Genomic DNA, 72089 nt, shown 5'->3' on the forward strand with positions numbered 1-72089 from the left:
TTAAATTCTGTAAAAGTGGATTTTTCCTTACACACAGAAGTTCTACGAAATGAGATATAATGGTGAGATGGAAGTTATGTTATGTTATCCTGTGCTATGAAATGTAATAAAAAGCATTGAATAGTAGAGGTCCAAAACCTTTAAGCAATCAAGAATTTCAGAATATGTTGTTTCCGCATCTCGGGCTAAATTGTTCTGGGTATTAATCATTCAGGCTAATAGTCAACATCTCCTTTTCTTTTTAATGTCTTAATAAAAGCTGTCAAAGTGTTTACAAGTGAAGTCTTTCCCTTCCCCCCCAAAAAAAAGGACTAAAACAGGATAAGGAAATGCACAATAATATCACTCAGTAAACTGCATGAATAAGATTCAGAAAAGATAAGGTATTTTCATTTAAAGTCTTGTCTTGATTTGGGAGAATACACATGGTGCTGTGTGGGTGCTGACACCACCACCATGGGTAGGATTGCGTGCTCTTTAGCTACAGAGGGCTGTGTAGTGTATTCCTACTGTACTCGTTTTATCTCACGATGCAAGTACATTAATAAAGCATAGAGAGGATAGATGGAATATGAAATAAATACGCAAACAAAAATCAGAAATGGAAAAAGTAGACCAGGATAGATACAGTATATTTTTCCTTAGAATGTTAGTATCTGTCTTTAATAAACATTGATTAATAACATATAATTGATACCATACCTGGAAAAATAATAAAACAGAGGCTGATCAATGCAATTGTGCACATTTAAAGATTCCAACATGTGCAGGTTCAGAAATTTACCTTGGAAAAGCAAAGCACAGCAATGAATACTCATTTTTTCAAAACATATCAACATGTCTAAGTAATTCTGACAGATTTAGGGTATTTCCCTTCTCATCACCCCTCAACCACCTTCTAGACTCAATAGACAAATGAGGCGAGGTGGAAGCCAATGACATAACGGAACATAGATAGCATGCATAATATATTGCATTAGTGTCCTCTGCATGACATTAGAAAGCTGTAGACGTCTATTGGACAGAGAAATAAACATGTTTTTTCCCCACAGTGAAAGAAACAGCATAATAAAAATACAAACTCTTTGCACAAACACTATCACTGCAGCCACTTCTTGCCATCCAGCTAGATAGCTGCAAATATTTTGGTCTCTACGACTTCTGTGGCCTTGATCCACAGCCTGTTGAAGCCAAATAAGAATCTCCATCACCTTTAGTGAAACTGGACCTAGCCCATTATGAGATTTTGCCCTAGAGGAGTAAATGGAGGATTTTTAAGGGCCACCCTCACATGTCACTTCAATTTATCACAAAGGAAAAACACTTCTCTTCAATAACACTGTCTAAGTTAACTTCCCTTTCCAGTAACTCTGCTCTGTGTGTCAAACCCTTTCCCTTAGCGCTCCATTGATCCCTTACACCAAAGATGACTGCAGATATAATGTAATATTACTTCTCATAACAGTCCTTAGGAAGTTGGTGTTTCCAGAAGTCATTCGTGTAATTTTTCCCTGCCGCAATACTCATGTGGGTAGTTTATGAATGACGACAGCTAAATTAAAAGCTATCCTATTTGAATGGGCTAAAAGACTGGCAAAACTCGGGAAACTATAAGCTAAACAGAAGTGACAGTTATAGTCCCCTTTCACATAAAAAAATTGTAAACTATTTCCTGTTGTGTCCCATTTCTCAGCTGGAATGTACTGCAAGGAGCAGGAGTGGATTAGGGAGCTAAAATGCTTCTTCATTTTCAAGGATGTAGAAACGTAATGTTGAGCATGGAATTTCACCAATGATTAATTTAGCTTAATATCCCCTGACTTCTTAATCGAGTGTGGTTACCTAAGCAGTGAAACTCAACATAAATATGCTTTACAAAGACAATGTTTTCAAGCATGATTTTAAGAAACACCGCCTATATGCAGCTCTGCAAATATACCCCTGTGAATGTATTTATTTCCCATGTTTTATCTGAGTGCATGCAAAAGAGCTGTTCTAGATAAGCTCGCTGTTGGCGTGAGTTAGGAACGAAAGCAGGCGTTGCCCTTCCACCCACGGCAAGCCAGTCTTTGGCTCTTGCGATGGTCTGTATTGCTGCTACATCTGACAACGTCTGTTCTTACCTGGGGAGCAACGCCCAGGAGCCCACAGGACTCTCTGATCTATATAACCCACCATCCGCAGGCTTCGGAGTGTGCAGGTAAGTCCCCGGGAGGATTTACAGACTCATCTCAATGCACCTATGCCCCTCCAAAAAGACACACTTTCAAAAACAAATTTTCAAGAAATTTCACTCATTTTAAATCCTGGTAGGAACCTTTCTTAAAACACAGCCTTGAATTTTTTTCCTTGGTTGGTGGAATAGGAAGCAGAATATTAATCCGAAGAGTTGCGTGAGGACATCCCTGCCTCACCCTGCAGCTTGCGGGTGGCACAGTGGACATCGCCTCTCTGCACAGCACATGGCCGTACGTTTCGCTGAAACCACGTAGGAAGAGCAACACCCCTTTTTCAACAAAGTGTAAAACTTTTCCCAATTATCGTCTCCGAGGTAGCACATTTTTGAAGCTTTGGTTTGTTTGAACCAGGTCTCATCGCTGTGTTTTTATGATATTTCAGGGAAACATATTTTAGTCACATCTCTTGCTCTTGGGAAGTTACTGCAGTCAGTGGAATGCGGCAGTTAAATAAATTTAGAAAACAATTAAATACAATTATCACTCCCTTTTAAAGAATAAACATGTCAAGTGTCAAAAAACATTCTAGGTCTACTGTGCTTCAGTTAGAGTCAAAATACCATTTGTTCCTCTTCGATGAGTATTTGAGGAAATAAAACGACACACCTGTTAAATTAACACGCTTAATGTGCACCAAAGCTGTCCATTTGTACAGTAAATAAGTTAAAAACTTGATTCTCATATAATCCGCTATTCAACCTGACTGACTGTTGAACCTCCCTAATCAAATACATCTACATGATATTGTAAGCTACATTACAGTACATTATTAGCTTGTAAAATGAAATTGCTGCAAAGTTATGTACTGTATATTTGAAGCAGTAACAAATTTACCAGTGATAGATGTGCTAATGGGTACGTTGTATTGCAATAAATATAAATTCGGAATAGCAATTGGAAAACATTAACATTTTTATATATGAGTTTAGGCATTTATGAGGCTGATCCAGCTTGCAGTAAAAACTGAAGAGGTGTTCTTGCTAGCTGCCATTTCTTTTTTGGACTGTCGTGAGTAAAAGATAAGTGGTCTTTCTCTGCAGCCAGGCTTTTATACCCAACATAAGAGACTTACGACTGACAGAGTTTTGGTAAGTAGCTATCATTCCTTTCTTTAAGCTAAAGTGCTCGATATACCTGATCTGCAGGTCAAACTCAGACACCACTTACCAGTAATTTTCTCTGGCCTTGCTATCTGTGTTTCTTCTGCCTGACACTGTCCCCTCAGCCATTATTTTTTTCCTTTTTTCTATTTTCCCCTTAAGCTATTAATGCCACCATTAACTATCCAACAATTGCTGTTTTTTAAAAGCCGTTGCAGGAGAAGAGTCAAAAACAAAGTGAAAAAGCAGAAGACAGCTGGGAGGAAGGCTGGGGATGCTGTGCCTCTCTCCCAGTGTCCGGGCATCCTCTGTAGACCTTCCTGAGCGGACCAGTGCCCTGCGCCCCCGGACCTGGCACACCTGCGCAGGGGCTGGGGGGGCTGCAGGTGGTCCCCCGGCCCCGACAAGCCACCGGGATGACTGTGTCCCCGCTGAGATGCAGGATATGGCAGCATCGGCAGCCGGATTTTGGGTATCGTCCGTGGCAGCAGCCAGAGGAAAGGTGGGGGTGAGGGTGCGTGGTGCGGGAGCAAAAGAAGGGGCAAGGCAGAAGGCAAGGGAGTTGAGTTTGGGCAAAGGGCTGTAGGGTGGGGAGGAGCTGGCACATCGTGATATGGAGGTGAGGAGTTGTTTAAGAACCATCAACACCTTTGTATGTTCAGGCCTCTTCTTTCAGGCTGGTTGTTTGAGTGGCATTTTGCAGATGCATGTGTTTTCCCGCGCAGTGATGCTTTACCCGGTGATATTTACTTGGCCAATATTTTCTCCATGTGCTATCCTTTTGTTGCCAGCTTAGCAAAATGAGGGGTGTGTTTCAGACTCAGATGCCACAATGCATTTGTGATGTCAGCAGAAACGTGTCAGAATGCGGATGCAATTATAGATTTACTGGAACTGGCAGAAATACAATAAAGTGTTTGGGTATGATAATTCAGCTTAATGTGAAGTGCTGTTAGTTCGCTTGTCACTGAATATCCTTTTAATTAAGGTGTCTTGATACCAAAACATGCTGCATTTGGGTAGACACCAAAGATATATGCCACCATTATTCTAACCTTGTAATGATGATTATAGTAGACAGTCACCTACCTTGTTAGAAAAAGCAGAGCTCAGAGGCTGGTGAATTAATCAAAATCTGTAATCTCACTCACTAAAAGAGTTGTAATGCGCTGTTTCCAAGCAAATAGACAGATGTTCCTTCCAACGTGGGAGTGGAAGGAGCATAGAGGGTTCTGTGAGGAAAGTTCTACCTTGAATTTGTCCTGATCTACATATCTCATCATGCGAATTACTTCACTTCAGTGGACTGGGTGTGAAGTGGACATCCAATTATTCGTACATAATATAGCCTATTCCACAGCCAAACAAATCAGTAAGAATCACGACCGGCTAAGACTTTTCCAATCTGTGCTGCTAAAAATCATTCTTGTACAGGAACAGTAGAACAACTTAGAGAAGTCAAAAAATATTTGACACTTTCTTTGATGAGCAGTTTATAAATCCGCCTTTTGTCTATTTTTAAGACCTATTACTGTAGCATATGTGAGCCTTACAACTGCTTGTGAATGTACCCTAGCACACTGGCAAAGAGGAAAATATCATGACTCTGAGACCTGAGACACGTGAAATAAGTCCACACGAGGGGAACCACAAGTGCCTTCCAGGTCTGGTAGCACACGGCCACGTGTCAACTCACACAGTGACAGGATTCAGGAGTGCACCCTCCCCTGCCCAGCCCCCATGCACACGCACCTCCAGGTTTCTCTAGAAAACTTCATGCACAGAGCAGAAGGGAGCTGTGGTGTGCCGATTTGGGCTGGAAAACCAGACCAAGGTGCAGAAGGTAACCACCTGGCAACATAGCCACAGCCAGGGCTTTTGAGCCATAGACCTGAAGTCACCCTCTACGTTGCAAACTTGGGAGTTCATTAGTATAATCACAGGCACAAAAAAAAAGCTGGATGATATTTCATTGCATTTGGAAGCTAAGCTAAATAAGCTTAGGCTTTAAAAGTATTTTTTTTTTTTAGCATCCCAATGACAAACCTTCCAAAGTCAGTGGTTCAGGGCTTAATGTTGCTCTGATCTGGTTTCACATCGATTAAAATATATGTGCTGTACCCTTCTGTTCTTCCTGTATCCTTCTGCCAAGGGAAAGGAGGATAACTCCCTCTCTTAGGAGCAGAGCCTTGCTCCTCAGCTTCCAGTGATGAAAACTATTGAAGTGTCTGAGCTTTTATCTTTCGTCCTAATGTTAAGACACCTGTTTTGGCATATCATCAGGTCCCATTGGCAAACTCCCAAAAATGATACCTCTTTAGTAGTCTCCTGATAGATGGTTTCCTGGCAAGAACTGTAAGCTCTATGGTGCCTTTTATTTTTCAACACTTTCTTGTTACGGTAATTTTTATTCTTCTACAATTGTCTGTTTCTTTATTCTTAGGTGCGGTGATTGGAGCCTCTTGTAGCGTCCTGTGCTTCATTTTCTTCCTGTACTTGTACAGAATATTTGCTTAAAACAAAAAAAAAAGAAAACCCTTCTCTTAATAATGCAGATCTTCATAGACACTGGAAACAGCAAGTTTTTTTCAGACCTGTCACCAGGTCCAATTATGGGAGAAATAAATATTCAGCTGATTTTTTAATTAGTTTCTCTCCTAACGTATTTTGAAAAGAGTTATTGGAAGACTAGAGCTTAAATTTGTCTTGAAACGTTGCATTGCCCAGCCAAATATACTTTATTTGTAGCAAGTGTCCTCACAATACTCTGCCAAAATTTGCTTTGAAAAGCAAATTTCCAAAGATCATCTGACTTTTTTTTTGTCTTGATATCTACCATCAAATTTCAGAAGAGCAGAGTGTAATGTCTTTTCTCTTTGAAAAATCGCAGCTCTGACCACATTGGAAATAAGAGATGTTGTTTGGCTTTTTTAAACCTAATTTTCTGCTGACTTCTCCTGTCCACCTAAGCAATGAGGTACAGAAGCACACATAAATATACAGATAAAATGCCTCACATTATTTGGTTCAATTTTAATTCATTTTGCATGGGATTTTAGGCAAAGGTTCAAGTTAGTTCATTTTTTTAAACTGATTTTCTTCTCATAATTAGTACATTTCACAGACTTGACTTTGGAATACATTATTTTTTCAAGACATCTCTTTGCTGGCTGTGAAAAATTAATTCTTCAAACTATTTAGTAGACAAATAGTCTGTGGCATAGACCAGCCAATTCATTTTCACTTGTGGATTTGAACTTGCAGGCCAGATTCACTAATGCGATAATGAGACATTTTCTGTATTTCAATTTTTAACAATTTTCATATCCATATTCATTAAACTTTAAAAGATGATAAATAATGGATGGTTCTAGTGATGTCTGCTAAATAAATTCCATAGGAAGAGAAAACAAGGACTTCATAAATGTTGAATTGCACTATTGTTTACATTTATAATGGGTTTCCTTAAATGGGTGAATTAGATCGTTATTACAAAAACTATTCATTTTTTATTAGTATTTGCATCTTAAAGAATATAACCATGTTTTCTTGAGAAATTGAAAGATTTGTAGCACTTATTGCTTGTGGTCAGCCCAGTTCTGGCTCTCTACAGGTAAAATGCAAATGCAATAAATTTCTTCTTCTGTTCTTGAAAATACACTACATATTTTTATGTGACCAGAAAATTCAGTGACATGTTTTATTTATTGTGTCACGATATTCACATGACTCTTCATCTTCGTGTTAGGGAGAACTACGTAGTCCTACCTCTTCCTACCTCTTGGATTTTACACATAAATTACTTAACTTTCAAGTTCTTTAGATAGTTTCTTTCTCTATACTCTGTATTTGCATGCTGTCTACAGTATCTATAACAATGGAATGCTACTGCGTACAGGAAATTAAAGACTCAGTAGAATTTACACAAGTAATTAGTCAAGGAGAGCACTGCTCAGCAGTCATACGTTTCAGTTTGCGTGTCAGAAACTGATACTCAACTTTTTTCCCCCTTGTAGGTTTATGTGGTTTGTCCAGTCTTAACCAGCTACGGCCTCTGCAGCACGTTACCCTCAGTAGGAGCTATGTGCCTAATAAATAAGTGACACCAATGAGCACTGGAGTATCAGTTGCAACAACTTTGGATGGTGGAAAGGTTTTTTCCTGCTGCTTCACTTCTGTCTGCATTGCCAAGAGCATACGCACACGCAATGCAGCACGTTACCCATGTAGTGTAAACGTAACGCACGCCAGCAGCTGTGGCGTCAGAAAGGAAGCCCTGAAAGCCAAAACAGTGAGAGATCTACAAGATCACTGAAGAAACCTGTGTGGTCTGAGGCTCAAGTGTCTCTGTCTGTCCCTAGGCACCTATGTGACGAACATGCTGTTAATAGTGCCATATATCACAGCTGTCACAAGGAGGTCAGCACCTGCATGTGTGCTGCTCAAGGCTCCTGCAGGTGAACTACTTGTTAATACAAACTTGGAGCCAAAGCATGTGGATTGTAAATGTTGTGTTCTGAGAAACCTCTGCCACCTTGGATTTGACACAGGGACCAACGCCACATCTGCCACTAGGCACAGTCACCTGAAGGTTTCCTCCTTTCCCTTGCTTCATTGGAAAACTCCTTGCAGACCATGAAAATGCAGAAAGAGCTGGATCCTGTGCAAGCACAAAGACACTTGAGTAGGAAATTACTTTGAAGTCTGATGTTAAACTGTAAGGCAAGTGAAGAAATAAATGTTTCAAATCTTGGATGAGATCAAATTAACGTAGTTCAGGTATTCCCAAGAGTGCTCAACAGACTAAGAAACAGAAGGAATCACATTTAATTAGGCTGAAGAAAGGTGCTCAGACCTCTCTATTCACTTTGCCTCAAATAACTTCCTCTAATGAAAGATGCCAAAACAAGTTTCACAGAGGAGTTACTGATTCAGGTGATAAGCCTGTTACTGGAGAATCCCCAGCTAGTGAGATAAAGCCTCCTGGACGCATTTCCATTTGTATCAAACTGCTGGAGCTCCATGAGTCTGTGAAATGAGCATTTCTCCATGCCAAGGGTCAAGCAGACAGAGACCAAGATGATGAAGTAATGCCTAGTTGTGTTTCAGGAGGCATCACATCTTCAGGTAGCACATACTCAGACATGTTCATTACTCCATTTGAGATACATATTCAAAAGCTTCCTCTTTGAGATATATTAACTATTTCAGAGAAGATCACCCAGATTTTGGTGGGCCTGGGACAGTTAGTCCATCACAAAATGGTGGTGAAATGGTCCATGACTTAACAGTGTACAGTCAAGACCCATGACAATAGTGTGTTCAAAGTTTTTGAAGAAGTAAGATCCAGTTTGAATGTGAGAAAACATGCATTAGAAAAGATGACATTGTTTTCCAACTCAGTTGCTTTGACTTGTCGTCCATCTTAAAGTAAGGAGATCGCTCTGTGCTTGACATCAGACAGAAAAAGCAGCATGTGGCATGGATGTTGATCACAGTCCAGCACAGAGTTACTCGCAAATACAAAATCCTGCTCTGACTGGAGCAGTTGGATATTTTCACTATTTCATCAGAGGACTCACTGTATCTTTTGAAACTAATCATAAACCTATTTCCCCACTGAAACATATCAAATCCTCTAAGCACGTGTGCAATAAATGGCTTATGTCTTGAGGCACTTCTTCACCGTCTTCCATATCCTGCAGAGATCTTCCTTGAAACAAGTGCTCTGTCAAGACATCCCATTTAAAGAAGACTGATGACACATGTGAGATATTATTGGCATACAGCACTACAGTGCCTGCAAAGAATTTCAGTCTAGTTCAGCTACTCAAGAGCAGGCATCCCTGCTCCAGTGTCTGAGTCTGTTGTGTCATAAGTCACACACTTCTGCCCTCATCAGCAAATATAAACTAAAAACACGGAAAAAGAAAAAAAAAATTGTCAGTGACCCCAAGTTGTATCCTGGCCAGAGGGAGGTCAGTCAGTCTGGATACCCAGGCCCAGGTTAGACCAAGGCAGTGTATACCTCTCCAAGATTACACACTGTTAATTCACCACACAGGCTGCTCCAGAGAAGCCATATGTTCTCATGCTCTCCCACAAGCAGCGAGAAGACAGTACAGAACATCGCACACGATTGCAGTGGTAAGCTGACATCAACTGCCTATCACACTCTTGACCTAGCTGCTCCCCAGCATTTGCAACACCGATACCAGCTTCTGCATATTTTACTGTGAGCTGAACCATGAGCAATCACTTTGGTACGAGCTCACCCGAGCCTGGATCCTAACACCACATTTCGTTTTCTTTGCAAGTGATTTAATTTGGCGTTTCAGAAAGATGAGCTGAGCATTGAGTGTGTGCTTGCTCCCTGCAGAAAGCAGCAAAGCGTCGCTTTTGCATCACTCGCCACTGAGAGAGCCTTAGGATCATGCGTTTCATTTTGCTGGTCTGGCTCACTAACAGCAAAGTAAACACGGGCGCTACAGAACACAAAATAATGCAGGAAATTACCATCTAAATAAATCATTAAAATAAACCATTAAAAATGGATGCTCTGAGTCAGGTATATTATGTAGTGTACTCCTGTTTATTTACAAAACATGTCCAGATGTCTTCTTTCCACACTTGTAATAAACATCAAAGGGCATTTTCTCAGACCAGAGCTCCCACATATGACACTGCAGTCAACTCTGTGCCCAACGAGATGCATCTTTTAGCTTTCTCTCAGGATCCTGCTCTTAAGTAACTTTCCAGACTGCCTGACAGCCTCTTTGCCGCAGCAGCTTTTAGGGTTGCAAAAGCAGTGTCCTACGCTCTGATTTTCAGTCACTTTCCTTACCTCTCTCCTACTCAGCACCTTCACTTACTATTTGCTCTTGGTTTTGGCATATGCAGGAGCCTAATTTCTCCAGAGACTGAGAAAGTTTTAGGGGGCATCCACTGACTTAAGAAAAAAAAATATTACTTGGGGATTCAAAACTCACTTGAGGACAGCCATTTACACCATCACTAAAATAATGCTGTTACACATCATGGCTTTCAGCAGTTTTCTGGCCCATCATGGAATAGAACATTTTTATGAAATTTGCTGCTAGTGAAGAACTGTTTTTAAGTTCTATGCTAGGATTTCAGTCTAAGATAGAGGTCTGTAAAGTTTGTCTTCCTAGATAACCAAAGAGCATGCACATTTGCACTTTATATGTCCTTTCATAACAAAGTGCAGGTGGTGAGTAAGCTCACCACACCTGTTGGAGACTCTACAATACCCATTTAGAAATAGAACTGCTTTCATCGCAAGGTTCATGCGTTGCTTTGCCACCCTTTTCATTCATAAAGCCAGTTGCACCATAAATAGTCTTCACTTTTGCAAGTGACTGTGCCTGGAAAACAAAGGGCTGATGCTGTTCTGCTACCGAAGGACTTCCATTGCCAACACCTTTAGTGCAGGAGCGGGCATTTGGCAAAGCCTCCTCCTGGTCTTTCAAACCACATTTCAGTTCAGTTCCTTTCATGCTGGCCCAGAAGCTCATTGCACTGGGCTGGGTTATTGCCATTGATTCCTCTGGGCTCTGGATCATGCTCTTGGTGAATGGAGCCAGAGACACTGGGCAAATGGACTGTGGGATGATAACCGTAGAGACGAGCACTGATATCACTTCTGCATAATTAACTCCTCTGTGTACTGCTCCCTTTTGTCTGAGAAAGCTAGCCAATATGTGAGCATCGATTATGGAGTCAGAATGAATCAATGGAATTTTCCATAATATTCAAGTATATTAAAAATGCATCAACAAATCCTGGATTCTTTAACCAGATTTATGCAACTCATTTTAGGCTGAACTCTTACTGAACTCTCTCCCAGTTTTGCAGGAGTAGGAATGGAACAAGAATGTGAGAACATCTCTAGGTACACATTTATGAGTTTTAAATGTCAACTATTTTGACCCTAGAATTTAATGTAAAAATGAGACAGACTGATCTATTTTCTATTAGTAAAATCTACAAGACGCGGAATGTTTGATCTGATTATTTTGGTTTTATGTCAGGAACTAAATAAATAAATGGGGAATATAGGTAAAACAGAGATTTACATATGCAGTTCCCATTACTGCTAGCGGGAATTGCAATCCCAAAAACTCTTCATGCATTCATAGGAAAGCAAAATCTCTGCCTTGTTTTGCTAGCAAATGTAGCATATACTGTCAGTATTTAACACAGAGATATATGGCTTTTCATAAGTTAAAGAGGAGTTAAAACAATATGTGAACCTTGAGATTAAAAAAAAGTGAAAAAGCAACAGAAAAAAAGGAATCTGACAGTTGAACTGAGTCAACTGCGTAGATTAGATAGGGAAAGGAAATTAGAACTAGCACAAAATGCTAACAAGCACAGAACAAATAAATGGATAACAGGAAGGGAACTGAACCAATATAAACAGCTGCAAAGGGTATTGTTGGCAGGATTTCAGGCCTAACAGTTTGAAGAGGACAGAAACATTTCATTGTTGAACAGTATCTTTTAAAAGATGTTTTACCTCAACATAATTATATTTGAAAAATATTTTCAAAATCGCAAGCTTCCTGTAACCGTGGGGCTGCTGAGTTAGCCTGTGCTTCATTTAGGTCTTCCATCTCTTTTCTCGCCACTGGGGAAGGAAGAAGGAACTGTATTTGTCTTGTCCTCAAACAAGAGGAGACCCTGACGGTACCTACGTCAGATGCCGTACTTTCCCCTGGCTCTTGGACACCTCCCTCCCCAGTTCGTGGTGTCTCCATGCTTTGTGGCTTTCTCACTCTGTCCACTCCTGAAGACCTTTGAGTCTATCATAGAGGATAGGTCCATCAATTAGATAGCACAGTTGGAAGATTTACTAGCTGTTTTTAAGAAGTCTTCTCTGTTCTGGGTGAGAATGATTTGTTTCCCAGTCACTCCAATGTTGGATGAGACACTCTTGGTTCCATCTGCGCATCTCCAGCTATTGATGGCTTTTCACAACAAGGACCTGCAGAGCATCAACCTGTATGGAGAGGGCAGACAACACAAATGGCAGTTTCCAAAAAAGAGAAACAGAAATCCTGATGAGCTGCCTCCTCTGCTCTCAGACTGAGGTGAAGCCACAATCCTCCAGCCAAGCAAATGATGCTGACTCCTCTTGGGCAAAGAATAAGGGACTGTTGAAGTAGTCCAGTACGACTGACTCTAATTAATGACTGTCACCAGCAAGTCAATTTTGGTGTCTATTCTGCCATACCAGAATATTTTGAGAATATTGTGATAATGTGTTGTACAAGATTTCTTCTGAATCAGGGAAAGCGTGTTTAAAGCTCATACTCTCTACCACAGACTTTTTGGTAGACGTGATGCATGCTTGCAACACCTTAGTAGAGCAGCAGACCTCTAGAAATTAAATTCACTAATTACTTTTTTTAAGATATCTAATTAGTAGCTAGACATGTAAACAAGCCATATGCTTAACATGTTTGTTCAAAGATTTTTTTATTTGTTCCTTTTTCAATTTTTTTTCCCCCATCTCTTTTTCACAAGGTGAGTGACTTCTGGGAAGACAGCCCTTTCCAGATACTTCAGGCTGGTTATTCAAACTAGTAATCATTTCTGAATTATAATCTTACTTTAATATATATTAATTTTATTAATCAATAATCTTATTTAAATGCTTTTGAATCTCTCTCTTCACTATGCATCCTCCTGGTAACACCACCCACTCAAATAAATTTTAGAAGTGAACTTCTCCCGTGTTTGATTTTAGAGGTTTGATCTTCTCCCAGGAGAGATTGTGTTACAACTCCTTACTGAATGTATTCAGATTCTGTGTCATATATTTCTTTTCTGTATTTTGGTTGTTTTCAATCCAGGTAAGACTGTATATGATACCTTTAAAGGTCCTAACAGTATAGAAGCACTTTGTGGGCTATTTAAAAAAAAAAATCAGGCAACTACTTGCCCCTTCTTCAGGTGGCTAATATAGTTTTAAAAATCTGGACACAGTCCCTTCTCTGCAAAGCCTATCAACAGTTAAATGAAAGGAGAATCGTAAGCATGCAGTGTTAGAACAGCTTCATAAAGAAAACATGTATGATACTCAAAATTTTAAAATTATTCTGCTTTGATTTGTCTTGTATGTCAGAGGACACATAGAGAAATTTTCTCGATAACTCTTAAATGATTATCTTAATTTTTTTTTCATATTCACCAGGGAATTCTCCTTCAGATTTTCTTTCCTTAAGTAAATATGCTGGAAATCTCGATGATTTAAGGCAGGACTCTTGTGTTCTACCACAAAAAAAAAAAACAAATAAAAGTTTAGAATTTGTGGAAACATAGTAGAACTGACTTTCTTTTTTCTGTTGACTTTATAGGAATGATTACTGATGATGTTGTAAAGCACTAAGCAGTCACCCCGACTTACAAGAATAATAAAAATCAAGCCACCTGACATGCATATTAGGAAGTCTGAGACACTTTGAAACCTGAAGATGACGAGACTCCCTCTGCAATTCCATATTGTAATGAAATGAGCAGAGGAACAAGAATCCAGAATAACTGAATTCTAGTTCAATTGCTATTCCCCATATGTTTGAAATGTACCTCATGCTTATGCAGCACAACATTTACATACTTAATTTTTAAAAACCACAGCATTCTAGCAAAGCTTTATTCCTGCATGTTGCTCATATGTGTATGTAAAACTTGCTTCTCCTTTAACGGAGATTGTTGGAATCACAGTGCTTGACACGACAGTGAAAGATATTCTGTGTACACAGACCCACGCAGTGCTGTTGGAAAATAAACAGGGCGATGCTGGTTTTATATTTCCATCCGATTGTTATGCTACAAGGGTGATACTGGAAAAACAACTGAAAAAATGATTGTGGAGAAGAAGGCTGTTTACTCCTGCGGGCTTGTGTGTTTACTGGTATATTTTTAGTCATATTTCGTCTTCATTGTAGCCAAAACTAGTTCGTGACAGTTCAACCACTTCTTTAGTGGATATGATCACTTTACGTTTAACAGAGTGTTGTCTTTCTCTGCTCATCCACAGCACAAAATGAACATTACCACAGTGTTTGAAAACTCCTGTTAAAAGAAATAACTGAGCCCTACCTAAATAGTTAAAACTAACTACACAGGCCAAAGCTTGGGATTGTAAATTCATTGTTTTTTACGAAGGGTGATGAAGGTCTAGTGGTAAGGCATTGACTCATTGACCCAGACACCTTCTGCGCAGCTATTTAATGCATTTAGCTTGGGCTGTTTCTAGCTGAAAAGGGAACCCAAACGGCGTTATAGGGTCTGAAAAATTGCAACCAGTTCAGAGTTACCATGACGGTACAAGACCAACCACCGCAAAAGCAGTCAGAAAGAGTTCAAACTGTGGCAGCATTTTCACAGAGACACTGTCCTCCAGCTGGTTCATTTGACGCACTTAGTAACAGAATCTGGTACAAAAGGAATATTTAGGGGGGAAAAAAAAAAAAAACCTCTTTGGTAACTCTGGGCTTTGTTTCAGCCTGTAACTAACTCCAGTTACAGGAAGTATACAGTGAAAGATCAAAGTAAGAGACACTAAGTGAGCCTGTTGAAATGAAGTGTTACAGGCATATGTTCCTCATCTCACAGCTCCGTCGGCTGGGTGCTGTAACAGCTGGGATATAAGAAAAACGTTTCAGGCAGCTTCAGCAGAAGAGCCTGTACTTCATTTGGCCGGCTCGGAGCTTGCATCTCACCGACGGACTGTAGCAGCTCCATGGAGGGATGTTTTTTCGCAGCACACGGGCTACAAGGAGTTTATCCCTGCTAATTGCTTCTACATAAACCAGCATGAACCTCACTGGGCGGCGAGCCGCCCGCGCGACAGAGAAGTCACTGGCCTCAGGATGCACATCCTGCTCCCTGCTCCTGGCACCCAAAGCAGCATGACCGGGGGGCCGCGCGATACGGGTCCTGCGTGGCCCTCCGGTCCCCTAAAGTGGGAACGAGGTCCGTCCTTGGTCCCGCACCGAGAGCCCCTCGTCTTCACGGCACTACCCCCTGCTCCTCCGCTGTCGCTCAAGAGCCGGTGACGGTCTGAGCATACGATAAGGCGCGTGATGCGCCTCAGAGCGCGCGGTCAGCACCGCTGCTGGTGAAGTCACAGCAAATTAGGGTGATCTGTGCACCGGCTGAAGTGGCCAATTAATTCCTTTCGCCATCAAAAGCGGCGCAGTCAAGCGGATAAACCTGGGAGCCGGGAGAAGGGGGTCTCCCGCTAATTCCGCCGCTGATCTGCCGCGTGCCCTAAGGCGAAGGGAGCTTCCCCCTCTGCCCTCCCAAGCCTGGGTCTGCCCCGTGTGCAGCGGGCGAGCATCTTGCATGGGGACCGTGGCCAGCCAAGGCTTGCCTACACGCAGGGTTTATGCTGTTTTCGCAAGCTTATAAGATTTGAGTTGAATTATTGCATCTTTCTCTGGAGGGAACTTTGTAGCTGCATAAACACCTCTTTTGTAAGGATACTCTCTACCGGGTAGTAAAGATGTTCATACCACACCTGGTGTAAATATGCCTGAAAAGCCATCAGTCATGACACTACTCCAATATAGCTAATTGTTATTATCGTTGCTGTTGCTGTTATTCCTCCTATTAATAGCCTCTGGTACGTTGCAATATTTGGATTGAAAAAATCAGGTACACAAATGTATACGTCTATATCTCCATGCTCTAACATCTACATGTTTGCATTGGTAGTTCTGTCTCGACTTCCCTGTCTTGGAAGCGCACTGCAGTGGCAGGAAGGATTTTACAGTGCAAACGCGTGTACTTGAGGTGGTTAATTTCTGTACAGTATGAAATCCTCAGTGTTAGAAGCCATACTACTGATTGGGGCTTTAATATCAACTTACAGGTGAACATAAAGAAGGTTAGATAAGACACAAATTGTAGAAGCAAATACAGTCCAGGTATTTAGAAGATCAGAGAGTAGCTCATGCTGTGTTATAATATCTTTCTGACTTTTTGCAGATCCTCCAGACTATTATATGACAGCTTAGTTTCTCACCAAGTAATATTAATCACTTCTTAATCAAGGTATATTCGTCTGCAGCTTAAGACTGAAGAGAACTATTTAACAATATAGCTTTTTAAAATATGGTTGAATAATTCTCTGGCAGGGGTGGGAAGGGTGAATCTTTATTTATCTACAGATTTAATATGTTTTCTACAAGCAAGGGATATTTTTTACCCCCAAATCCAACCCTGCCTGGCTGCCTGAAATTAAAATCTAATCACAGAGGCTCAGCACACTAAGTACTTTCATTCCAGACAGAGTGCTTTGTAACATGTAAATTTGAGGCGAGTTTTATTTAAATGAAGTCCAAATCCCAGTTTAAAAACAATTCTGTTACCATAGCTAATTGCTGCATGTGACTAGCACTGTTAGTTCTTCTTTATGCCTCTTGCTTCAGCCTCACGCTGTACAGTAAGTGATTTGGCAGTACTGCACCCCCAGCGCTGCCAAGAAATCAGCAACATTTACTTCTTGATTTCTGAAGTGAATCTGTATTTAGTGGATTTTTTGGAAGAAATCTGATCATTTTTCATGTGCCTAAAAGCGATATTGGCAACAGGGGTTGTATGAAAAGCTTTTGTACCTACAAAACTACATAACTCAGTAACTCCCAAATTAGAGAAGGGCTGATGGCTTCCTCTGAACATGGTTACGAAGTAGGTTTTATCTGTTTGCGGACAGACGTTTGCGACGTTAACGTACAAGGTGTTAGCCTTGGCCCTCAACTAATGTAGCCACCACACAAAATAGTGGGTTTTTTGCCTTGCATGCAGATGCAAAAAGGGAAGTTGCAGTCACTGGGCTATCAAGACGGTAAGTTTCCCAATATAAACATACCAATTATTTTAACCTTTGAGGGAGCTCTGCTTCTTAAAATCAATGGTATTTTCCATTCATCGTTGTGACTTATTTTTTAATCTCTTAAGCAGAGGCTGACAGCTTTTGCCAAAGTCTAATGAATTGCTTACCAGTGATTTCCTGTTTTCTCAACTGATACAAAAAACACAGGGCAAGATTAATATGATGCAAAAACAGTATTTTTGCAGCCTCCTTTTTAAAAGCCAACTTACAAAGAATATATTTTCTGTGTAAATACTATTTTAAATTTTCTAGGTTTCATTCACTGTAAATTCTATTATTATTATTGTTATTATTGTTATTGTTGTTGTTGTTGTTGTTGTTGTTGTTGGGGTTTTTTTGTTTTGTTTTTTTTTTTTATTTATCCTAAGAAGTGTCAAGTGGTTTCCAAAGCATAATAGCCACAAATGAACTTAGTTTTATACCAATACAGCATGTTGATTTTGTGTCAAAAGAAAAGTGTTAATCAAAGCAACTTGTATCAAAAATACAGACATACGAAAGAGTGAGTTTTCCCTCGTGGTAAGGACAAGGTGTATTTCAAGTCACCTATGTCCTGTGAGGATGTTTATAGGTGTAGACAACACACACTGTTAACTTAATCTCTGTTTACAAACTGCTAGGTGAAAGGGCAGAGTCTGTTTATTCTGTTTCGTGTCTCATGTCAACTTGAAGTTTTCTGTTAATGGTATCTATCAGTGATGAGGGCAGGAGGGAAAGTCATGAAAAGGCCTTGGCAGACTAGAGCAAAACACTCTAGCTGAGACCCTGAAAAGTTATCATCCAGGTGCATGACTTTTAGACTTTGGAGCAGCTGAGAAGATTGCCCTTGAAAAAAAAAAAACAGTTGTAAATTTTGAAACGAGCCCAAAGCATGCTGGCACAGCAGTTTGGGAGCTTATTCGAGACCACACAGATACATATGCCACGGAGACGTTCAATAAAGCTATTAGCTATGTACCTTGATATCAATTCTCAACACTTTGATTCAAGGAGAAGCTGGTAATGGGGGACAGAGAACAACTTTCCAAGTTGATTAGTTTGGTTTCTTTGACTTTATGGGAAAGACCTATTGAGTTTTCTGTTCCAGGACATTGCTTCTTGACAAAAGTAACAGTAAAACATCAGTAAACATCCTAAATGATAATGGCAGGCATAATCACAAAGGCAATTTGTAGACAAATGTACTGAAGTAAGGTACCAACAACCCCAGAACAAATGCCTTGCCCCCATTCTTGTAGATACTGACCTTTATTTTTCATGTAACCTCTAGAACTGGCATCTCCTTTCATTCAGTCAGCTCTGGAGATTTTAAGACCATACTTAAAAGCTTAAACTGTGGTAAATGAAGGGTTTGGTAGAGCACTTTCAGAGAATGGGCTACTTTAAATGCACATAGATATTCTGATTAGTTTACCATCCCTCCCTTTCCTCAAAATGTCACTAATGAATCAGGATACTATTTCTCAAGGTGCATAATTTGTGACCATATTACAGCTGAAACAACACTGTTTTTAGGACTCCTTGAGCCTGGCTTCAGGAAGCAGTTAATTAGATATTTTAAGCTTAAAAAAAAAAAAAACTGAATTCATGAAATTTTTTAAATTGCTGTTTTCCATTAAAAAGCAATCCCACCCACAACCCTATGGGCATTGGCAGTCCTGGATGCAGCCAACCCATGCAGAAGAGAAAGCAGCTGCTGGGAAGCTGTTATGGAAAGCCCATCTCCAGTGTGGAGGCACAACCCAGGGCGGGTTTGGGCATGAGCCATGGGAAGCCAGAGACCAGTGGAGAGGTCCAGGGCTATTGAGGGATGCCAGCTGACTGCCACGTGGAAATTCTTCTGTTTAGCCCGAGCTGACATGCACTCTGAATACTAATGATAGTCATTTAAGTAGAAACAACATTACCTGTTCACTGGGATCATTTTAGCAGAAATTCAGGTTACAAAGGAAAGTGGGGAGCTAGCTGCTGTCTCAGTTTGCTGGAGCGGAGACAGATAGTCAATCTTCCCCCATTAACTACATTCAAAGTTACCCTCGGTTCTTGCCTGTGGGTGGGAAAAGGCATGTACAGCTCTTTCCCACCAACTCCCTGTGCTTTGTGGACATGAAAAACAGAACAGGTTCAGCATGCTTTCCTTGGTCATAAAACCAGCAAGTCCACTTTGCCCAATAAATTACATCAACGTATAGGTACAGCCCTGACATTGTGTTTAATTCTAGGATTTAAAAACAAAGAATAAACCAGACATTTTTCATTATTACTATTATTGTTGTTGTTGTTAACGTTATTATTAGTATTATTATTACTATTTACTTATTATTATAAGAATAATTTCATAATAAAATTACCTTTTATAGATTGCAGCTAGTAAACAGAATAAAAGGGAAAACAGACTTGTGGGAACATTTCTGTGGCATAAATTAAATTTTGCATACCACATAGGATGTGAGATATTAGCTATATCTGAAGATATTATAGGTTGAAGGCTATATGACACACAGTTGATATGTCAGCTAACTCATCTGAGATCAGCGGTCTCCTTTGATGCAAGCTTAGAAGTGTATCTCCTCATACATTTCTAAACTGTAAAAAGTATAAAAGTAATTTTAAAAGAAACCCACCTTGTGAGTAACCATTAGATTTCTCTCTCTAGTGTGTGAGGCCCTGGTGCCCTTGTATGTTTTAAAATTATTACTGACTGTTGCAGATGAACATTTCTAGATCTATATGCTAGCTAGGGAATTAGAGATCCCTGTCATGGGATTATTTAAATCAGGTTAATTCCAAACTTTAAAACAACTCTTTACTGGATTGATATTCATTAACATTACACTTGGTTCATTGATCTTGGTGGTCTTCAGTGGCTAAGGACAAGGCAGCCGGTCACAGAAACTCTTCGATGGAGGAAGCCACAACAAAAGCAGGATGCTTTCTTTCTTCCTCATCCTTCCGCACTCATTGACGTGTTGGGGGGTGAAGGGGAGGTGTTCATCTTCCTCCTGTTCCCCAAAAAGAAAAGTGGGTTCATCTCATTTGGCTTTGACACCTTATTTTCAGAATGAGGACTTTTTCCAGCTTCATTTATTCTGCTGGACTGTCCTGCAGAATTACCATTCCCGCCTGTTTTGCAGGATTATTTTGGTTTTACCAGACATCTTAGCTGCCTGCTCGTTCCTCTCTTGCAGATTTTCCTTTTTGCACATGTTTGTCTATTCTCCATTTGGGCAACTATACCACAAGTCTCAGTTTGCCCCCTTTGCAGTTGTGTTCTATATATATACAGTATATATTGCTTATATACGTAAGGTAAGACGTGTTACGTGATGTTGTCAGCGGTGTTAACAATGCTACAAAATGCCTAGATAGTCACTGGTTACATTATTTTATTGTGCTTATTTCTGCTTTACAAGGCAAGAAAACAGTAATTTTGGTAGTCTACTTCTACTTTTTGGGTGCAACACGGTTCCGCTTGGTCTGTAGTGATAGACACAGCCCTGATCGAAACAAGGTAAGGAGGAGGAAGTATCGCCCCACGTGCAATGGAACTACCAGTGCTAACGGAGTCAGTTATGCCCTTTCAGATGCCATTTCATACCCATTGTATATCAACTCCTAGCTGCATCCTTGCTTTTGTTAGCTCATGGTGCCATTCATCTATTTGAACCAAGACCAGAACCCTGTTCTGCTGAGTCCCGATAGGCACATAAGAAACGGCCTCTGTCTCAAGAAATAGATGACATGATCTCAGAGCTCAGCAACCTCACAAAGATGCCATTTAGTTTTCCGAGCATCCACCAAGAAGGTTCCTGTAGAGCTGGAAATGAACTTAGTCCTTCCAGGTCTAGTGAACTGTAAATTTCTCTATACGGATATATACATATATAAATACATCTATGCACACATGTATTCTGCCTCTTGAGAGCAAATCTGAGCATATATTTGGATTTTAAAAAGGCATCTTGCATCCACATTGAACCAGAAAACCTTACCTTCAGGTTTTGTTAGGGAAAACGCGGATAAAACTCTGATTTTCTCCACTTAGCATGGGCCTCTCCATAGCTACCTGCTCTGTGAGTGGACAGATACCCTGTGTAGCTGCTCCCACACATCCCGTCTGCACATAGAATGATGGTACCCAACTCTGGGGGGTTAGAAGCAGATGCGAGCTATCGGCAGACAGAGGTTGCGCCTGACGGCAAAGCAAGCCGAGCTCCTCAGTTCAGCTACAGGCACCTCTGCAGGGACCACAAATGCCCGAACCTGCCCTCTACAGCCAGACCTTCAGGACAGAGTAACAGTGGACCAGAGGACCAACTTACTCTGGAACGTGAATGAGTTTTAGTTTAATTGTTATCTATATATTTGCATCTCATCCTTAGAGATATATCAACTATAAACTACAACTCATATCCTTTTCTGTTGGGATAGCATAATTACATTATGCAATGTTAGGTGGAATAAATTCACACTGCCAAGTGCTATAATTAAGACTGTGTTGGCCAGCCCATTTTTGAATCTCTCTCTTCAGTCATGAGTTTCTGAAAAATTTATCTTGTCTAACAAACTGTATGACATATATCCATGTCAGCGGATGGGAATAATTACTCCGAGTATAATTAATGCAATCTGAAGGGCTTCAATAGTCATGGAGTTACTATGTAACTGCACAATAATTAAATGATCAAGTAACTACTCAGTAATTTCATGGTGATTTGTGCTATATACGATATTTGCCTTGCACAAACAAACAATGCTGTCATACAATTCAGAACGGATGTGAATATCTGCATGTTGATACTGAAATACATGCCAAATTTTTGTGATGGCTTGCTCCTGAAACAGTCGCTGCTTCTGAGCATATTTTCTGCAAGCATGAAGATCAAGAGGCATGTCTATTTTTAATGAAAGTGTATATCTGTATAAACATAAACACTTCTATGGGCAAAGATGGAATTATGTCATATTTAAAACTTGGAGTATTTGAAAGACAAAACACAATGATGCACATCTGCGCCCTAAAATCAGGATCCTGGCCCTGGAGAAGGTTCTTCACAAACCTGATCTGTATGTCGGGTGGAGTACACGGGCTGACTTCTATTTTAGTGTTCATGGTTGCAAATCCTATACTGAGAGTCCTCATAGAACCACGAGGTGTGCAAATGTTTGGGAGCAAATCCTGGAAGTTCAGTCATGCACACTGTGGAAAGCCAGACAGTGTTATTAAAAGATATAACAGCCTTTGAAAAATGGGGGTTTAAAAGTGCCATAACTGGATTTCACCTTTGGAAGACCAGATTGGGGCACTCTATTCTGAACTGGGGGGAGATCAGTGTCTTTTTTGGTATGGGGAAGCATTTTTTTCTTTTGCATGCATGTTAGTTCATATTATCAAGGGAAACAACTATATAGTACTAACAGATACAGTTCATCATTGAAAAACTTATCTTTTTTCTTTCAATAAAATCAATACTCTAGTGACACAGATATTATCACCTCACTTTTGGTATTATCTTAATAAAGTGTCTGCCTCTCACTATATATGAGTAAACAGAAAATGTCCTGGGCCATACCCAAAATACCCATACAAATCCAAACCAGAATATATTGATTCTAGTTAAATAATTGCAAACATTTTTAGTATCTGTCTTTGCTTGTGTAGAATAATATCTATGAGAAGCTTTCTGGCTTCCTCTACATCTGATACTGGGCATATATCCATGCTCCCAAAGTCTCTTTATGTTTGCAAGCAATCACCCAACACCCTCAGGAGATCAACTTTAACTTTTCTGGGTCTGGTGTTACCTTGTCCAAAGGGTCCAGAAAGGACCTGAACCAACCATTTCCAGGACCCTGACAGACCATTTTCTGGGGTTTTTTGCTCATGACTGCCTGTCGGAGAAGTACCACAGGTGGGCACGTCATGGGGATGAGGATGGCATATTTGCTGTTGGATCAGGTGAGAGAAGTGCATGTTGCCCAAAACTGTAATAGGCAACAAAGCCATGCCCAGCAGACCATGAATAATTCACATACCACATAAGCTGAGACAAAAATGTGTGAAAGGTATCTGAGGAAGGAGGTCCTGTCCATTCAAGTAGCCTGTAGATAAGAAATATTTTCGGAAGCTAATCTTGGCAATGCTTTATGTCATCTCCACTCTTACTTTCACAACTATTTTTATAAGGTTGTACTTAGTCCATGCTGGCAGCAGGGATCAGCACAGAACTTGGTGATCTGAAATTACTGGCAAACATCATTTTTAGGCTTTGTGCCATGGGCTGTTTGGAGGGAAGAGGAAAAGGGAAAGGGAAAAAGGAAAAGGGAAAGGGAAAAAGGGAAAGGAAAAGGGAAAAGGGAAAAGGGAAAAGGAAAGAGGAAGGGGAAGGGGAAGGGGAAGGGGAAGGGGAAGGGGAAGGGGAAGGGAGAAAGAAAGATCATAAAAGAGAGAGGAGACAAAATCAGAGGACAAAGATATTGACCCAAAGCAGGTTAAAGAACCAGAAGCACACCAACTACTGCTTCTTTATAACTTGTCTCTGAGAAAGGAATGATGAAAGAAAGAAGGTAAAATACAGCAAAGAGAAGAAATAGGAGTATTGAAAGGGGGAAGGGAAGAAACACTGCGGTGTGAAAGTTGCATCAAGCTAATATTTCATCAAACTTTCTCAATAGTGATTATTTACCGTTTCTAAATGAAGGCAGTGTATGTAGTATCTATGTTTTCATTCAATGTAGGGACAAAGGTCAACATCTGTTATTTACCTGTTCCTTTTTTACACTGGTGGGGGTTTATTTTCATTTTTATATTAGATTCTTAAATATATTTCACAAATTTCTTTATATACAGAACACACTTCAAAAAATCTTTTAAAAATATGAATAATCTTCAGTTATTTTTCAGGGAATAAAACTGTAGGTAGGTTGTTTGGGGGTTTGTTGGTGAATTCAGTTTATACCAATGTAAGAAATCGTACTGCATTGGAGATATGTTCCTCTGTTTATGGACTCATGGACTGGAGTATTTTTAATGACATCATTAGTAACATTTATCAGATGGGTGTTTTGTCATAAGAAATATTCACAAATTGAATTTCTTCCATATCAACATAAACTATTCACAATGAAATGCAGTGCCATTTCAAAGAGGTATTTCTATCTTGCTAAATGTCGTATTCCTAATTACTTTTTAGCTTCCACATTTCATTCCCCCTGACTTGCAAACATCTAACCTTTGCTCAAAGTGGTGATGCAGATGATAAACCTGACTAATTCTGAAGATGTCAGTGAAAGCTCCCCCATGGTAATATACACTGAAAATCTCCCAGTAACCCCAGCTGCCTGGTGGGATCTCTCGTGGTGTTCCCAGGCCTGAATCCATGACTAAACCCTAACACCCACTCTTTCTGAGCAAGCAAACTAAACTTAAGGGACACACTCACTACAATTAACAATGGCAAAGGGTATTGCATAGCTAAACAGACCAAAGTCACTTGGACTAAACCATGTCTACATACAGCATTAATCTTTGCATCCTCATCTCAACTGCACAAGAGAACTGTAGCTGGCGTACTCTAAGTGGCATGAAGGAGAAGACAGAGTGTGGGGACTATGCTGTGCTGGTCTCAGCAAGGTCATGGCAGGCAATTATTTCCTGGAGGTTTTTAATTTAGGGGGCAAGATTTTAACCTGGGAGAGAAACCACCACTCTGAGCCAATTCCTTCTCTTGATTTTTAGAAGAAAGTTTTCCAGAGACTACTCCTACAAATGGCAGGAAAGGGGGAATTAATATCTCCATGCCTATTTCCAGCCACAACCAGAAGCATGTGTTTGCAGTGTTCCCAAAACTGCTCGCCAGCGGCAACCCTGACTACTGAAACTGGCAGCTCTTACCAAAGAGGAATGTACATTCAGTCCTGAATGTCTCTAAAAAAAGCTACAGACTTGAGGTTAATGCCATGCAGAGGTCCTGGGGGGTGTGATGGCAATGAGAATGTCACCTGTATTACTTCATGAGCCAAAACCTCTGAACTACTGTGTCCTCCGCTTGTAGGAGGAGATAGCTTTTCACTACCGTCATCTACCCAATGCCAGGAGTGGCATGGCCGCAGTGGGAAAATGCAGAGCAACACTTGGCTGTTTGTGTTACACTAGTGAGGAACAAGTTTCAATGGTAGCATCTGCTCTGTCTTTAATTTTTTTGCTTTTTCCTGTAAATTAAAATACATGGGGAGAGTGATCAGAGAGAAAAAGGAAAAAAAAATAGAAAAATAAAAGGGGAAGAAAGCTACTTTCCATGGAAGCCACAAATGGAGGCTGACTGTATGGAAACATCATCAGGAGCAATAAACTACTAGGTGAGAATGCATCAGATTTCAGTTCAGGAGAACAAATATCGTATCTAGTTTAGGACAGAGATCCTGTTTTGGAGGAAGGTTTCTGATGAAGCCAAATCTACTGTCTGTCCAGGTGAAGAAATCAGCACATGTAAATAATTCTTTACATCCTGCAGAAGTAATGCCATACTTTATCCCTGCTCTGAATCTGATCCTTTGCTTCTTTCTTTGATCTTGCACCCCTGTACTCTATTCCTAGCCTCTGACGGTACAACATCACGCATTTATCCCAACGTACACAACTAGATTAATGATGCAGAGCCTCAAAATTTCCTTTCTGGGGGGCAAATACTGAATTATCCATACCCTGTGAAGGCAACGTACCCCCTTTGTTGGCTCTGCTTTTACTGATCTATCTCCCTCTTGAAGCGCTTAAGTCTGACTGTTCTTTTAAACAGGTACAAATTCCCTGTATGCAAAGTAAGGCAGAGGTAAAAAAAAATCTCCTTGAATGTCTTAACATTGCATCAGCTTGGGATTGTTCATTTATCTGTAAATTATTCCTGATGAAGACAGAAACAGATGTCTATGTATCTTAACTGTGATGAAAAAATGCTGTATCAGTGCTTCACCAGTTTTTACAAGTATTAGGAAAGTATTTTTGCAAGCTCTTGTATTGGGAGCACATGAGGCAGCTGATTCACTATGCATACCTGGATTCCAAGTTAAATCACTATTTTGTTAAGTCCTTAAACTCTTAAAATTCTTAAAGCTTCAACATACATCCTGTTGATGTAGATAGTGACACAGGGTAGGAATCTTTCTGCAAGTGAGGTTTATGGTAGTTGCTGCTGCAGCAGGTAGACAAGACTGAAAATGTACTGTGTTATTTTCCCTTTTCTCTTTGATTCTGCAGGAGAAGAGAATTAAACAATAAAGGACATAAGGTAAAAGGACACAGGAATGAAGGAGTGTGACCAACAAGGTGAAATCCTAGCCTGAGACTATCAACATGTGGCATGTGTACAATCCACTTGGAAGTGGTATGTGATCTACCAAAGAGCCAGGTGTTTCCTTTTGCTTGGTGGCAAAGTATATGTGGGTTTCTGAACTAAATTAGTAGAAATGAGATGAAATTTAATAGTACAAAGTGCAAGCCCAGGCACATAAACAGCAGGACTTTGTGGATATACAGAGGAGACTGAGTGTAGGAAGCAGCCAAGGAAGAAGATCTCGCTGACATAGATCTGAAAAATGCAAGTGTGCCGTAAGATCTGCTAGGAAAAGAGAAGTATTAATATTTCCATCCAGGACATTGGGAAAAGTATCTAGAGCACTACGTAACATATGTTATGTATCTCTGAAAAAGAGCAAAACAAACTGCAAGAAAGGCAGATGAAGTTAGTCATCTTATTTAGATAGGATGGGAAGGGGGACTGAGGAGCAGGTGAGTGTAGTGGCTTGCACGCCTTTGGGCACCAAGCAGGGCTAGAGATGCTCCTTGTAAATAACTGCATGTGTAGAGAGCAGGGGGAGAGAAAAACTGCTTAAGCCAAAATGCCAAAAGAGAAACATATTTATTTCCATTGTGCCTGAGCACTTTTACAGCAGAAAGTAGAAGTTTCTGTCAAAGCAGCAAGCTTCCAGAACAGAAACACAAGTTGAGGGAAACGAAATAGTGTGGCCAGCAGGAGTAGGGAAGTGATACCCTTATATAAGGATTTATTGCAATTGTCAGTGCCAGCTCCCATTTCTCATTAACCACCATTTAGCCGGCTGAACATGAGCCAGCCCAGGTGGCCAAGAAGGCCACCAGCGTCCTGGCCTGTACCAGCACTAGTGTGGCCAGCAGGAGCAGGGCAGGGATCGTGCCCCTGGACTTGGCACTGGTGAGGCTGCACCTCGAATCCTGTGTTCAGTGTTGGGCCCCTCACTCCAAGAAGGACGTTGAGGTGCTGGAGCGTGTCCAGAGAAGGGCAACGGAGCTGGGGAGGGGTCTGGAGCACAAGTCTGATGAGGAGCGGCTGAGGGAACTGGGGGTGTTCAGTCTGGAGAAGAGGAGGCTGAGGGGAGCCCTCATCGCTCTCTGCAACTGCCTGAAAGGGGGTTGTGGTGAGGTGGGGGTTGGTCTCTTCTCCCAAGTAACCAGCGATAAGACGAAAGGAAATGGCCTCAAGTTGCACCAGGGGAGGTTTAGATTAGATATCAGGAAAAATGTCTTCACTGAGAGAGTGGTCAAGCACTGGAACAGGCTGCCCAGGGAGGTGGTAGAGTCGCCATCTCTGGAGGTGTTCAAAAAATGTGTAGATGTGGCACTTTGGGACAAGATTTAGTGCGCACAGAGGTCTTGGGTTGATGGTTGCACTTGATGATCTCAAAACTCTTTTCCAACCTTAATGATTCTGTGATTCTGTGAAACAGTGAAATTATTTTAAGCAGGACTTACTTACTTTTACGAAGGCATTGCAAAGGTACAAGTGGTGGCAATATTTGGAAACTGGACTCACAAGTCTTTGGGTCAGAAATCCTTACATCACACACTGTTCTCATTTTGAAGGTTGTCGGTTTAGGGTATTTTTTTCCCCAGGATGCCTTTCAGGTTCCTGCCCTTTGAGCTACCATTTTTTTTCGCCTGCACTTTGCTCTCATCCCCCTGCCATGAGTCTCCGTTGCGCCTGTATTCTCTTTTCTTGTGAAAGTTTTAGGTCATGGAGGTACACGTTCATCTCAGCATATCTAAATAAGTCAGGTGCCAACCCTTACACCCTTTTCTTCTGCAAAATGTGTTCAAATTTTCATGCATGACACAGGTATCAGACTGCGGTTTCAACAATCATGTTATTAAAACATGCTGCAGTGAAATTAATTGGTACAATACTGTGAAAATACTTTCTGAAGGAAAAACAGGCATCTCTGTGAACTGCATTATGGCTTATATAAGTTGTAAATATGTCTTGGGTTTATTCCGGACACACATTTTAGAGCTGAACAGGACAATGTCTCAATACACTATACCCTGCAGATTAGGGACAGGAACATTTACCATACGTGTATTTAGATTTATACATTAAGCATTGCCTATCTTTGAGTGCATGCTGAGGGACAGAGAGAACAGTAGCAAAATGAAACCTTACTAATTTGCAGGGCATTTCTTTTCTTCAAGTGTCTTCTGTTCAAAGAAACCGAGTAACTGCAACATGATGTTCTCTCTTACTGAGCTAGTGATGCGGATTTAGGAAAAACTATGTTGTGCCAGCAAGCAAAATTCAGAAATACTTTATTTGATAGCAATATTAATCGTACGCTCTGGAGAACGCATCAGCGCTTTGTGACTTGAGTGTAATTAACAGTCTTTTGTTGTACACACATAGTATTTATGGAATTTAGATCCAAACACCATACTTTATCTTAAACTGAACCAGAGAGCTGTTTACACAGGAGCTTTAGCTTCAGAGCAGCACAGGAAAGCTAATACTTTGCAGAAAGGTGTCTGGAGACCAAAAGAAATTTTTCAAGTGTCCGGCAAAACACACCCTCCGGACTGCTAGGGAGGCGATGATCGGATTCGCACTACAAGCAGCTAAGTCTTTAAAGTCCAGCAGATAAAAGCAGTGGTCAAGCCTCAGAGACTAGATATTCCCGCATGAAACATAATACGGCATGAAATGGAGAGAAAGGAGATCCTGTGCTTTTAACCAACAGCTCTTTGACAATGAGGCTGAGTGTAAGCAGATGTTGTTGCTGCATAAACAACCAAGTCCTTTGTCCATATAGACCTTAAGAGCTCAGCTTCTAATGGAGGGGTGGATGGCCTTGATTTACACAGTTCAGCAATAAGGCTGGAAATGCCTTTTTATAGACCTAAAGATAACTATCTTCTTAACGCCAGGCATTTTGTGACCACTATATAACCCTTAAAGAAGGCAAATTTACTGCGCAACAAAGCAAATGTTTAAGGGATTTTGCTAACGAGGTTTTCCACCCTTGTCAGAGGCCAGGTCTTGAGAGCCAACTTTGGAGTTTAAAGTGAAAGCTCCAGACCTCGAAGCAATTTGTTTGAAGCACTGTGAACTTAAGAGGCCAGTAGGTGAAATTTGGAGAAGTACTTCAGAGTCTCTTTTTTTTTCTTTTTTTAACTGTTCTTCCTCTCTTTGCACCTCAATTCTGATTTTTCTAACATGGTACAGAGGTTGGCCACATCATGGTCTACCATGGCTTCTATGCATTTGTTAACATAGGTCTTGAGGTCCATGCTTGTCCAGGAAAAGCTTCTGAGGTCCACATTCTGGGTGAAAGCCATACTGGAGCAAGGCACAAGGGCAGGATCCGTCCTGCGGTTGTTCGTCAAAGGCACCTATTCACCTTCAGCTTGGCTTCCTGATCCATCTCTGCGCAGGAATGCAGAGGTGCATCATCCTGCACCACAAAATACCTCCTTTACCCTCAAAGCTGATGTAAATTCATACCATGTGCATGGCAGTGCTGGGTTCTGGCTGAACAGCCCTCTGCAAGGGCATTTTACATCTTGTGTATTTTAAGCACCGAGCAGAGCAGGGCAGGCGAGGCAGTTGCACTTTCTCCTGTTGCTCCAGAGCACACGTTAGCTGTTATTTGTTTGTCACGGTATTGCATGTTTAGACTCCAAAACCATAAGTTTGAATAAGAGAGCTGCTTCCTTTTCCCAACAAATGCAGCTTGTTTATAAAAACAAACCACCGAGGCAATAGAAACAGAACGGAGGGAAGTTTTCCGAGCAAAACAGCAATATTGTCATGATTAATCTTCCTGGATGTTGTGACTGATTCCAAGACTTTTTCCTCCTGTCTGTGTGATTTGCTGATGATAAATGCACATTTCTGACCCAAACACAGAGTGCAAACCATTGTGAAAAAGCACTGATAAAATATTATGCAAATAGCAGGTAACTGGTAACTGCAGGTAAAATCAGTTTCTGTGATATTTGTTACTGCAGATATTAAAAATATACTTTATCGGTTCCAGTGTTGTACATTTTCTTTTTTGTGCATGACAGAAATGCACATTTCTGATCAGAACACAGAGTGCAAATTATTGTGAAAAAACATTGATGCAATATTATGCAAATAATGAATACCTGGTAACTACAGGCAAAATCAGTACCTGTGATATTTATTACTGCATGTATTAGAAATATACTTTATCCTTTTAAATGTTGTGTGTTTTCTTTTTCTTACCTGACAGGATGACAAAATATTTACCTGGTAATAATACTGAAATGGAATTTTTTTAAAGGGAAGAAATTTCAATAAGTTGCTTAATATGTAGGTTCTTGCGTGTGTCATTACCACTTTAATATGAGATAACAAGGTTTAAATAAAAGACGTTCTGGTGTTACTATAAGTAAAATGGGCTTTAAATGATGCTTCAATTTGGATTTCAGTTTTCTTTTCCCACCCTTTATCTTATATTGCTTTTTTAATTATAGAAACTTTTCAGTACTGGATTAAATAATGCCCTTAATACATTTGTCAATTTAAAGAAGTCATGCACAAATCAGGCAATGAGGATGTAAATTCTGAGTCATCTGAGTCATATTTCACTGCCATTTTTCATAAAGAAATGCATTTGTTGTTTATTTTAAATCCTTTTACAAAGTTTTCAGACAAAACAAGGTCAAATCACGTATAACACCAGATCAACGAATAGGAAAGGTCAGAGGTTTGTAATGCTGGTTTTTAAAGGTGGTAGGTCAATGTGCAAAGCCATAGGATTTTTGAAAATAAAGAATCACATCTTGTGCTGAGGATACCGCAAAAGAGAGGTCTTGTTTTAAAGCATTTATTTTAAAAGACAAATACCTCCCTAACAACAAGCCCTTGATGTCTCTGACACAAGAGACATGCAAAAGTCATTAAGGCTGTCCCAGCAGAGCTCCTACAGTTGCTTCACTTTAGGATGGGTGTGAGTATGCTTAAAATTAAATTACTTTAAAATAAAGTTAGAGCGCTAAGCAATATCCTGCTTTTGACTCAGCAGGGTTTCCCGTGAGAAAAGAAAGTGGGCAAAGAGAGCTTAGAAAGACAGACAAACATATTTACCCCTAGGTGGAAGGTACAAATTAAATTAGCTTGCCACAAAAGGGAGATGTTTTCTCCTTCTGTTCAGATGTCATGGTAGTGAGGAAACATCGTCTGGGGCCAAGAAAAATGGCACAAATGCATTCATCTAAGCTACCATTCATCCTGTTCCAAGGTCTAAACAGAGCACATAAAAGAACAGCACTGCTGAAGCACTTCCTCTCCTTAGTTACCAAATGGGGACTTGCAGAGGAACATGGGAGTGGAGGGTGGGGATATCTCCAGCATGGATTTCGCTATTGTGGTGGGAACGATGGAGGATGTCATAGACCTGATGAGGCTGGATGTGAAATGCTCTTGCCACAATCCGATTCCCTCGTTGCCCTGGGGGAAGCTTCGCGTTGCGCTTGGTGCGGTGCATTGAAAGGTGCACTGCAAACTTTTCCTCTCCCTCTCTGAAGCTGGAAAAAAATAGAGGCACTTCCTGAGAGTCAAGTATATCTTTTATTGTGCCTCATTAATATGCATGTTTTTGGCATTCACTAGGGTTCAGCTGGTACTCTTTCCAGTATCTCATTCTTTATTTATATGAGACTGGGAGGTGTGACCTATGGAGCCAGTTGGCTGTCATGAATTGGAATATTCATTAAGCCTTTTGAATTATGCATTGGACTGCTTATAACACCAAGATCCACAGTTGATCCAGCCAGGACTCTTAACTGCTTCCCATTAGGTGGAATGATCCACAGATTGGTAAAAACATACATGTGTGCTGTACGCTGCAGAAATCGCTGTGCCAGTAATCCAGGGAAGTGCTTGGGGATTTTGTGACTCATACTCGGCAAAGTCAGTCTAATCTTTGTTTTCGTATTTATTTGAAGAGTTTTAGAGTTGAATTTCTGCTCTTGCAAGTCACAGTCACACTGTGTTCCTCTAGATTTTGAGCTTTCTTTCCAATCATTCATCAGGCTGTACAACAAATTGTTTTCTTGTCAGGCTTAGAGGTCTGCATCTAGCAAGAAACCCTCTTATATAGATATCAAGTGCTACTTCATGTGGGGAATTCAGTGTTAAGAAAGAACTCTCGAGAATACAGATATTCACAAAAGGAAAACTCTTGCTTGCCTGCAAGGTCATTCCTTATTTTATTTGATTAGGTGAAACATCACATAGAGACTAGATTTGATTTTCAACTATTGCTTCTGAGTTTTGTATGTGTCTTAAGGTTATATTTGTCTTAGTGCTTATGAACTGAAGTTGCATACAAAGATTTCATCCTCTAAAACCTGTGGTCAACGTCTTATTTGTATTTTGAAAAGCACCAATTAGATATTCTTCTTAAACTCTATTGTTTACCTGGAGAAGACATAAAATGGAGGCAATGGTTAAAATACATTTAAAAAAAATTTGGGGAAACTTGACACGTCAAGATTAATGGAGGATTTTATTGGTCACTTTAATAGTATCAACAGGTCTCAGTGCAGAAAAGTTGTCTTGTCACCTTATGACCTTTTAGCTTGAGATTTGTAGATGCAGTATGACCCATGCAAGACAAAACTGTAAAAAAACACCTAACCCCCCCAAAAAATTCCATTGAAAAGTCTCCACATGGATTTTCCATTTGCCATGAGGGTTATGCACTAGATTTAAGTGATAACCTCTCTGCTGAAGCATACCTGCCAAAGCGAGTAGCAACTCTACGTGAAGCAGTTGGGAGAAGTAAAGCTCTTCTCGTGCAATCTGAATTTGTCGCATTGTTTGTGATAAGTTCTGTGACCTGGCCTGAAAGTGGATAGCCTGATCTATGAAAAGGTCACGGGTGAGCCCTGTGTAAAATGGCATTGTTTACAGTTTTTTTAGTGGAGAGATTAGCTGTCATTTATTTCCACATACCTTAACTGAAGAGCTTTAAAGGTTCCCAGCAAGAGCATGTTCTTTTCTCTTTCTCAGCCTGTCACATACTTGTCAGATTCAATAAAATTCCTTACCTGAATTATGCAGATGAGGTTTTGTTGTGTCCAGCACCCATCATTGTTCATCTCCACTACAGCTGAAACTTCTAGCAGCCCTCTTGCTTATACTGCCTGATTCCAGCACTCCTTAGGTCAAGACCTTTCAACCTCAGGGCTTGACTTATGCCACAACCATTTGACAAATAGCCCAGGCCTTCACAAAGGATGGTTGAGCTCCAAAGCGACTGCTCTCTATACACCACTGTTTCACTGTTTTGACATTTCCTTCTCACTTTTCCCCTCGGTAATTAGACAAAGGAAGAAAAAGACATTTGTGTCCAAGGAATGCTTTCATTTAGGGATGTGATAAATGGCTATCCTTTCCAAGAAGCTATGGTCCCACTGTAGGAGAAAGTTTCTTCACAAGGAAGCTGAGCAAGGACAGATACCCATTTTCTGCCTTGCGGGGCAAGAGGGTGTGTGGGACAGACAACATGTTCCACTGTAAAATCTGTATAGCACATCTATTGATCTTATATTGTTCTTTCACCCAGGCAATGTAATGGAGTTGAACAAGATGTCCACATGCTATGTTCATTCATTGTTCATAAGCTGGCATAGGACAATGTAGCATGTTTACCATAAAGGATGGAATAGCAGACCAAGCTGGACTAAAACGTAAATGATGGAATTTCGTGTCATGCATTTTCTTAAGAATTTTGGGTTTTATAGGATGGACAGAATAGACAGGAACTGTTTATCCCAACTCTGACACTGATTCTTTTTGTTTCTTTCATTGATTTGCTTCTCAGTTTCAGTTTCTCCATACGTGACATGCAAAATATGAGTATGATATTTGCAGCCTTTGTAAAGTGTTTAGGAATCTCCAAGTGAAGAGCTCTGTGTGAAGCACAAGGCATTATTAGAAGCAGCAGCATTTGTAGCACCATTCTTCTACTGAGTGTCTTCAATTTAAAGCACTGCTTACTTCAGAAGAACTCATTCTCATCAGAGCACATTAACCCCTGCTGCCCATAATTTTTCATGAATTTCTCCTGAAATAACACTAATTTATTGGACTATCAATGATTTGACATATTAGTGGAGCATGACAAATTTGAAAGTATTTTAAAGGCATTCAGATCAAGATCTTTCAACTGTAGAAGTTTGTATGGTTAAAACAAAACTGGCATTGTAACATAGAATATTTCTTAATAGAGAGAACTTATGTCAACCATGTTTTTATAAGCTTCTTTCAGATTATTGTGTTAATGCTTATTGTTCCATTGGGAAGAATGGCTGCCAAACATGTAAAATAATTGAAACTGCATGTGACTCAGTTGTTAGAGCTGCAGTGAGGAATTAGTGTGTTACAATTCATGGTATGGTTAATCTGTCTCTTCTGTTCATGGCAACGCATTAATCAGAACATTACCAAATCACATTACCAAATCACTCAAATTATTTTTATGATCTGATACTACATTAGGATTAATAAACCAACAAAACTGCCTTTGGAGTTCTGTGCATGATATACGGCCCTTTTTTCCAAGGCTTGTAATTAAGAGGATGACAAACACCAGAATCTTCTAAGTACTTAATTTGGTGTGGCACAAGATTAACATACTTTTTTCTGTTTGTAGTATTGCCATCTCGTGACACCACCTCCTCCTCAAGAATCAAATAGGGTGGGTTAGACACATTTGCAACGTAATTTCTGTAAAACATGAACATAATGGGGGAAAAGAGTTACATGTAGAAATGTTGGCTTTTAGGAAACTGAAGTCTTGCATGCTGTCCTTTTTCACTTCCTGCATGCATCATGCAAACAAATCCATAATGTAATTATTTTGGAAGCAATTCTACTATTAAGTCAAAAAAAAGCATGAATTTGGCTTGATTTTTTGGCTCTGAAAAAGGAAAGGCTCTCTAGAAGTTTCCCGTGTTAATGTGCAAGACCGGATAGCCTTATATACCTGAAATAACACAGCCCCAGGGCTGGTAGCAGGACACGTTCCAGCTCAAATTTCCTTCCCAGTGCATGTGAATGCATTCAATAAGGGGGGGGCATGGGGTGGGAAACCATGGGAACCTGGTTGGGAAACACTTAACTAGTATCCTATTATTGAAACAGCTAACTGGGCTGAACCAACCGTAGCAAATCTAATGATGCTGGAAAGCAGAACGGCCACATCTGCACTCCTTTCTCAGGCAAAGTGCCGTGCTGTCATTAGAACATTGACTTGCCTTCACTTACTGAGCTCAGTCAGATGCAGACTGATACTTTCTTAGCATTCTCTGTGTACTCTATGAACTTCCACAGTTCAGACTTTCCGGGGATGGTCATTGTGTTGTCTTCTTCCAGCTTTCTTGAATCTGCATTCCATTATGTGGGACTTAGTGACAGTCAACTTTAACTTTTTGTTAGTTTCCTACTCATACTTTGAATGTGTTCATCACCAGTTTTAAACTCTTAAACGTCCATTTACAAAAATATTCTGTGGTTTCCTTTAAGAACAAAACATGCGGTGGTCCTAAGGAAGTGCAATAAACAATAAAATAAAATACCCATCAGAGGCTGTCCTGCTGAAAAAAGTTTGAGGATTTTGACACTGTTAGAGAATTTACATTGGTAACTCTTGTCAACTCTTTTGTAATAAGCATTGCATCTATTAGCTCTTTGCACAGACGTAAAAGAATAAATTGCTGATAATTTCCCCTGAACCTCTTTCAAGTCTCATTCAAAAATGCAAAGAAAGCTAATATCTTAAATTTGGATACATCAGCAACTCAGTATAAGTAAGAATACAAGAGTAACTATTGTGAAACATACCCTCAAAAATGCTCTTGGAGACTAAAGCATTAACCTTCTTAAAGGTAAATGTTGCTCAATTTTTGTTCAGTGATCTTAGCTGGAAATAAACAAATTTCATTCTATGCATTATTAGATGAAAGCAAGAGCTCTAGAGTGGCTTAAGTGTTGGCATCATCCTGTTAGAGATTTCTATGACCTCAAGCGAGGAACAGTAACTTGCTCCATGTGTGTGCATCTGCTCATCTACTCTTTTTCAGAGCAAAATTAACTAGAAGATCAAAAAAGAAACATGGATTTTGAAGAATTCCTTAGTTCATCAGCCTGTTCATCATGATTATCTCTTCCTATCTTTTCCTATGATTAAATGAACCACCTGGTATCTAGACCTATGGTAACTAAACCCAGTTTATACCCAGCTAATGTACCTGGTTTCAGCTGGGCAGATGTAATCAGGTCTCATTTATCTGGGTAGTTTCCAGGTAGACTACAATCAGTGACCAGCGTAAACCTGGCAAAAACTACTATGGCAAATACATACAGCTGAAGAGGCAAGAGAAATGAGCTGGCCGTGCAATGAAAAGTGGTCATTTATGTGTATGCCTCTGAAGTTTGGAACCCAGGAGTCTTTTTTTTTTTCTTCTTTTTTTTTTTGAACTCTTCTGTTGCTGGGATGGGGCCATGGATTTTTTAGCGAGTTTTTTATGGATTCACTATTTTATTAACATTGGGACGCTTTGATAAATGATAGGGCATAGATATGTAAGTAGGACTAAATTTTTTACAGAACTTTGTAAAAACAAATCCATGAGTCCATGCAGTAGTGAGCCTCAGACACTTAGGAGAGGCATTGCAGGGGTCAAACAACTTTTTTGTCTCAGTCACAGATGCATTTTCAGCTTGACTTGCATTTGTTGAAACAGTTGTGCACAAGAGAGGTAGACAGATGGATGGGATGTGTAAGGTTACGTAGTCTTCGAGCAGTTTTTGCCTTAGACCTCATGGCTAAAAAGTAGAGAGACCTGTTGAAAAAAGAACTGTGTAGACTTTGTAAGCAAGAAAAGTGTGCAAGGAGGTTGGAGACCCTCTTCAAGAGAGTCTCTGGTTGTTGGCATTTGTTGGCATTCAATTTGAGAATGAAAACTTCTGATTGTTTTTTGTTTTGGCTCTGCAGTACTCTTTGTTCTGTATGTAAGTTGCTACACAAGACATTAAATTCTCCTGTCTCTTGGCAGAGGAGCAATGTTAAGCCAAAAGAAAGGAACTGATGTCTTTCCTGTTTCAAGACTTTAGATATCAGGGCTATATATGTTTATTTTTACATAGTGCATGTTCAAAACATTAGGAACGAGCTGATCAGAATTTGTGGCTTGCAATTGCTGCTAGAGTTTCATAAAGTTTTGAAATGTTAATGGAGCCCTACTCACTACTGTAGTAAGACCCATGAATGATTTTCTTACTGGTTTGGTAGAAAGATGTTTGTTTACATTCTTGAATTTCCTTTTAACTGGATCAGTCAGTGAAGATTATCTTGTCTCCTTTGCTCTTTTCCATATTTATAAAAGTATTTCTCCTTCCAGAATACCAAAATTTCCACAGAGATCAGTTCTTTTTCAGTTTTTCTCTTAAAACCTCCCAACACAATTCAACAAAACAATTTGAAATAATAAACCAACATGATTTTTGAAAAAGCAACAAAATCCATTAAAGACAACGTAGCTCTATCCATTAACAGTTATTTAAAAATATTTTAACACAGTACATACCCTAGAATCATGGAGTCATAGATCCTTTGTGTTAGAAGGGATCTTCTAAGGCCATCAGTCCAATTCCCCAGCAGTGAGCAGGGACATCTTTAACTAGAGCAGATTGCTCAGAGCCCCATCCAACCTGACCTCAAATGTTTCCAGGGATGGGGCATCTTATATAAATAAGCATGTACAACATGGCTTTACTATTGGAGGACTAGAGAAAACAGTACTGAAAAAATAATCTGTAAGCATATTTTCTTTGGAAATTCCTTGTATATGCATTTTTAATTTTTGTTTTTCAGAGACAGGAGACTGAATATAACTGCCACAGCTTCTTTTTGCATTCAGATTTTAGTAAATCATGGAAAAGATGTTTATAGTCCCAAAGTGGGGTTGACAAAGGTTGCCATGATTCTGAAAACCTCTGCACAGCTGAACACAAAACTCAGCTCTAGAAGTACCTGTTCCTACCCATGCGTCAGTTACCAACAGCAATAGTTCCTTGGTACCAAAAACCTGTCCCTGTTTTAGCCATGCACGGAAATGTTCCATCCTTGAAAACCTGGGCACATTATGCACTTTGCCTTTCCTTGTTCTTTCAGGATAAGTTTTCTGAACCTTAAGAAGATATTTTTCTGCTGCTCATGCTGAAAGGTCTTGACCTGGGCCTGTTCTGGCAACAGGTCCAATGATCAGGGCTCAGTACGAAACATGGTGAGATCTGTTTTCCTCTGTGCTGATGAGAAAGGAAGTGTTACTATTGCTGGTATGCTAACTATTGAGAGGTTAATACTCAAAATGTACTATATATATGGATAAAAGCAGAAGGAGAAGCATCAGTGTACATCTGGCCACCTAATATAGGGCCTTGTGTCCATCTCTGGATCTTTGTGTCAACATCCCATAGGTGAAGTAACTGTTCCCATGTTGTCTCTGATCCTGCTTGCTGAGGCGCCCAGACAGAACTTGCATTTAGGTGAGTTCTGGAGGCATTTTGCAGAGACCTGTTTAAGAGATTAGGAGATTAATTTCTAAGCAGCATACCACAAGAAATCACGCATGACCAAATCTTGTTCAAGATCCAGCTGCAAGTGAAGAAAGTGGATGTGAAAGAGAAGAGATGTTTTCAGTCAGAATTCTTCCAAATCACAGGTGAAAATCCCAGTTCTGCAGCTGTTATTTGCACTGATCCATTGGAACTGTTCTGTTGAAGGATGTGCGTCAATATCCTTGCCATTGTTTGGAATTGCAGATTGCAATATTGGATCAAACTAATCAGTCAAAGCTTGACATTGTCAACTTTGTAACATAGAAAGATCTTGATTTTTTTAGTTGAAGCTTCAACTGTATATATTAGTTCAGAATAAACCACTTCTTCCTGCAGGACACGTATAGAAATTTTGATGTTGTTAAGAGCCACAAAACCTGCATCTCCTGTATGAAATGGCCTCTGGCGAGGGGAACGTGCAAGGGTGCTCGCAATGGTGAGGTGCATCCCAAGGACACCACAGCTCCACCACAGGACAGGACCAGTGTCTGTCTGTTCCCAGTCAAACACCAAGCTGCTGCCGAATGTGCAGTGCAGTGGCGGCGTGGATTGCCCGTATTCTGGCTCAACACCGCGTACGGATCAGCTCCACACGGCCGGCTCCAGTTCTTCCCCACTGACCTTGCAATACTTGCAGATTCAGTTTCTCTTACCCTCCTGTATTTCTGTGAGCGGCACGTAGGACATGTCAAAGGGCTAATGTTTGTAAGCCGTGCTGGTCTAACAGAGAAAAACAGTTGAATATAGATGGGACAATATTTCAGGGCTTAATTTCACCATGTTAATTTTCTATTACATTCTCTGAACATAGAGAATGCTACTTGACACGAGCAATTAATTTTTTTTTTTCTCAGTTTCAAACCTTATTTTTGCACTAATGGAATGCCTTCAGAACTGATCCTTCTTTACAGGACCAAATTGAGTCCTACATGGAGATAAATGCAGAGGAACTAGCACTATCTTCAGTGTAGTTATTCTTACCTTACTTCACTGTTCTCAGAAACATTGTTTTTTAACTCAGCTATGCTTTATACTGACATTCTTTATCTTGAAAGATTTGATGCATCTAAAGGAGTTACTATTCCTTGTAATCATACATGTGTCCTAATCCTCAGCTGGTGTAAATCAGAGTAACTACACTGACAGCTTAAGATATGGCCCATGGTGAATGTTGTTCATAACAGCCTCTAACAAGATTGCTGTCATATGAGTTATTCTTCTGTAATACACACACTACAGATAACAGGTTTGCTGTAGTTCCCTTTCTAAACGTAGCCCATTAAGAAACTGGAAAAATGCCATGTCCTGAACATAGTAAAAGAAATACTTAAAGTGACCAGCACAATCTACAGATAATAAACTTCAATGGATGGTTGGTCACAATAATTTAATTTCCAAACACTAAATACTAGTCAATTAAAAGCTTATAAAATGTGATTATTGAATACAATTAAGGTATGTTAGAATAATATTTCCACACAGACATAGTGTTATGCATCTCATACATTTATAAACTATGCTTTTAATGCATACTGAAGTATGAACATGCACAGTATTGCAGTTCTACTGACAGCAGCAACATATGGGTGATCGCATCCTTTAAAACAAACTGTGTGGAATAGTACTAATTCTCTAATCAGTAAATGTCATTCTCACTTCCGCCTTTTAGTGACAGCAAGTGAAATGAGATTATATTTGTTGGGAGGGTGAGGAGGGAGAATACAAATTTATGTAACGTGTCTCAAGCCATATTTTACAATAAACATGTTTTAAGCTTTCACTTCATACTAAAGAAGAAAAAAAAGCCCACAAGAGATGTTTCATTGGACAAGTTTATATGAGAAAATGCAATTTTTCCTGTACTGCCTGCTATGTATACTTAAGTTTTCCAACCTCTTGTTCACCTAGTAAAAACTAGAGATCACCAACTATTAAAACGCTGTTAGTAACTGTGGCTAATGAAAAAACATTTTTACTTAGTTACACTTGGCTGCCATCAAATCTCTAATTTGTGTTGCTGGGTTTTCCCTTTTGATCTTTTGCTGAAGTTCTAGCATGGAAAATGTAATGAAAAAGCAAAGAAAATAAAAAAGGAAGAGAGGGCAATAGAGGAGAGATAGGGAAGGTACAGAAGAGCAAAGTGGAAAGGTGTCTTTGGACTAATGTAGGGCTAGCACGAAATATTGGGAAATGTATAGAAATGGGGGGAAAAAGCAGTTGTGTTGGGGCAAAGAAAAAGAAACAATAGAAAGAGAGAAGAAGCAGATGAGAAAGGAAGGACACAAAAAGAAGCAACAGGGAACAGAGAAAGGAAAGGGAGCTATTGTAATAAAAAAAAAAGATGAATCTGAGAAGTTTGTAGAAAACTGGGACATTTGCTTCTGACTTGCACATTCTTCTGCTCTTTGTCTCTCTTCATGAAGCCCCAATTTTCAGTCGAACTATACAAGGTAGAAGTGTTAAAATGACTGTTCCTGATCAACACGGAGATTTGCAGACCTTCTGTGGGAAAGCAAACTTCAGTGTGATATTTTACAACAAATTCTGAAATTAAACAAGCCCTAGGGAGCTGACAGCCTTCTCCTCATTTTGAGGCTCTGCCGGGGCCTGAGTCACCATTTTAGAGCGTCCTACACCAGGATGATGAACACTTCACGTCCATGATTCATCTGCCTCCTTACTGCCTTCTCACCACAAATTCATGCATGAGCAGACTTCCTTTCCAGCTTCCACAATATTCTGTACTCTCTTTAAATGGTTCCCTTTCTTCACTCTTTCTGGATGTAACCATCCTTCACATCTGTCCAAGAGATTCTCCCCTCCAAACTTCATGTTATGGCTAATTCCACACACTGTGTGAGAAAATGAACATCAGCAGAGATGAGATGTCTTCATGCTTTTCCAAATATTTTATGAACCTTTGCCATATTCCTGTCCCGTTCTTACATTTTTTGGGATATGAGTCAAAGATCTACAGAGCCTTTCCAGGAAAGCCATGTGCAGAGCTGTGGAGAAACTCTCATTCCTCAAAGACCTTCGGAAAATTGACTCAGACATACCTCAGACTTCAATAGTGTCACATGGGCAGAGGTCCCTGCAGCCACCCACGTGTTTTCTGTACTCGGAAAAGCCATCAAAGTTTCCATTTCAAGCCTCTTGGTTGTTAACTTTATATCAAAATTTTCTTCCTTGTATTTCTCTTTCTTACTCTCTATCAGCTGTTCAGATTTCACCATTTTTTACCTCCCTCCAATACCATGTTTGACTTGGTGCTGTCAGTATATCACCTCTTTCCTCTCACATCATGTACCTCATAGAAAGACAATTTCTTCTCCTTAACCTGCCTGAGAAATTTTAATGGAATATGAAACTGCTGAAATGGTTTAAGAGTTTTAAGGTAACATTTAATTTAATGAAGGCATCTTACTCTAAATTTAATTTTTCTTGACAATTCTGGATAGTTTGAATGCTCTCTTTCTCAGTTTTTTTCTCAATGAAGCATAGATCTATTCTTGTATCTGATTTTATAGAATCGGGTTTTACAGGACCTCATATCTATACAGCTGCTCTTTTGGCCTACAATGCAATTTCCAATATTACTAAGCTTATTTTGCTCTGTCCCACCTGATGACTTCTTCCTCTTCCTCTTCCTTTTCCTCTTTCTCCTTTTTCTTTCCCCTCCCCATCCCTTCATATCAAGTTTGTTTTGAAACGAAGGGGATCACTAGGGGAAAAAAATATTTTTAAATCTCCAGTGCTTTCTGTTTGTCTTCTTGGGTCATGATTTCAGGTTATATTTAAGCCTGTCATGATTATGATTTATTTTTCAGCAGAGGACGTGTGCTCTAATTTTATGCTGGCACATAGGATTTCAAGAAAGGCATCAAGTATGATAAAGTTTCTTAGAACTGCTTCCTCCCAGACAAGCCTCCAAAATGACAAGAAGTGAGATAAAACCCTCCTTTTCTTCACAAGACAAGAACTTTACTCACCTGACTCCTGCCCCAGCTTCATGCTTTTTGTTTTTCTCCCATCACTGGCAGTAGGTTTTAACCAATTTTGAAACTTTGCTGTAATTGGAGCATAAGAAAACACTTACCTTTGTGTTATTAGGAGGTATAAGAGAGGTCAGCTTTACTTTCTGATGTAGGAAACCCTTAGGGCTTTGTCTTCACTGAGTAAAAGGTGGGAGTGGAAGGAGGACTCAGTAATCACAACTTTTAAACCACAGCAGATGAAATCTGTCCTCTCCCACACACAATTCCTACTTCAGGTAAAATGAGAGTGCCTCTGTTGTTATTACACACAGTGATAGAGAGCGTCTGTTATCCCAAAGGGTAAAAAAAAGTCCCATACCCTTGCAGCAGTGAAGATAAAGCTTTCAAGTACCAATTCCTGGTGAAGCTTGTCTGCAAATGGCAAGCTCATGATAATAAACTCCTGTTCTGGATTCACCTCCTTCGTCAAAGACTGACTGTTTCCCTGATAGTTTTCTGGCCCAGGAGTCAGGGGCTTCTGTGCTGTGAAATGCTCATTGCTCAGGACACCCAGGACAGTCTGACTGTCCCATAAAATTTTCTTTGTATTGCACAGTGATTAGAGAAGCACCTCTACTCAAACACCTTTAAGTCATAAAAAGCCAACAAAAAGAACCCAACAAGTTCTTGCTGAATAAATCTCTCTGCTGGTAAACAGTAGACACAGTAAACTTTTCTTCAAATTTTTCATCCAGCTTACATATATGTATGTTTGGAAATATATGTATTTTCCTTACTCTATTTCAGACTCTTTTTACATTGAATTGCTATATTCCTTCATTGAACATACCAGTTGCCTCCGCATCTAATACATTTTTTATAAAGCCGTACTGCCATCAGTTTTCGTGTAGCTTCAAAAGAAGTTGGCACTGAGAGCACTGATCCTGGTCGTATAAGGGCAATGGGAAAGTGCCCTGTAGGCTTCTGTGCAGCAGGATCAGGCTTTAAACAGTTATTTGACCAAAACTGTAGATTTAAAAGGTTTCATCAGTTTATGGAAGAATTCTCTGAGCAAATCCTCATCATTTTGTGGCCCTGTCACAGTACAGACCTGGAGCTAGGAAAATTAAGAGTACCAACAGAGTCTGTGAAAATGTTAGGCGTGGCTTTTTCATATTATTTCTTTTATGTAGCTTAATACTTATCTATTGATCTGAGCTCAAGGAGGCTTCATCCTGAAGTTGAGCAAGCTGGCTTATGATACAAAATGGGCAAATGTAGAGGTGGCATTTGAGTTTCTAGGCTCCCTAGTCTTTGTACCTAAAAACTTTGTACCTTGGGGCAGATTTAGAAGTGCAAAGATGTTTTTATAGAGTGAATATGTTGTTCTTGTAACATTTGTGGAAAATCTTTGCAGAATTAACCACTTTTACCTTTGGAAAACAGATTTGTTTCCTCTGCCTTTCTGACAGCCTCCCTTTAATTTCTTCCTCTTGCCTCCCAATTTGTGCTTTTTTCAAAATTTTTTTTCATTTATTTTCTCTCTTAATGGAGACATTTCTTTATCCCCACATCTGCTGTCTAGCCAGGGCATGATACCTTTTTTTACCCTCTGCACATGCAGTCCTGTAAAAATGTGGCAGATTGCAGAGTTCAAGTGCTCCGAAATGTGAAGCGAAACAGCTGCGCCTAATCACTTGCACAAGGAAGGTTTTTGGAGCTTCAGTTTCAGCTCTCATCTGCCTGGAATCCCATATTTCCTGTGTCCAGATCGAGTGTCAGGCAATGTCAGAGGTCTTTGATATATGGGCATCATATTCAGAGCCAGTGCAGGAGGCCCTTCGTTAACAGCCGCAGCACGTTTTTTAATTTGATATAACTTCCAGACACTTTGTTCATGTTCAAGGAAGTGTAGTTCCCATAGAGAGAAGCACACAATTTTTAGCAGTCATTTATCAAGCCAGAGGTAATTCACATTATTGAATTGAATGTTTTTTCATGCATCACTCACCTATACAACTCATGGAGACTGTCAGGCTCACAGCCACTTGTGGGGAACGGGTCCATTCCCTTCATTTCTTTAATGCACCTTGAACATCACCCCATGAGGACAGCCTTCCCTCAAGATACGCTGTACTATTCTCTTAAATGGTCTTCTGGAGCTGAACTGTCAGTCGTTTCACCTTGATGCCTCTTGGCTGCATCACTTTTGCAAAGAGCTAATATTGACTTTATTTAGAGTATTTATGCAGGGCACTACATGATCATAGGATAAGGTCCTCCTTATCTGATCGACTAGTTGTGTGATAAATTGTATTACCTAGTGAAGTAGAAAACTGGGTGTGAGTAAACTATTTTCTCCTGGGCGATGTATATCACACAGAGTAATCCACAAAATTTCTGATTCAGGAACAAAGGTTAAAAAGTAAAATTAATGGAAAACATACTAGAAATTAAAAGCCAGCTCTCCTTCAGTGTATAGCTGGCTTTGAAAATCTTCCTGTTCAAACTAAACACAATTTTGAAAGTATGTGCAGAAAAAAGGTGACACTTAAATTTGGAATCCTGAAAAATTGTGACTGATGAGCCTTCAAAACAGAAAATATAATTACCAAAGCACAATTAGGTGTATTTTATTATGTATTGCCATTGCATTTGATTTATTTAGATGTGACAAATTACTGCTGAAATGGTTTGATTTAACCTTTGCTACAACATTTTATCAATGTTTTGTGATCAGTGATGCTTTGGAATGTGAACTGTGCAGAAGGCAATACCGAGTGTTCAGCGCCTTCAAACCCAGCTCTGTTTAACAAGCATAAATGCAAATGCCGGTTAAACTACTTTCACTTCTATCTTTCTGCTGTTCAAGTGCAGGAACAATTATCTCCATCAATATTTAATGGCCTAATCCTAAACAGACAGTTCCACAAGTACAGGCAATAGTCCTGTTAACGTGCTGTTAATTTTCAAGCATAGAGACTGAAATGGACTATAGAGTTACTGAAAATGAGTAGAAGTACATTTCCCTAAGGTAAAATACACTCAGCAGCCTCTGAATAAAGGAATTAGATTTTTTCCACGGTACTGTTTAGTGGATTAAATTTGTGCAGTCCTCTCCATTCATCTCTGGAATGTGCCTTTTCCAACTTTTTTCCTGGTGTTCATTGCACAAAAAACTTGACTGCCTTGTTCTCTGGTTGGTCACTGTGGAGCTGGAGAGGGATATAGCACTGAGGAGGGATTACGTATTTGATTTTTTCCTGACTTAGCTCCTTACAAGCCATGTTTGTTTCCTTAGATTTTCTGTCCTAATGTAAGTAAGTCAGAACTTGGTCTGTTGTTGATTCCTCCTCTATAGCATTATTTAATGCCATCCCACTACATGACGGGAGTAATGGATTTATGCCACCAAAAAAATGGTTTTGCCACTGTAAGAACATATGGCTTCATAAACTTTTTTTCAAGAGAGATTCAGCCTATTAAACTTGTATCACGACTGCTTTATTTCTGAAGTCAGACGTTTTAAAGTAAATAGCTGTCTGCCACATATATACATGTTAAAGTTAACTGTTAGCAGAGGGAAGAAATTACTCGGAAAGGTGCAGGGAGTAACAGTAGGGGAAACAAAAGCTCCCTTTTTATTCACAGGCTAAATACAGCATATAGCAGCTGCACTTCATGCTAAACCCATATTATCCTCTTCATGACCTCAGTTTTGACCTTAGACGGGGTTTCATGCTCTGCTTAAAAGCAGATAGTATTTTTGTTTCTAACCTGACGGCTCATGAAGCTCTTTTGAACACAAGTTGCAAGCAGCCTCATGAAAATAAGCTAAATACCTGAGTTTGAGGTTATGGATTTCTTTATTTATGGGAGGGTAAAGAAGCCCTGTATGAGGTCTGTGAGATGACTTTCTTTGCAAGCCACAGAGACAAAAGTCAATGTTTGTCTGTTCCACAGTGTATTCCCAGAAGATAAAACTAAGAAGCCACCTGCTTTCAAATTAAAATGTAAAGCCTAGCTACAAATCTAGTTATTTCGAGCATCCTCCTATAGAAGCCACTCAAGAACATGTTTCACATTGCCAGGGCTTAGGATTCCTCTGTGCTCTTCAGTCTGAGTAACCCTCTAATCCTGGCATGGTAATGAAGCATTTAAGATATTAATATAGGGAATCAAATATAATAAATAGTCTTCATTGTGTAAGATAATGAAGAATAAGTCAAGTTTCTTGGTAAAGGACAGGAAAGCTGACTCCATTTGAATGCCAGACTGAGTAATGTGATCATAAAATTGACTGAAAATGTTATGCTTTTTTTTTTCGATCTGTACAGAGTGCTGAACACCCAAAAGTCCAAACTGCTTAGGAATTTGCAGGCTGAGAATTTTCTTTTCAAAGAAAGTAAGAGAAAGTATAAGGAAAATACTCAACAGCCTGCCTTTACAGTCTGTTGTCAAAGGTGAGAAAACATGTCAGTAAGTCAAGTTTGAGTTTCTTTGTAGAGTATGCAAATAAATCCGAAAAGGGAACTTCATGTACAGTTTTGGTTTGTAGGGTCAGGCACCCGGTACTTGAAGTCTATATGTTGCACTTGGGTGAACATTAAGCACCAAAATCCTTTTGATCTTGCCCTTTCCTCACACAAAGATGAAAGACGTGCTATGTTTCTATGACACAGCATTAATGCTATATTATTAAGAACCAGATTAACTTTCACTTTGGACCTACTTCATCCATATGCAGGCTTAGTCTTGATCTGTTCTTGGGCTGAAATTTGCCATTTGTACCAAAACCTGCCAGTTAATAACCATTTTTTTTTATTTTACATACAAATGTATAAGTATCATAATGCATCCATCCAACTTTTCATTCACTTTTTACCATCTCAGACCTCAGGTGCACTGAAACTCAGCTCGATAGGTTAGAGTAAAGGCAGCCCCTTCCCAATATGAACCTTGGGGCTGTCAGAGATTTTCCTGCTCTGTTACAAACAGTAAGTGTTTAAAGGCTTTTGCATTGGCAGTGATAAGGACAACAAAAATTCATTAATTGCCCCTGGAAAGGCCACTGCAATACAAGTACAGAAAATTATGTATATCTATCCTGTGGCTCTATTCATCTTTCTAATTGTTTAGAAACAGGGTCCCTGTACTGAACTTGTGTTTATATTTAGGATTGTCACTTTACAAATCATACTTTTTTTGGCAATTTAAAAAGTATATTTATCCAAAACTGACCAACTGGCATCAAAAGTACTTCTTTCTTCATGAGCACCATGTTAGATTTAGATGCAAACTTCTTCTTAAAATGTTGCTGTTGAAATTTGGTGTATTTTCAAAACCCAGTTTGCCTCTTTCAGCTGTAAGATTGTCTCCTCTCACAGTTCTCAGTATTGATCTAGAATATTTTTTATACCTTGGAAGTAAAAACGTTGAAAGAAGCTTGTGCATTGTACCCATCACAACAAACTATTTTGGAGTGTTTGGGGAAGGTTTTGTTTTTCCTTTTGGGACTGTTCTGCTTTGCATAACTATCAATGCACAAAGAATTATCCAGCATTACTGCAGTATTTGCAATTCTATCTATCTGGAGTCAAACTTCAGAAATACATTGAAAGAGCGTGTTCCTGTGAGAAATCTAGCTCAAGTTTTAGATGAAACTTGGATAGGATTCAAATTAGCTTTGAAGTCTTCCTTTTTCCAGAAGTCTTTCGCTGTTATACTGGTGCGTTTCAACCTTTCTTAGTTTGCAGAAATTTCTAAACAAATTTAGACCTGCTTGGAAATGCGATTCTCTTTTCTTAGGTTTCTGTCACAGATTCTTTAGGAATGTGGGATAGACTTCCCACCTGAAAGCCACAACAATAAACCAACAGCTATAGCTTTGGACCATGAGATATAGACGATGGGAACTCCTACAATCTGACCATCTCAAGAGGCTGAGAATGGCATGTAAAAACCAGCGGGGACTGGATAGACAGACAGTCTACTAGAAAGAGTCCTTTTAACAACAAAAAAGAAATAGTGAGAATTACTATTCTCTGTACCATTCACTATATTACACTTAAAGTGTACAATATAATCAAAGACATGGGATATTAGGTCTCTCACTTACTACCTCCTTATTCCCAATATCTCTTTTGTAGTAGTTTTCTAACTGTTCAGGAGCCCAGACAATGATCACTTACTGTTAAACAGTGGAGATCAAAGCATGAAACCAACAGTTGACTCAAGACAACGCCCTTAAAAATGCCGATTGATCAATAATGATGCATGTAGACAACTTTTTGTTCTTCAGTCTGAGACAAGTTTAGGATGATCTGTGGAAACTTATAGTAAAAATAACACTCCTCTGTGCTTTGGGAAGACTGTCTGCCTTGCTTTTAAGCAAGCATACACAGCAGGCTAAAACAGGACCACAGCTGTCAACGCTAGCACTGCAGATTGGTAAGAGATCATATTCTACTCCTGCTACTTGTTTGCAGACCCTTTTACATGTAAATCAGTGGTCAGCACTGTGTACCTTAATGTCTGAGTTAAAAGAAATAGGTAAGGAGTTGATAGCTTTTCTTATATTGCATGACAAGAGAAAGATACTTCTATAGGAGGTTGTGATGTGTGTTACTGACTTGAAAAGTGTCTTCTGGAATTGTTCCAAGCTTTTAGATAAATCCACATTTCGGAAGCCTTAAAAATATGCATTATGTTTATGACAGACTAGTCTATCACTTTAAATAATATGTATAAGTTCTTTTAAAAACAAATTATTATTTAACCACCAGGGTTGCTCAGTTCTATAGCTGGTTATAAATATATTTATTAATAACAGTGCACTTACCTGACAGATTCAAACAGTTCATGCTCAGCCATTCTTGTGCTTCATGTAAATATAATTTAGGGCATAGAGTATGCTCATTAAAACTGCATCCTTAAAATACTTATGAAAATGAGTAGCTACACATTTTCTAAAGCCATTTTTTTCAGTAGAGCTTGGCAAATTTTATATTTTCCTCCCCTTCATTATGTCAAATGCAATTATATCCTATTATGGACTAATATCTTGTTAAATTAGATGTATTAAATCAGGGTAATATAAGCTTTACAGCAACACACAGCAAAGAACTATGAACTACTACAAAAGAGGAGGTAGTGCCCTACCCTTTCACCTTCAGCAACCAGGGTTCAATTTCTTGCTTTGATCACAAGTGAAAATAAGTCTGGTGGTAGGAGATGAGTCTGTCGGGAAATCCACATCACCACTGGCAGTTACTGCTTGAGAAAGACCTAAATCCTGAGCAGCAGGTAGCACATACATTGAAACTGTTTTGGGTGGGGAAGCTAAGAATAATTTAATCCATATTAATCTTCACCAGGAAAAAAAAGGCTTTCGATTACAAAGTGATAAGAGCTCTTAATTTTTTTTAGTTCTTCTTTATATTTGACCTGATAGTTTTCTATCAACTCTAGAATTTCTGGTGCATAAAAGAAGGTATGTAAGAACTGAGAAGGAAAACTTTGATATCTGTGGATTGGTTACAAATTCATCTTCACCATGTTCACATTGCCACTGCAGCTGATTTAAGAGCTTAACTTTTCTACGACTTTAGCTGCTCCCCCCCCCCCAAAATAATTCATTACTGATTGTTATTCTGCCTTTGCAATTAATCAGCTTTGTAAAGTGCTTCATTTAGGGCGTTTGTATTGTTTAAATAAATCTGGAAACACTAACCTTGTCACGTTCAGGGGTCGAGTGTGAGAATGAATCTTTAGAGTACAGAGGGTGAAATACTTCAAGGCGTATCCACAAGAGATTTCATATGGACAATCGGAATTTATTTTCCAAGTGGATGGTGTACCCAGTGTAAGTGAGCGCTGTGGCATGTTTTAAGGTCTCCTTAACCTGTCTGTGCAAATTGCATAAATCACAGCAATAAAGTCTCTCTATTCAACATGCTGGAGCTGAAGAGCACTGACCAGCTTTTGACCTCCTATTCTGGGCCCCAACTGACCCTAACTTAGAAGTTCAAGCGGTCAATAGCAGGTCACCAAGGGCATCTGCAGTCTTGCTTAATTCCAGTTTGATTGCAAGGTTAAATATAAGCTGCACAGGTACCCTCTGCTGCCTTCTTTAAGCCTTCCTGACCACTGCAGCACATGTGGCCCTTACGAAGCTACCAAAGAGATGGGGAGTGTGCAGGGAAGCAGGGGAGGAAAAAAATAAAAATCAAGGTTGCTTTCTTGCTGGCCATCTCCAGTTTGGCATAGATCGAGTTGGTCGTTTATCAGTATAATGGATCTACAGACAGCCCTAAACAATTGTCAAACATTCTTTTAAAAGCCATTAGTTTTTCAACTAATATATATCTGTTTTGTGCATTTGTTGAACCCTTCACTTGTCACTGAAAAGGGCCTGTTAAACTAAACAGAGGTCTGATCAGTTTTCAGTGAGCTCTGAGCCTCAGAGTTCACCTGGGTCACCTACAAGATTTATGAGACCCCGGTACCGGCATCCGACTGGAACCGCGAGTCCGGCGGCGAGCTGAGCCTCCCCCTCGCACGCCAAGTCCTGCTACGCTGCCCCGCCGTTCCCAGCGGCTGCCGGAGAGGCAGCAAAATTGATGACCTGTGCAGATACCAAAGTGGACATCAATAAAAGGAGATGGATGTGAACCATCAGAGTGACATGCCTAGCTGCTGGGGTGGCTGGGGAGAGGGGGGAACAGGTTAAAAAAACACAAGAAAGTTATTTATATAAGCTTCAAGGACAAGGAGTTTGTCACTACTTGCTTGAGAATTTAATCTTAACATGTTCTTTCTTCTGGTTTCCATCATTCTCTGGCTGACAAAAGAACTGTTAAGGTATTGCAACCATGAGATAGTTCTGTCGTGGTCTCAAGTGACGGAAATTGTGTTAGTAATGTAAATGTTAATACAGTCCTAACTGTAGAAAATAATGAAAGATGCAAAGTGCCCTTCTCCAACAAACGCTGAATAATGTTCTCAACCTAATAGAGCAGGAGGTGAGGTCCTGTTGTTTAAAACTTCAGACAAATTTTTTTGCTGTATTTCTATCTACATGACTCTTTTTATGCAGATAACCAAGAACATGTCACTGAGAACTGCATTCCTGAAATTCACCTGTGTGAGGGATGTTCTTGCAGCACGATGAGCAGTAATGAAAATAGACGCTACTTCATCCAAAGCAACTTTTACATGCAGACAGATTGAGAGGAACATTGTTTTGCTCTAATAACCATCTCCTCGGTTTTAAAACATGGTAAAGAAAACGAACAAGGAAACAGTTCTCAAAATTTCTTTCCATTTTATGCTCAAAGTGTTTACTTGCCCTCTGGGACATTTTCTGCATTCTTATGTATTATGTAAATGAGATCTAAATCTAAAATGTGATTTGTGTACTTGGAAGCATTATCTATTCATCCACATAAGAAGCAATGGCAGATGTTTACAAAGAACTGCTCTGCTCTCTACACACAGCATTCAACAACCGTCCTTCCCCTAAAATGATGTTCTAAAGTGCAGCAGATGAGAGTTATAAAGGGATGAAAGAAAAAAATGTATCCTTAATAAGATGCACTTTTAAGTAGAGTTGATGTTAAGCATGACCTAACATCTGAAGAGACGGCAACTATTTATTTAAACGGAATTTCCATTCATGACAAAAAATTCCCATATACCCACATTTCATCTTCCTAGCAGTGAAATAAAAATAATCCTTAAAAGCTCAGTAACACAAATGTAGGTTTCTAGTTATGACATGTTGATAGCCTCAGTGGAGGACAATACACTGTAATTAATAGTTGACTGATTTTTTTTCTGGAGTTAGAGGAAAATGGAATCTAATAGTTAACAGTTCCAAAGGTGATATAAACAGTTACATCAGAAGCAGTCCCTGAGAAGGGACATGTTTTGCAAGGACTCCTTCACCTTAGTTCAGTCCTCAACATACCAACAGTTTGTGATGACCCACATTCTCTCTGTCCTTATTTTGTCTGATGACTGAAGTACATAGGTTTTCTAGCAGCAGGGACAAAGGCTTAAACTTTCTTGGGCTCAGAGAAAAAAACAAAAATTGAGTAGTTTCTCAAGGACCTCATGTACTTGAAGATGATAAAAAAAAAATTTTGAGCAATTTCTAAAGGACCTCATGTAACAAAAGATGTAAATTTTTTTTTTAACCAGTGCTGCTTTTTTTCAGGTTGTTTACATCACTGACCAGCCACACCTGGATTAATTTTCAACCAAGTTGCTCTTGAGAACACATTGTCATACTTCTACTTCTTAAGGGGAAAAGATTTTCTTTCCAGTAGTAATTTTTTAAATCCACTGATTTAAAATTTTACAGCATTTGTTTGCCAAATGGGCACAATTAAGTTTATCTGAGCATTGTAATAAAGAGAATAACATCATTAATCTTGATGTCTTGAAAAAGACATTTTTTCATCTCAGCAAGCTGATAGGTAGATGGTAACTCTGTCATCTGGGGATTCTTCACATCCTTGACTGTTCCTACAAATATCCGTGGGATGATAGGGAGCACATTACAGTTTTGGAAAGGTTAGTGGTATTCCTTTCAGTGAAGCGCCAATAGCACGAACAATTCAAAAGTCCTGGTGGGCTTTGTAAATGCTGCAGGAATCCCAGACTTTGTTTAAGGTCCAGCCAGAGTTTATAAACTCTGCAGGACCTCGCTAATAGTTTACAAGTTCCACAAGATCTCATGTGGAGTTGACAAACCCTCAGGAGTCCAGGAGATTTTATAGCCTCCATAGGAACTCCTGCCGTTTTATAAACTTTGCAGGAGAACCTGTGTGGGTATATAAACGTATTCAGTACTTTGTCAGGATCTTATAAAATCATCAGGAGATTTTATTCGTTGTCACATCTATCCCCTCACCTCAGGATTCACAGCCCTAACATACAAAACAAACCATCTCTACCCTGGCACTTAACGTTTTGTAAGGTCATCAGAAAGTCCCTTTTCATAACACAGTTGTTAGATACCTTCACCCAGTATCACCACCATCTATCCCCTCACCTCAGGATTCACAGCCCTAACATACAAAACAAACCATCTCTACCCTGGCACTTAACGTTTTGTAAGGTCATCAGAAAGTCCCTTTTCATAACACAGTTGTTAGATACCTTCACCCAGTTAGTTCTGCTATGAAAGATCCTAAAGCTCCAACATTTTCATTGCTTTTGAGTGACTCACATTCCAGCAGAACAGCAGAGTGATATAAGTGCATATAGTGGAAAATTCAATGTCAAGAACTATAGCAATTTACTACAAAATTCCGGATCAAATCAAAATGCCAGTTTTCATAGACAAAAGTTAAAACAAACCTGTCAGAAAACCAAGATCAAGCAATTTCATTGTAAGACATTTACATAAAAGGGTTATAAATCCTCTACGACATGAAAGATTCTTGATTTGAACATCATCAGGTTCGTTTTACATTTCCATTAATTTTAATTTCCTTACCCAATGAAATATACAGACCTCATGAGAAATTGCATATATTTGGCTGCATAATTTAGAAATATACAACTGTAAAGGTAAAGTTCAGAGTAGCAAACTTATTAAAATGTTCATTGAAGAAAAATTCTACAATAATCATCTTTTAAAAGTAAAAGTGTGCTTGCTACTTTGCATTCATTTTAAGAGGGATTGTCTCTTGCCAAGAATAGTAGTGAAATTCTGGCATCTAAGAAAAAAAATTTATGCTCAAACACTACCTTTTTTCAATCAGAAGGTGAAATGTACACCAAGACTGTAAACAGACTCAGTTCTAGATTTGTTGCTTGGAAGAATCTTCTTTCATTATTGTCAGTTTGAGATTCAGTAGAGTAGAGGTCAAGACTAAGCCCGGCTTGCTTTATTTTCAGTAAAAGTAGTGCTCCTTTTCATTGTTCATCAATTGCTGCTACATCGTGTTATGGAAAATCTGCTAAATATGGGAACAACCACAACTGATTTTTTTAGTTAATACCAAAAGCAATGTAATTTTTCAGTTTCATATAACCTCTTATCTAGAGACAGACAATTTATAAAACATTACCGATGAACATACACATGCTACATGCACATATTCCCCTGATGAGATTAGGAATTAACATCTCCAGAGGAGGCATATGATGTCTGTTAATGGGATATCACACCCCATATATATATATTTAATGTATGTGAAAATATTGCCTTGGGATTTTTTTCCTTTCTCTGAAAGCTTCTCATATTGTACAGAGCAAAGATTGCACTGCCATGCGGTTTTTGTTACTATTCTAAATAGTCATATTTAATAGGCAGATATAATTCTATTTGGGGATGGCAGAGGTATTGGGGTGGAGGCAGCATTAACTTGTTCATTATCACTAAATTTTTATAATTTTGCTACTTAATTTCAGTGACTCTGTAGCTGCCATTAAGCACAGAGTGAGCAAACTGGACAAAACCAACACTTAGGAATGCATTTTTTGTTCTTACTCTTGCGTGTCTATTACCGTATGTGACCTACCAGACAAGGACTTAAGATAGAGGAGGCAGGAACAATTCAAATCCACAAAAGATCTATTTTTTTCTTCCATGGATTGGATATTTTTTTCCAGTTTTGGTTATAGTGATGCATGATATCTTGCCGTTATCTTTGCACATCGAATGGGTTCTGCCCCTATATGGCTTGATGGCATCAGGGCACATTGTGCACTAGTGGCAATATCGCACCAACAGAGACTCCCTGATCCCCATCCATGAGCTGATTCGTCGGCTGGAGAGCCAAGGAGTGATCAGCAAGACTCGCTCACCCTTTAACAGCCCCGTATGGCCAGTGCAAAAGTCTAATGGCGAGTGGAGACTGACAGTAGACTATCGTGGCCTGAATGAAGTCACACCGTCACTGAATGCTGCCATGCCAGACGTGCTAGAACTTCAATGAGAACTGGAGTCAAAGGCAGCCAAGGGGTACGCCACCATTGATATTGCTAACGCGTTTTTCTCAATCCCTTTGGCGGCAGAGTGCAGGCCACAGTTTGCTTTCACTTGGAGGGGTGTCCAATACACCTGGAATCGACTTCCCCAAGGGTGGAAACACAACCCTACCATTTGCCATGGGCTGATACAAACTGCACTGGAACAGGGTGAAGCTCCAGAGCATCTGCAATACATTGATGACATCATCGTATGGGGCAACACAGCAGAAGAAGTTTTCGAGAAAGGGAACAAAATAATTCAAATCCTTCTGAAAGCTGGTTTTGCCATAAAAGAAAGTAAGGTCAAAGGACCTGCACAGCAGATGTTGTTTTTAGGAATAAAATGGCAAGATGGACGTCGTTAGATCCCAACGGATGTGACCAACAAAATAACAGCTATGTCTCCACCAACTAGCAAAAAAGAAACACAAGCATTTCTGGGCGTTGTGGGTTTCGGGAGAATGCATATTCCAAATTACAGTCTGATTGTAAGCCCTCTTTATCAAGTGACCCGGAAGAAGAACAATTTTAAATGGGGCCCTGAGCAACGACAAGCCTTCGAACAAATCAAACAGGAGATAGTTCATGCCGTAGCCCTCGGGCCAGGCCGGGCAGGACAAGATGTTAAAAATCACAGAATCACAGAATCACTAGGTTGGAAAGGACCTTCAAGATCATCAAGTCCAACCATTAATCCAGTGCCACCATGTCCCCTAAACCATGTCCTGAAGCGCCACATCCACACGTTTTTTGAACACTTCCAGAGATGGTGACTCCACCGCCTCCCTGGGCAGCCTGTGCCAATGCCTGACCACTCTCTCAGTGAAGAAATTTTTCCTAATATCCAATCTAAACCTCCTCTGGCGCAACCTGAGGCCAAAAATGTGCTCTACACGGCAGCCGGGGAGAATGGCCCTACCTGGAGTCTCTGGCAGAAGGCACCAGGGGAGACTCAAGGTCGACCTCTAGGGTTTTGGAGTCGAGGATATAGGGGATCTGAGTCCCGCTATACTCCAACTGAAAAGGAGATATTGGCAGCATATGAAGGAGTTCGAGCTGCCTCAGAAGTGGTTGGTACTGAAGCACAGCTCCTCCTGGCACCCCGACTGCCGGTGCTGGGCTGGATGTTCAAAGGGAGGGTCCCCTCTACGCATCATGCGACTGATGCTACGTGGAGTAAGTGGGTCGCGCTTATTACACAGCGGGCTCGAATAGGAAACCTTAATCGCCCGGGAATCTTGGAAGTGATCATGGACTGGCCAGAAGGCAAAGGTTTTGGAATATCACCGGAAGAGGAGGTGGTGCGTGCTGAAAAGGCTCCACCATATAATGAACTGCCAGAGAACGAGAGGCAATATGCCCTGTTTACTGATGGGTCCTGTCGTATTGTAGGCAAACATCGAAGGTGGAAAGCTGCTGTATGGAGCCCTATACGACGAGTCACAGAAGCTGCTGAAGGACAAGGTGAATCAAGTCAGTTTGCGGAGGTGAAAGCCATCCAGCTGGCTTTAGATATTGCTGAACGAGAAAAATGACCAGTACTCTATCTTTATACTGACTCATGGATGGTAGCAAATGCTCTATGGGGGTGGCTGCAGCAATGGAAGCAGAGCAACTGGCAGCGCAGAGGCAAGCCCATCTGGGCTGCTGAATTGTGGCAAGGTATTGCTGCCCAATTAGAGAATCTGGTCATAAAAGTACGTCACGTAGATGCTCACGTACCCAAGAGTCGGGCCACCGAAGAACATCAAAACAACCATCAGGTGGATCAGGCTGCTAAGATTGAAGTGGCTCAGGTGGATCTGGACTGGCAACATAAGGGTGAATTATTTATAGCTCGGTGGGCCCATGACATTTCAGGCCATCAGGGAAGAGATGCAACATATAGATGGGCTCGGGATCGAGGGGTGGACCTGACCATGGACGCTATTGCACAGGTTATCCATGAATGTGAGACGTGTGCTGCGATCAAACAAGCCAAGCGGTTAAAGCCTCTCTGGTATGAAGGACAGTGGTTGAAATATAAATATGGGGAGGCCTGGCAGATTGACTTTATCACACTTCCACAAACTCGCCAAGGCAAGCGCTATGTGCTTACCATGGTGGAAGCAACCACCGGATGGCTGGAAACATACCCTGTGCCCCATGCCACCACCCAGAACACTATCCTGGGCCTTGAAAAGCAAGTCTTATGGCGACATGGCACCCCCGAAAGAATTGAGTCAGACAATGGGACTCATTTCCGAAACAACCTCATAGACAGCTGGGCCAAAGAGCACGGCATTGAGTGGGTGTATCACATCCCCTATCATGCACCAGCTTCCGGAAAAATTGAACGATACAATGGACTGTTAAAGACTACACTGAGAGCAATGGGTGATGGGACATTCAAACACTGGGATAAACATTAGCCAAAGCCACCTGGTTAGTCAACACTAGAGGATCTACTAATAGAGCCGGCCCTGCCCAATCAAAACTTCTACGTACTGTAGAAGGGGATAAAGTCCCTGTGGTGCATGTGAGAAACATGCTGGGGAAGACAGTCTGGGTTACTCCTGCCTTAGGCAAAGGCAAACCCGTTCGTGGGATTGCCTTTGCCCAGGGACCTGGGTGCACTTGGTGGGTAATGGTGAAGGATGGGGAAGTCCGATGTGTACCTCAAGGAGACTTGATGTTGGGTGAAAATAGTCAGTGATTTGAATTGTATTAAGTTAATTGTTACACAATACAGTATGACATTACTACTATGGTTGCTATCTACCATATCAATGGTATTATAGTAAGAATCACCCAGACTGATGAAGAATGATCTTCACTGAAACCGAGCAACGTGCAGCGGTGATGGAACCAGAACTGGCTTCAGAACCTTCGCCCAACAATTCCCTCGAGATCGACATCTTTGACCTGCAGACCATGGACATGGACCATGCCAGATGACAATCCAATACCACACACCATCTCCCCTGCCCTGAGAGACTGCTATGATGGATGAAGCCCAGAGTCATGGACCGAATGAAGTCCACAGACGTTTTAAAGTGATGGCCCATGGACTAAGAAAGTGATATCTGTGTGTATATATTAAAAGACAGGAAGAGTAATAATAAATAACTGGAATGTATTGAAAAGTGTAGGACCTGGGCATGATGCAGATGGTATGGAATAAGGAGTGGATACTGTCCTGGTTGCAGCCAGGATAGAGCTGGTTTTCTTCACAGAATCTAGGGTGAGGTTTTTAGATTTGGATGAGAAAATGTTTTGGATTTGGGATGAGAAAATGTTGATAATCAGCTGATGTTTGGGCTGTCTCTGAGCAGTCGAGGACGGTCCAGCTCCTCGTGCTGGGCTGGCAGCGAGGGGCTGGGGCGCACGGGGAGCTGGGGGGGCACGGCCGGCACAGCTGAGCCCAGCTGGCCCGGGGGGTGTTCCAGACCGTCCGGCGGCGTGCCCAGTACATGAACTGGGGGAGCTGGCCGGGGGGGAATCCCTGCTGGGGGACGGGCTGTAGGTCACCGGGGGGTGAGCGATTGCTGCACCGGGCATGGCTCGTTCTTGTACATCCCTTTGTCGCTATTGTTGTTGTTGTCTTCGTCGTTGTTTCCTCCTCTCTTGCTGTCCCGTTAAACTGCCTTTATCTCAACCCACGAGTGTTTTCCCAATTCTCTCCCCCGTCCCACTGGGGGAGGGGGAGTGAGCGAGGGGCTGCCTGGGGCTTAGTTGCCGGCTGGGGCTAAACCACGACAGGAGTTAAGCTAGAGAAGGCAGGTACAATTCAAATCCACAAAAGACCTATTTTTCTGCTATGGATTGGATATTTTTTTCCAGTTTTAGGTTGTAGTGATGCGTGATATCTTGCCGTTATTGGCTTCTGGGTTTTTATAGGCTGTACTCTAACTGTTACTGAAAAATAGAATTTTTAAGGTCAGTTAATGATGATCCAAACAGCCACAGGACTTCTGAGGACAAGACAGGTTATATGCATTTTAGACAAACAAGAAAAGTAAATGCTGGCTATACATTCTAGGTCTCTAATATATCTGCCCTTTTTGTAACTGCATCGTTTTGGATGACTATAAATTCTGGCAATTAGGGAATTTTGGCAGCTTCCAGGAAGAAACTAACATGTAAATGCTCTTTTCTTCCTGTATATTCTCTTGATGTATCACATATCTTTTTCCTTGTATTTTACTCCTTTCTGGGCATTGTGGCAATGTTTGTGGAAACAGGTGAGTCACTGTGTGGTGAATAAATATTTTTACTTTTCTTTTTCCCTTTTTAAAATTTAAATCCTATTTTATATTTATTGCTTTCTTTACACACACACATGAGTCCCACATCAATATAAGATTTCTATTCTTAATTAAAATAAAGTTGGGTTTTGGTGGGGGGGGGTTGTCATTATGACTGCAGGAAAAATTCTGGAAACTTGAACTCAAAAACTGTAATATACATAAAAAGTTTTAAATATAATGGGTTTTCTCCTGTTTCTCATTATTTTCTGGGACTGAGTGCAAAAGCTTTGTGACTGGTGATATTACTGTCTTGTCCATGTCTTGTCCTTTAGATTTTTGTCCTTAAGCTCTTCTGAGCAGGAATTGTAATGTTCTTTATACTTCTGTGCCTAGCATACTGGGATTGACAAGATTTGGGGCTCTATCAGCTGCCAACATATACAAGTGAAATAAAAAGAGTTGAAAACAAAACAAAGAGTCTCTTTAACATCTTTCATCCTTTGAGTGAGGGGATTTAGAAGAGAAGAAAAACATTAATTCCTCTGCTTTGTAGCTATTGCACTGGGATAGTGGATAGGCAAAGAATAAGGTCTCTTTCATTTAAATAACTATCTTTGTGCATGTCTACACTTCAGACTTCATTGCAGTATGCAGATATCCTAATATACTAGCACAAGAGCAGTTTGTCCTGCTGTGAAAAGCAGTATTCCTGCTCCTTGCTAGCCAAGATAGGTTGGGGAAAAAAAAAATACCAGAAAAAAAACAACAAGCAAAAAAACCCACCCCACACACACAAAAAAAAAAAAAAAAAACCAACCAAACTTGTAAATCCTCTCAAAGGCTGCAGTGTACTCTAACAGGGTTGGAAAGACCTAGAATCCAGCCTGTAATGTCATCTAATATGGCCCATGCATGGGCTGTGGCCACAAAGTAGGCCAGTCCTGACTGCTTCAAAGGTATAGTATAGTCTCCAGGAAGGAGATCCTTAAAGCTTCAGGTTTGGTTGTGGAAAAGAAAACATTTTTCCAGTGCTGTAATTAGCTGCTTATCTCCCTTTTCTGCTGAGTGGGTAAGTCCACTGGTCACTTTTCATTCTTTTTTGCAGTGAATAACACAATGGGTACTGAAAAATGGAGAGGACACCAGGTGCTTCCCAGCTAAGCTGGTAAAGTCCAAATATTGATGTTTGTCAGGTAAAACCTCTAAACCCCTTGACCGTCGCCTGGAAGCAGGTGGTACAAATGTGATGATGATGATGAATCCGCTGTGATTGTCCTATTTCACCTGAAACCACTAGGCAGATTTTCTTTCTTGTACCTTTATCATAAAGTAAATCCTTTTCAAGGGGCCAATGACAACTCTAATGGATAATTTACAACCTACTGAGCTTCTGGATTAAATAACAGTGAGTCTGTAAACCAACAGGCTTCAGAGAAAACACCAGTAATTTGTTTATTGCCCTCTCTCAGTTCCCCAATTACGATTGATCTTCGCTTAGCAGTCTAGTGCTGCTAATTGTTTGCAAAAGAATGAAATGACTTAATCTTTATAGGCATCTTCTAGCCTAGGGTTTGACTTCATAATTCACTGTGTCAATCTCTCTAAAGCAAAGATAAGTGGAGTCCATAGTTACATACTGTATTTTAACAAATACTTAGTTTATGAACAGTAAAGCCTAGGCAGTCTCTGCTAAGTATCTGGCAAAACAGTGCCACTGATGGCATCTGGCTTTATGCCACTGATAGGCAAGCAGGAATAAGCCTAAGAAAGCACTTGTCTGTGCCGCTGTCCTGGCAAGGCTCACGCTTCAGTCAGAATTTAATCAGCTTTTTATCTCCTTATCACTTCTAGGGTGTCGATCGCTGCAAGCATTTAACATGGGGAGGGACCTCTGCAGACGCAATCACTTTGAAAGGTTTCACGAACTGTTTCCTAGTATTATTTTTAGCTGGAGACAGCTAAAACTTGCATTTTCAGAACACAAAGGCACTAAGACTTACGATTACAAGGTCTTAAAACCTTATTTTGGGGTTTTCTGGAGTCTTCAGTATTGAAAATTTAGTGTTTGAGGATTTCTATTTTCCTGCTGTTGCTGGATCTCTTCTACACTAATACTGCACAGTCTCTAGTAATTGCAAGTTGCACCAGAAATGTCAGTGTACAAGGGGAGTATAACTCTTCAGCTTTGTGGATGGGATATTCATGCAGAAGTCACAATTCCGACACCTGCTCCAGTTCAGGTTGGAAAGAGTTCATCTTGTTGAAAACAGCTTCCTTAAAAGTAGAATAGCTTGAGAATGACTCACTTTCTTATGTTTTTTAACTTAGTGATCAGAGTATTCACTTGTGAGGTAGGAGATCTTGTTCTTGATAGAAGTAGCGGGACGGAGAGGTTTGAAATCCTGTCACTTTATATCCATCTGAATGCTGTTTCTTTGGTGATATTATAAAAAAAAAAAAAAAAAAAAAAGACAAGCTGCTGTTATTTAAACCTTACGCATTTTGACTAATCTTATGGTTGACTTGTCCACCTTGCAGTGTCTTTTTTCAGCATCCCTTAGGAGCAGAATCCAAAACTCTCCCAGTACATTGAACGGTGTGATTTGCATCCTTCTCAAGGCAGTAGATGTATTAATGAAACATTAAGCAAGGTGAGTTTTTGCAGACCTCATCCCTTCGAGCCCATAGCTCTATTTTAGAATAACTAGCAGTAAATCAGTGTTGTATTCTGGGCTGGTTTTGGCTATATCTCAACAACATTATTTTTGCTTTCAAAATTAATTCTGCATTTCACACCATTGAGGTATGACAAAGAAACTTACCCTGGTCATTTTTTTTCTCATGTTTGCTGTTCCTCAATCATATAAAGCTGTTTCTGGCTCAGATCATGGAATAATTAAACAGCAGGATTGGTTTGTTCCAGATGTATGTTTGCATATGTTCTTTCCCAGGTTACAACTCCCATTTTCTAAGTCAACTTGATTATGTTGTGTGGTATAAGCTTAGGGGGCATCAGGAGAAATTATTGCACTTGTCAGAGAATCAGCAGTGGAGGATCAACAGTCAATAAGAGAGGATCATTAGAACTGATTTAGATAGAGTCTCTTGGGATAAAATAGCTGGTTAGAGAAGGAAAATCAGTCTTCTCAAGTATGCTGATAACTAAGTGACAGAGCCTTCAACAGGCTGATTAGTAAGGGATACCTGACAACAGGGAGTGCAACTGCATGAAAGGGAGACTCTCTTGTCGACCACTAATAAAAGAAAGAGGTCAGAAACAGAAAGGCTGGGGGGGAAGGGAGGGTGATAGCAAACATAGAATTTTTTTCTGAAAAGTAATAAAAGTTCCAGAGCTTTTATCATTATTTTATGGAAGGGAATTGAGACAGAGGAGAACATCTGTGTGTTCTGGCTGCACCTTAATATAAACCCCAGTGCCCACAAGTGTGCTGCTGGGGTACTGTGAAGGGTTAATTCTGGTCCTGGGCTTGACTTCTGCTTTGCATGTGTTGGGATCTGAGTGCAGCAAATGAGACAGGGAAACCACAGAAAGGCAGTGCTGGAGTCCAACAGAAACAGTAAAAAAGCATGGGCTGATGGGCAGTCAGTTCACACGGACCCGCAGCTCAGTGCATGTCCATCATGACAAGCTTGGTTTGGCTTTTGTAATTATTTTCCAGTCACAAGAGATGAACCCATAAAGTAGGTCAGCTGGCACAGAGGCGAGTGAACGTAGCTCCCAACAATTTTAGTTGGTGAAATGAATATACATATCCAGAGCAAGAGTATAATCTTATGTCATGAGTATATTTGATCTAAAATAAATTGCAGTGAAACCTGCTCTGAGGAAGAATTCCAGTAGGCAATACCCTCTCTTAAGACTGCTTCAAAGAATCCTTAAGATTTCTAGTACAATTATATCCAGACTTAGTAAAATGCCAACTCCACTTGGCAACTGACTTTTTTTTTTTTTATTCATAGTCCCTGGAGTGGTAGCTTAAGACATCTCTCAGTATACTTCACCTGTCTGAAACACTTTCACATGTTCATAGGGCTAAATTAAACTGAAATTACCCTTTTTTTATAATCCACAGTAAGGTTTTTAGATAATCCCTAAAATAATTCTGAATAAAAATATGCCATCAAACAAGCTTTCAGCATCTGCTCATTACACTGTCTAAAGCTAGCATGCAATGTATTTCTAATTCTCTCAATTGTTTTCCTCAGATTTATTCTAATTCTATGCTAATAAGTATGAGCACTAAATTCCTGATGCTTCGGTGGTAAATAATACATTTAAAATCTCAAGTGAGAGGTTTAGATCAGGAAGTAAACTGACTATCTGCAATGTAGTAATGGCTGAGAAAATCTTTGAAAGGTTGTGGGTATGTGAGAATGAATCTCCCCAAATTTATGCTTATAAATTTGAATTTGAAATAATACCATCTGAGTAGAGATGAACCACTTAAAAGCACCATATTCACCAAGACTTCAAATTGGATTCTAGTGGAAAAGGAAAACAAAAAAAGCAAATCATCTGCCCTCTAAACTCCACTTTGCTCTTGTTTTGGTGCTGTTCACTGACATTTACTGAGTAACAACAAAATAACCTTGATGTTGTTGTCAGCCTGTCTTCCCTTCACACTACTGCCCAAAGCACAATGCAATGCCTAATTGGTGTCACATCTGAAATTAGAACTAAACCTGTGGTTCACGTGCCAAATTCTGTGCCTCCAGGTGGTTCCATCACCGTACCTGCACAGTCACTGTGGGAAGGTCCCTCTCTTTAAAGTGGTCCTCAGCAGAGCCCATCTGGCACAGCCATGACGTCATCACCGTCAGATGCTCACCATACTCTCGAGCCTTGCCATCTATACATTACTGCTGTTATTAGAGGCACCGGCAGGCACCGATGGGGGTCCAGGAGTAACTTTTGGAGTTTCTTTGAGTTTATGGTTCACACTGGACCTAAGCACCTGTAATTTTGTCTTCAATTTATTTTAATATTTATTATTAAAATACGGTTCATATCAGCTACACACTAATAAACAAAGAATACTGAAAAGGGATTCTGACAAAATAATGTTGTTGAGTGCTGTGTTTTCTTGTACATTGAGTTTATTAGGTTCAGGTTCTGAATTGTAAGAAGTCTGAAGCAGTATTAAGCTAACAGTGTTAGGTAACTGTCTCAGAGGTATGAAACAATGAAAAACACAATGAATGTCTATTATTCATACAGTATGAATGCTTCCGAAAGTAACTTAGATGATTCCTTTTTGTTTCCTCTGTTAAATAGTGCTTAAAAACCACAACTTCAGTCAATCAGTAAACAGGATCATTACTCCTAAGTGTTTCAGATTCTGAATCAAGGGTTTCATTTAATTTTCCAAGTGGAATAATGCATATAGATGAGGATGTCAAATTGCAAATAACCTGTATTAGAATGGCGTGTACAGTGCTTATGGTAAGTAATCAACATTATTGACTTAGCTTAGGGATTTAAAATGCTGAAAAACACTAACAGAATAAATTGATTGGAAGAATGGAGATGTGCATTGCTGTGTTAAAAATCTGAAATGAGAGCAAAACGATGCAATGGTATTTTGTAATTCAGAAATATATATGCATAGATATACATATAGGTATATATAGATAATGCCAGTATTATTGAATTAAATTTCCACAGGGACAAAAGAAAGCATACTGACTTTGATTTGAATGGTTATGCTGGGACTCATTATCAATATGTTAAAATACAAATTGTTGGCTACATCATGCCCCTGCTGAACTTTTTCCATTAGTAGTTAATGGCCATAAAGTCTTACTTTTCATAGTTTTGAATGCTATTTATTTTTTCTTCCTTCTATAATCACCATTGTCATGCCAGAAAACTTTCCAGAGATAATGACAAAATTCAATTAATTCATTTCTAAATCCAAAGACTGTAGACTTGTGTCTGTCAGTAGGAGCATTACCATGTAATACTTAATGATTTCTTGCATTACAGTTTTAACAGCCAAGGCTGCCGTGGTGAAGTGCCTCTCAGCATTTTCATAATAGACCCAGATTTGGAGTTTTTCCGCAACCCAGAAGTATACGTGGCCTCAGCTTGGAATTGGGCTTTTATTCATAACAGTGCATCAGACATGCGCTGCAAGCAAGCTTAGGCAGGAATGATACTGCTGCCTGTGAGGATTTTCGTTTAATATTTTCAGCTGTAGGTGAACGTGATCCCTGGATTTGTTTGTCATTCACAGGATTCTGTGTATCAAACACAAAGAATGCCAAAGCCCAGTGGTGATATTCTTGCCCATGTTAAAAACCTCTTTAATGCCACAGGTCGTCTTGTTGATTTCATTGAGACTATTTGCTGCGTAAAATGTTAATTGCAAGAAGTATATCATGATCTCGCCCCCCGTGCGTACAGGCTGCCCGTGGAGGAGCTCCGGTTCGTGTGTGTTTTCGCTGCAGAGTCACCTTGGGTTGATATCTTGTCACATCTCATAAACGCCGCGTCCGTCCTGCCCGGCAGCTGGGTGACACAACCTGGAGGGAAACCCGGGCTCCCGCTGCTGCTCCTGAGCAGATGCGGCTGAACGTCCTCGTGCAGTGATGTCGCGTCTGGGCTAGGATAAAAGCGGGCAATGCTTATGCTCCTTAAAGGTCTGCTTAATTTTTTTTTTTTTTTTGTAAGAGTGAGTTATTAAACTCCGTGGTCCTCAGCTGACATGAACACATGCTGATCCACGATCACTGCTGCCCTTCTGAATTGGTCTGCGAGGTGTCTGCTGTGTTTTACCCTGTAGGTCACTAGGTTTGTCGTGGATAAAGTATTGTGTCTCTACCTGTAAATACGTATAATTTGGAAAGCAGCGGGGGATTTCATGGGATGGAAAGTCCTGTATAATGGCCCAGTCCTGCAATTGTTCCTTGAAGCTATGCTAGTGGTTAGTAGTAATGGGTCAATGCCTCCCTCTAGTTTTGAAAGCATTAATGGAAATTTTGCCTGAGCAGAAACTGTGCCATTAGGCCTTTGTGTCAGATGCTTTCTACATACCTTTTCTATCAGGCAATGCTCATGTGCTGTAATAATAATGTTATATCATCACTGTTCATCTATGTTTCGCTACCTTATAAACTGCCCTAGTGAAGTGAATAATCCATTTCCACTGCTTTGCGTGGCAGACATCGTTTGTAGCCTAAGCTCACCCAAACATTTACATCTATACATGCCTCAGTGTGCGTGTGTGGAAATATACATATTAATTACAAATCCCCCATGTTAGCCTTGCAAATGAAACCATGTTCAGTTAAGCGCGTGAAAGCTGTGATGCATGAAATGCCAGACGTCTTGCTGCCTGTGCAACTTAATTTGGACTTCTAGGTTATCCAGTGTATCTACTTACGGATGAAGGGAGAGCTTTTTGAAAAGTTCACTCAAATAATTCAACAGGTGGGTTTTTTCAGCTGATAGGCACAAAAGGACAGCGAAGTTTTATGGACAGTGGTAAGGAGCAACGTTTCTTAACTTCTAAGTACTTGACTTTCACCTAAACATTACTTCTAACTTTTTTTTAATTGTGTTGTTACATAAGTATCTTCTTCAAGAGAAAAATCAAGAAAAGAAATTATTATTTATAGCTGAAAAAAATCAAAATATGACTAAAAACCCACCCCTACCCCCAGTCCCAGAACTTCTTTTCACAGTTGCAAAAATCTGCCTCTTTTACATGCCAACAAGTGCTCTTGGGCTTTGTTACCCACGAAGTTTTGCTTCGGTCCGCAGCTGCCGAGGGCTGCGGTGCAAGAAAAGGAAGAGCAAATGCACCCAGCCACCGAGCTGGTCAGCAGCATTGAAGCACCTCATTTTAGTCCTTCTTCAGCCCCGTCCCCGCAGGGTTTCGCGTCCCGTACAGGTGACCTGGCAGCTCCCAGGCCCTGCCGGGGCAGCTGTGCTGCCTGCAGCTGCCGCCGAGCCGCCCCGCATCCCGCTCGCCCTCGGCGGGCTTGGCAGCCAGCTGCGATTTCCTGGGGAACACGAGCGAGTGAAAGGAAATGGCAATTACCAGCTATTCATATGACAGCGGAACCTGAATGGGATTTCATGGGACGAATAAAAGAGCGCTTCTCCCGCCCAGGAGTCTCTGCTGGCCCAAGCCATGGAGGTTTTCGAGCTATGAGAATCCTTTATAGTGGAACGCTGGAGCTCCAGCTTCCCCGGTAGCATTGGGTTTATTTATCACCATCCATACTGTTAACGTCACCCTATTCAGCTGGCCACTTTTGGGGTTCGGTGCTCCCACAGTGTAGCTAATTTAGCTGTTGGTGGCAAGTGGGTTTATCCTGGGGTGTAGAAATGTCCCAGAAAAGGCCAAAGCTTGTTCCTTTCTCACTGCTTGCTGTTGCGTTTTACCCCTTTCAGCTCCAAGTATTAGCGCATCCATTCAGCTTCTAACTAGGATTGCACAGTTTAATTCTTCTCCTCTGGGCTATGCAGATGACACGCTTCATACAACAGCATCTTTGAGCCTATACACCCTTGCCATACCTTTGTAACTGGCGCTTCAGACAATCGGAGTGCCAGCACTTCCGACGTTTCAAGCTGCTTTTGGGCGTTCACCAGGGATCATTTCCCCAGCATGCTGGAAGAGCATTCCATGAACCTCCCGCCGCGTTTCCCCGGTTGAGACCGATGTTACCGCTGTTACCGAAGAGCTATGCTTCTGTTAACAGTAGCAACTCAGTAGATTATGGTGGATTTTGCTTTTTCTCCAAGTTCTGTTCAGACTCTCCTGCAGCTAGTAGTACCCCCAGTCGGGTTTTCTGTCCAGCTTGCTGCTCTCCTCATTGTGGTTTGTACATTGTCCATATCGGGGAAGATTATGCAGAATTTTATTGCATCAGGTCAGGTTTAATTGAGAAGAGAATTTGGATCTTAATCAGTTTTTAACATGGTAAATTTGACTGTGTGTAGTTGTATCAAAGTTTGCTATCGGGACCTCACTCTATTATATGATGGGTCTGCAACATCTCAAGCATTTGCCCACAACAGTGGGTTTTGCTCAACAGCATGATGGGAAAGGCTAAGGTGATACAGCCTTCAAATTCCACTGAACGTGGTATAACTTCATAGAACTTTATAATCCTCATTCACAGGGTATTTATTTTTGTTTACTGGTCATTGTTACTAAGGTTATAATGCTTATTATTGCGATTGACTGTTATATGAACTTTATATATTATTTAATTTCACACATGAAGAGCCTGTGCATATATGATTTCACATGCTCTCACTTAAATACTCAAGCAGTTTTCAGCACAGTAGGACCTTTGGGTGCCTTAATTTTTAATTTTTTTTTTCTCAAGAGATTTGCTTAGACTTATATATCCAGTATTGTAAAAGATTGTAATAAATGAAAGGAAAGTGTTGGTGCAATCCTTATTTCATTCCATTATTAAAAAAAAACCCTGAATTTATCTTGTTTCCACCATAAGATACTTAAAGTCTTTAAATATTTTCCAAATAGAAGTGCCAGCATATTGTCATTTATGGCCAATATTATAGACAGCTAACAAAAGCTGTTTCTATAATATTGCTTTTTCCAACAAAATTTGAAATTTGCAAGTGACCAACTGAATGACTTGCGAATTTGATGGAAGGAGTAGTAGTATTATTCAGACCAGGTCCTCTATCATGGAGTTGGGAACCAGCCCCTTGCCTTCACAGACCTAGTCACAGAAGACCTGTCCAAAGGCATCTTTTCAGTCTCAGCCTAGGAGGAAGGCCAGAGTTAGGGTGGAGAAATTATACTCCACAGTTCCCCAAGCTAGGATTTGTTTCACAGTTAACATCGTTTCTTCTCATCGCTGACACACCAAATCGCACGGTTATGGTATTGAATGTGCTATACCCTAGTGTGATTTCCTTTGAGCTAGCTGGTGCTTGCACCCCTTGCCAACAGAGAGTGTTTGCCAGAACCTGCAAAACAATAGTTCACCTTCAGCACTAATTTACCACCAACCTCTCTGTGAGGAACAGGTAGCATGGGTATCTTCAGCTTACAGAAAAGTCTTCAGGATTAGGAACTTCCAAAACACAGCAAACTCTTAAAAATGTTGTAAAGAAAAAAAGTATTCCAAGTATAGCTAAATGGTTTTACAGGAAGACATGCAAAGGGTCTAATTTAGTAACAGGCTGCACCATAAAATATTAGTCAAGTGCTAGCATAGCCATTAATACTCTTTTAACACAAAGCAATTTCACAGCCTCATTTACTAACTGGAATCTCCCAAGTCTAGTTGGTAATTGTGCTTTTTATTCATCTCAGTAAATTCCATTTAGTGCTTTTTAGCAGTTTCTTAGCATAAATGCATTGAATGTTGTTAAATTGGATTAATAGCTTTTATATGTGATGTATGTTATATATACATTTAACTGAAGGTGTTTCAACTCATGACAGTTTTTTTATAATGCACACTTTTCTTTTTTATTTTTTATTGATTTTTTCCCTCCCACTGGTAATATTTTTGTAATAGATATTTACAATATACCGTTTATAAATAGGAGCTTGCAGGGGTCACATGGTTATGGTCACCGTTAGGTCACTTTACATTGTTTTGACCCAAGGCAAACTTAGGGATAAAATCTTTTCAGGTGGGTTAGAACCTAGATAAATAATTGGATCATTTCTACAGTTACACATTTTTAAAATTTAGATCTTTCCAATTTTGCTTAAAGCAGATGCAAAATGGGAATATTGTGCAGTGGCTTCATATTTTAAAACACTCCTTTGGAGCACATTTTCAGAATTATAACCAGATGTTTACTTCAGTCTCTCTTGAGTTCCTTCATGATGTTTCCTGTAATTTTTTAAGTAAAATCTTGATAAAGACCAAAATTGTTAAATTAGTTATATAGTGCTCAAGTGCTTTCAAATGCTACGGCATTCAGCAGCCAGAGTATGTCAGTCAAATTGGTGCATGTCTGTATGAGAGGACTTTTCAGCATGCAATTTAGCGACTAGTCAGTCAGTACTCGAAAATAGCTGACTGATTAACTGACGTCATCAAGCACCATCCTCATTTATCTTTTGTGTCATGTTCCCTGCTTTGCTACTGATAAAAGACACGAGAGGTGCAGAAGTACAGAATCACATAATTGTGCCTTTTTAAGTCCTTTATAGAACATCATGAGAACGCCAACACGGCAGTGAGTCTCGGCACTGATAGTAGGGGATGAACAAATAACCCAAGCCTCGTAGATGGCAAAGACAGAGGACAAGAGGTTCCCGTTGCAGCTGCCCTACGAGAAGGAGGAATACAATAGCTCCCATTTTCCTCCTTTCACACCAGTCCCAGCGGTGCATATCTTTTGTATGATCTATGTATGATGCCAGCCTGGACTCTGCCCTCAGCAGCATCTCCTGAGCTCCCATCCTCAGGTATACGCGTTATTGAAGAAGGAAACTCAATGAAACTGCAAGCAGAGGAAAGAGTAGTGAAAAAGCTGAGCGCCTGGATGGAGAGGTCCAACTGTGAATCAAGAGGAAAGGCTGATGCTGAGGAATACATGATAGTGTCCCAGTAAAAATATCTATGTACATACATGTATTAAAAAAGATAAACACTTGCTGTCATATTTTGAGCCATGGTTGGGAGACAAGAAGCAAACACAAA

The sequence above is a fragment of the Phaethon aethereus genome (genome assembly GCF_964289735.1).
Source record: "Phaethon aethereus genome assembly, chromosome: Z".
Taxonomy (NCBI): Eukaryota; Metazoa; Chordata; class Aves; order Phaethontiformes; family Phaethontidae; genus Phaethon; species Phaethon aethereus.